We start from the raw sequence: 50,530 nt of genomic DNA on the forward strand, positions 1-50,530 counted from the left end.
AGGGAAGCATATTCTCTTCTTTATCTGAAGTTGCTCTTAATGTGCTGGCAGAATGATGGGCCTCCTAACTGCATGCTGTGTCATCTCCAGCAATGCTCAGACATTCTGGATTACATGTGGGATATAGGGACCCATGTATTCGACGGAACAAAGCCAAACCAAATTCATCTAAGCATTGCTGTCCCTGTAAATTGGGACTTCTTTGTGTCCTTCTCAAATCGCAACATTATCAAGCAACAAAGTTGAAGTAACACCTTGGTTAGGCTATATAAAATATGCATGGTCATGCCAACATCCACAATTATAGGATATAGATCATTCATTGTCCATGACTTCTGAAAAAAGTAATAATCCATGCATTTAATTACTAATTGCATTCAGACCCAATGAGGTGAAACAGGAGTAGACACTATCATTGAGCTGAGTGATAGCTGTGATTGATATAGGTGACAAAAGCTTCCCTTAATTGAATTAACCACAACTCTACTCATCATCATCCACAAGGATGTGTGTGGAATTTTAGGCCAAGGGCTGTTGAAACAGTTTAATGTATGATATTTCACGTCTGAGCCCTCTACTCCATGGCTGGAGGTGGTATAAAATTAAAGAGGTTAGCTATTTCCCTCACACTGACAGCCTCAATCGAGCAAGGGCAAGTACATGGACACGCTATGCAGCCGAAGGCCTGGAAACCTACTCTGAAGTCAATGAAAGAGGCCTTTGCGAATACCTTTGGACAGGGCAGGATTCATCACGGCACAGTGATGCAGAGAGACAGGGTTTTGTAATGTTCATCATGCATCACAATTAGTAAGTGTTTATGACATGAAAGCAGACAGCTTTGTCAAGATCTTTATTCAGTCAGTTTGCCAATACGTATTTTCATTCAGTGCTTTATAGAACTGGATCATTCTACGAATAGTGTCAAAAATAACAATTTACTTAACCTAATTTTAACATTCTGTCATAAAGAGCTGATATTTAACTTCTTAACAAACATCTCCAGAGGTTAAATTAAGAAGAATTACCATAAAAGTGACTAAACTCAGCAAAAAAAGAAACGTTCCTTTTTCAGGACCCTGTCTTTCAAAGGTAATTCGTAAAAATCCAAATAACTTCACAGATCTTCATTGTAAACGGTTTAAAAACTGTTTCCCATGCTTGTTCAATGAACCATAAACAATTAATGAACATGCCCTGTGGAACGGTCGTTAAGACACTAACAGCTTACAGACGGTAGGCAATTAAGGTCAAAGTTATGAAAACTTAAGACACCAAAGAGGCCTTTCTACTGACTCAGAAAAACACCAAAAGAAAGATGCCCAGGGTCCCTGCTCATCTGCGTGAACATGCCTTAGGCATGCTGCAAGGAGGCATGAGGACTGCAGATGTGGCCAGGGCAATAAATTGCAATGTCCGTACTGTGAGACGCCTAAGACAGTGCTAAAGGGAGACAGGACGGACAGCTGATCATCCTCACAGTGGCAGACCACGTGTAGCAACACCTGCACAGGATTGGTACATCCAAACATCACACCTGCGGGACAGGTATAGGATGGCAACAACAACTGCCCGAGTTACACCAGGAACGTACAATCCCTTTATCAGTGCTCAGACTGTCCGCAATAGGCTGAGAGAGGCTGGACTGAGGCCTTGTAGGCCTGTTGTAAGGCAGGTCCTCACCGTCGCTGGACCAGACAGGACTGGCAAAAAGTGTTCTTCACTGACGATTCGCAGTTTTGTCTCACCAGGGGTGATTGTCGGATTCGCGTTTATTGTCGAAGGAATGAGCGTTACACCGAGGCCTGTACTCTGGAGCAGGATCGATTTGGAGGTGGAGGGTCCGCCATGGTCTGGGGCAGTGTGTCACAGCATCATCGGACTGAGCTTGTTGTCATTGCAGGCAATCTCAACGCTGTGCGTTACAGGGAAGACATCCTCCTCCCTCATGTGGTACCCTTCCTGCAGGCTCATCCTGACATGACCCTCCAGCATGACAATGTCACCAGCCATACTGCTCGTTCTGTGCGTGATTTCCTGCAAGACAGGAATGTCAGTGTTCTGCCATGGCCAGCGAAGAGCCCGGATCTGAATCCCATTGAGCACGTCTGGGACCTGTTGGATCGGAGGGTGAGGGCTAGGCCCATTCCCCCCAGAAATGTCCGGGAACTTGCAGGTGCCTTGGTGGAAGAGTGGGGTAACATCTCACAGCAAGAACTGGTAAATCTGGTGCAGTCCATGAGGAGGAGATGCACTGCAGTACTTAATGCAGCTGGTGGCTGGTGGCTTGGTAGAGCATGGTGTTTGCAACGCCAGGGTTGTGGGTTCGATTCCCACGGGGGATCAGTACGGAGAAAAAAAATGTATGAAATGTATGCATTCACTACTGTAAGTCACTCTGGATAAGAGCGTCTGCTAAATGACTAAAATGTCAAATGTAAAAAATGGTGGCCACACCAGATACTGACTGTTACTTTTGATTTTGACCCCCCCCCCCCCCCCTTTGTTCAGGGACACATTATTCCATTTCTGTTAGTCACATGTCTGCGGAACTTGTTCAGTTTATGTCTCAGTTGTTGAATCTTGTTATGTTCATACAAATATTTACACATGTTAAGTTTGCTGAAAATAAACGCAGTTGACAGTGAGAGGACGTTTCTTTTTTTGCTGAGTTTATATTCAATGTGCGGGACAAAATTGAGGCTATGATAAAGAAGTTGGAGCTCTTCTCTATCTCCATTAACAAGGACAACACACAGGTCTTTCCACCATTGTATGATTTTTTGTGTGCAAATGAACTCAAGTTTACGGACAATGTCAAATGTGATATAGCGAAGCACCTGAGTGAGCTGGGTGCACAATTACGCAGGTTCTTTCCTGAAACGGACGACACAAACAACTGGATTCGTTATCCCTTTCATGCCCTGCCTCCAGCCCACTTACCAATATCTGAACAAGAGAGCCTCATCGAAATTGCAACAAGCGGTTCTGTGAAAATTTAATTTGATCAGAAGCCACTGCCAGATTTCTGGTTTGGGCTGCGCTCAGAGTATCCTGCCTTGGCAAATCGCGCTGTTAAGACACTGATACCCTTTACAACCACGTACCTATGTGAGAGTGGATTCTCGGCTCTCACTAGCATGAAAACTAAATACAGGCCCAGATTGTGTGTGCAAAATCATTTAAGACTGAGACTCTCTCCAATACAACCCTACATTGCAGAGTTATGTGCATCCTTTCAAGCACACCCTTCTCATTATCCTGTGGTGAGTTATTCACAATGTTTGATGAACAAATAAGGTTTTCTATGTAAGATGGTTAAATAAAGAACAAAATGGTCCTGGTCCTATAAGAGCTCTTTGTCACTTCCCACGAGCCGCGTTGTGACAAGAACTCACACTCATTCTTATGTTTATTAAATGTATTGTACAGTATAGTGTGTGTGTGTGGCAGGCTTACAATGATGGCAAAAAACAACATTTGAGCGTGCGCTGACCCTGGTGCTAGAGGGGGTACGCAGCTGGAGGTTGAATGTTTGAAGGGGTATGGGACAATAAAAAGTTTGTGAACCACTGTTCTAGATGATTCTGTGCTTCCAACTTTGTGGCAACAGTTTGGGGAAGGCAATTTCCTGTTTCAGCGTGACAAAGCTCCCGTGCACAAAGCGAGGTCCATACAGAAATAGTTTGTTGAGATCAGTGTGGAAAGAGTTGACTGACATGCACAGAGCCCTGACCTCAACCCCATCGAACACCTTTGGGATGAATTGGAACGCAGACTGCGAACAAGAACTAATCGCCCAACATCAGTGCCCGACCTCACTAATGCTCTTGTGGCTGAATGGAAGCAATGTTCCAACATCTAGTGGAAAGCTTTCCCAGAAGAGTGGAGGCTGTTATAGCAGCAAAGGGGGGACAAACTCCATATTAATGCCCATGATTTTGGATTGAGATGTTCGACTAGCAGGTGTCCACATACTTTTGGTCATGTAGTGTATATGAGAGAGAACGAGAGATGATAGTGTTCTTACACTTTTCCTGCCTAAGGACTCTGAATATGCACATACAGTCAGGTCCAAAATGTATGTAAACTATGCTTAGCCAAAAACGTGGTTGCTTCTGCCAGGTGTCTGAAACTTGACCACAAGTGGATCTTCCAGCAAGACAATAAACCCAAGCACACATCAAACTCCTCAAGGAAATGGTTAATTGACCACAAAATCTGCTTTTTGAAGTGGCCATCTCAGTCTCCGGACTTGAAAACCTATGGTTTGAATTGAAGAGCGTGGTCCATAAGCGCAGATGGAGGATCTGGAAAGATTCTGTATGGAGGAATGGTCTACGATCCCTCCCAATGTGTTCTCCAATCTCATAAAACACTTCAGAAAAAGGCACAGTGCCTTGATCCTCGCAGGGGGAGGGTGCCCGAGTATTGAAAATAGGGGTGCCAATAATTGTGACCCTTTTTGAGTAAAAAGTATAATTTAAATAAAATCTAAAGTATTTTTTAGAGCAATTGTGTTAGTATAATATAATAGAATTTCCCCTTTTTTTTGTTGCATACAATGTATCTCAGTATTTGCATTATTTATTTTATGCAGTCTTTTTTGCTCATCTTTATCAAGGGGGCCAATAATTTGTATTCATCAAATATCCCCAAAAGACGCACATTGCAAAGACAAGTAGGATGAATAGCCACACAAGTAGGCTACTCATCCATGGACAATTTATATCTCATTACTGGTCTCCATATTCATTTATACAGCAGGATGCTTACTGAGGCAATTCAGACTAAGTACCTTAGCCCAAGGATACCATCTGGGACTGGAACCACTATCCTTTCCAACATGCCCATGAACTGCTGACTAAGGGGAACATGTTTTGGAAACTCACACTTTTCAGGTATCCTAGCTATTATGGAACATTAAGCATCAAGAAAGAGCCTGAATGTTGGCAAGCATGAGTTCAGGGATGCCATTTGGGTCAGAGACAGATCGGAAAAGAGCTACATTATACACTTGTACAATAGCGTACTGGAGTCAGACAGCTACCTCACTCAGCAACATTATTTGGGGTATTGGATGGGATGACCTGCATATTGTAGGCTAGCGAAGGGGTAGATTCTCTGACTCAGGGATTTCCAACCTAGGGGGTGGGATCTTCATTGATTTGAGGGGTTCAATTATAGATGTATATTTTAATATTGAGATTTTGTACAATTTGAGATTGTTTATACCGATCTTAAACGCTGCATACATCTGCGATGCTTTAGGCTAAATATGCTGTAAAATGCCAGAGGAAGACATGACTCTTATGCACAGGGGAATGAATATCTTGACTTGTTTCCATGACATTCAGAAGCTGAGTTAAGACCTTCTCAAATCGAGGAGTCAAAGAAATTGGACTTGGGTAATATTAATTTTGTTGTACTTTTTCCCCTTTTTCTCCCCAATTGGTTCTTTTGTGAATGTGAATTTCTCAAATGTAAAAAAAAAAGGGGGCCCTGGGGGGAAAAGTTTGGAAACCCCTGTTTTGACTCAAACACTGACAATAGCCGATATCCAATGGGTGATCATTGATGCTCATCTGCATGAAGTTGATGTTCATCAATAGTAATGTCATGCATATGTATGTCTTGCGCAAATGAACAAAAAGGCTACTACTGTATTACTACTACTCTAATGCACAAACGTGGCTATGTTGCTAGCATCTCACGCTATGGAGTAGCCTAATGTCACATTTTGTACTCCAGGAGACAGAGAGCCCTACCGTCACTCCGTTCGAAAGAAAAATGCTCCCTCATTGGCGCGCGCGCGGCAGTTGGACAGTGCCAAACTCCTGCGCTTGCGATTTCGTGCATTCCTCTGAAGTGATGGATGTCCGTCTGACCTGTCCTTACTCCTGAGATGAAGAATATCTCGAGGTGCGGACGCACTAGCGATTAATACGGCCGACTTCAGACATATTTGAGAGTCCCATCACCAACACACAACATTTGTTGTAATGGATAAACGAAGATTGAACAATTCAGAAGGTAGGCTATGTGCCCACATTTGTAGCCTGATTTATGTTGCCCAATTTGGTAGCATACCATATTAGATAACAATTTTCCCCCCCTAATAGTTTCATTTTATCATACTACGGCTATAGGCCACTCATATTATAAAATGTAATATTTATATGTAGCCTATTTTTTTAAATGTTGTTACGGTATGTTGGTTAGGGGTCAGCTCCCGTTTTTGTGCTTTTATTTTGCTCCTTCATCTTCTTCATTTATTATTTGAATGTATTATGGCATTGCCAGAAGCAAAAATGGTAAGTAATAACCTCTACAATATAGGTTCTTGAGTTTAATGAAAAATATGAGGACCAACTCAAACAAGACGATCCCAAGCTTTCACCATGGCACAGGTGCTGGTGCTGCGATGTCTAGAATAGAAGGCACGCATGCCACAAATGTGAACTTTAAGTTAAAGTCCTAACAACTGTATGTTCAATGTGTGCAAATGAAAAATAATTTTGGTAAAGTCAAGTAACACCCAGCACAAATATTGAATATGTATCAAAGTGACTGAGTGAACTGCATGTGTATGTTTGAGCAGTAGACAAAGTGATGAAGGGTGATGACCTTGTATGACCAATCTCTTTAGCATGAGTCATGTCAGTCACTTGTGGACACAATGCTCTACAGAGTATGGGGCACAGTACGACCATTGTTGTTATGCCACAGAGCGGCTTGGATTGACTTCCAAAATGAAAATCGAACTCAGCTCAGCTGCTGCCTTGACCAAATAGTTGAAAAGCAATTGTGTAAGCCACACTATGTAATGGCAGGTATTTCTACTCAACAAAGTGGTTAAACTTGAAGAGCTACTAGCTGAAATTACATAGTTATGACACCATTCAATTATTTGAAGAACACTGATTGCACAGGGCAGATATAAATTCTTACATGTGAAAGGGAAAGTGGCGTATGCACAAGAAACCATTTGAATATTGTTCATATTAGGCTTCCTTTGCTCAATGGATACACACATCAGGCTAGACATGTTTGTCAATTGTCTTTTCATAATTGTTGTTTTTTGTATCAACGGTTGAACCCTTTGGAAGTGTCACTCTGACAGAAATGTGTCATTTTTAAAGCCCTGTATGCAAAACAGCCATCTACTCCTGCTCCTTAGTACGTAATAATGCAATTTTGTGTGCTCCCCATACTCCTATATTGAGTGTAGGGCAAAATTGTTACATTTAGGGCTTTATGCTGAGTATTGCCATTGATGTCATGGGGCTGCGATGAGTTAGGATGCTGAGCATAACTGCCTCCAATATGACTGAATATTTGGCTCACTGATTTACTTGGCTCAAAGATTCCCTGATCAGTCCTGCCACCGTGTGGAAAAAGATTGTCTGAGCGATCTACTCATCAAGAAGAAGTGACATTTTGAGTACAAATAACTTAAACATGTATCTTATTCAATTTACTGTGTTATGCATAACTTACTCAAATCAATGTTTTTTTTCCCACAAAAAAATAAAAGAATAAATAATAAAGCCCCAATATTTTTCTTCCCCCCACAGTTGGCTCCAAATAAGGGAAAGCATGGAAGTAAGAGAGAGAAAAGGATCTGCATTGGACTAGGGACACAGCCAAATGTATCGTAATGAGAGAAAGAGGAATATATGGTGAATAGTTGTAGAGCTTAAAAGTTTCAACAAACTGCATGTCAGAACCAGGAGGCTGCTTCTAAATGAAACCAGAGAATGATATGGTGCTGGTTGTGACCCTTCTCAGCATTGTGACCCTGATCACTGCCTTATTGAACGTTTCAGTCATACTTGCGATCATGAACACCAGAAAACTCCACCTGCCCGCCAACTACCTGATCTGTTCTTTGGCTGTCACGGACTTCCTGGTGGCCATCTTGGTGATGCCCCTAAGCGTCCTCTACATCGCCACAAAGAGGTGGATGTTGGGATGTGTAGTCTGTGAGGCGTGGCTGAGTGTGGACATGATCTGCTGCACCTGCTCCATCCTGCATCTATGTGCCATCGCCCTGGACCGCCACTGGGCCATCACCAATGCCCTGGAGTACGCCTGCAAGAGATCCCCGCGCCGCGCCGCCATCATGGTCACCATCGTGTGGACCATCTCCGTCCTCATCTCAGTGCCGCCTCTGTTCTGGAGGCACAGCGGGGATGACAACTTCGGCAACTACACAAAGTGTATCATCGAGCATGACCACATCGGCTACACCATCTACTCCACCTTCGGGGCCTTCTACATCCCCATGGCTCTCATCTTCACCCTCTACTACAGGATCTTCATTGCTGCCCGGACCTTGTACCACAAACGGAGCTCCTCTGGGAGCCTGTGTAAGAGGAGAGCTAACAGCCACAACTGGCTCAGTAGCTGCTGCATCGCACCAACGTCTCTCTGTGCGTCTGAGATGTCTACCTCGGATCCCGTGCTCAACACAGAGCTGAATAGAGTCAACGATCCCACCAGCCCAAGCCAGGTAGCGGGGGACTGGGGGACTTGTGATGAGAGGACCCAGATCTATGCCCTCCAGAGAGAGGAAGGCTGCCCGCACACTGGGCCTCATCCTGGGGGCTTTTATCCTATGCTGGCTGCCTTTCTTTGTTAAAGAGTTGCTGGTGGGCATCCGGGTGTTTCATGCCTCAGCACAGGTGTCGGACTTCCTCACGTGGCTGGGATACGTTAACTCACTCATCAACCCCCTGCTCTACACCAGCTTCAATGAGGACTTCAAAAAGGCTTTTAAGAAACTGCTCCGATGTAACAAGCGCAAATAGGACTGCTTTCTTGGCTATGTCTGGGCTGATTGTTGATTGGCTGTAGAAAATGTATTAAAGAAGCCAACTAACATTCTGAATCCTAGAATACAATTACTGTAAGAGTGGAGTAAAGGATATTTATGAGTCATGACATGATTGCGCCATAAGCTAAAAAGAGCCTTTCAATCTCAGACATTTCATGTGCTATCCTCAATGCTTATTGAGTTACATCTGCCAGGTCTAGTCTCCAACGCAACCAAGGCCGAGAGATTTAAAAACACACCGGTAAACAGAAAGATGAAGAGATAGTACTGCATCTTAAAGGGGCAAACAGCAGTTTAAACAATAACAAAGCGGACGCCACACCACTTTTTTTGGTAAACAGCTGAAGGATGGGGCTGGAGAAGTGTAAACACTCAAATTCATAGACAGAGCAATGGATGCAAGGACTGACCATCCATGATATCAATATTGTAGTTGTATCTATGTTTTGAGACTATAAAGCGTTTGTTTACAATTACATTGTTTACAAACAATGGAGTAAAACAAGCTTATATTTTGGGTTCTGATGGGTTACAACAGTTGAAATGTTACGTTTAGATGTTATGTGATACTAGGAATGTCGTCATGTCAGATGATCAAACGTTATGTAGCTGAAGATATCAATCCCAACTCCTATACCGAAATAGCTAATCATTGTCTTACCCTTTTCCCTTCTTTTGCAACGCAGCATGTGGCTTCAGAGGTGATGTTCTTTGGGACCAACATGGTTTTCTTGGACCGTAGTGGGGTTGGATAAGCTCTGGAGAAGCATGTGGCTTCAGAGGTGATGTTCTTTGGGACCAACATGGTTTTCTTGGACCGTAGTGGGGTTGGAGAAGCTCTGGAGAAGCTTCAGAGGTGATGTTCTTTGGGACCAACATGGTTTTCTTGGACCGTAGTGGGGTTGGAGAAGCTCTGGAGAAGCTTCAGAGGTGATGTTCTTTGGGACCAACATGGTTTTCTTGGACCATAGTGGGGTTGGATAAGCTCTGGAGAAGAAGTACACTGGTAGATAGGGGCACACAGGTTTGAGAGGGGGGGGGGGTCAATATTAGGAAGGTGTTCTTCATTTTTTGTACACTCAATGTTTATCATAAATATAAAAGATCAAAAAATGTATGTAGCAATCACAGATTGCCCCTTTAATATTCCACATTCATTATTTCACATACAGTATTCCTTGCATGCACTCATGTTAGCACTGTCCCAGAGGATTACAAAGCTCAGCCAGGGACTAGTCCTCATGGTTTATATAAGAAACCCCATTTATTTCACCACAAATCTTTCACTTTTGTGCATATATATTTACTTCTTTTTGGGGGGTTATAATCCTGCATGGAAAGAAGAATCAGATATTCAAAGTATTAAAAATGACTTTAGATTGAATGATTTACAAAGCAAAAGACCACGAACATAAGTTAAACTAATGAACCAATGACCCTGCCTCGCCCTCTGAGACATAACAACAGTTATCTAGTAACAACATCCCATCTGTTTAAGGGATTAAAAGCTCCCATCCAGAGTCAGGATGGAAGGATGGGAGTGTGTTTTGACTTGTGACCGCGTGTGCTGTACCTTTTTTCATTTCAAGGATTATCAGGCAGGTAGCTAAGTGGTCAATGCCTCGCAGAGATCACTGATAAGGTTGGAGGGTTTCACCTAATCCCCGTTGAGCACATGGGCAGAGGGACAGCGGTATAAAAGTTAATGGTGGGAGCAGTAGGCTCTTCACTGAACAGGCTTCCACCAAGAGACACATACAACAGGTAATGTTTTTCCACTCAGTATATTGGGTTTCCATTGTATTGTTTCACTGCTGTTTTTGTGTTTATGAGTTTTCAACTATGGTTTTCTTCATTTTTCTTTCTACAGGTTATTGCCACCTGCCACTATGATGTGCTTGTTTAAATTAACTGCAGTATCCCTCATCCTGTCCATACTTCTGTATATCGCAGACTCTTCTCCAAACAGTGACATGACAAACAGTACGTTTTACGTTACATTACTTTGAAAGTACTGTTTTTATTAATGGTCTACATGTTCTGGAAAGAAAATAACCGGTGAGTTGTTCTTGGAGTAGGTTGTCATTAGAGAGAATATAAATTGGTACATGACCTCCTTACTTCCAATAAGTGTGTGCTTACAAGGAAGAGAGACAACACATTGGTGTTGCATGGTGCATCAAGTTTACAGATCAGACTGTTCAATAGATTTTCTCTTTATTATCTTTACAGTGGGCTGTGAGGGATGCAAACTGAGGGAGAACAAAGTCTTCTCAAACCCGGGCGCCCCTGTCTACCAGTGTACAGGCTGCTGCTTCTCCAGAGCTTATCCAACCCTACTACGGTCCAAGAAAACCATGTTGGTCCCAAAGAACATCACCTCTGAAGCCACATGCTGCGTTGCAAAAGAAGGGAAAAGGGTAAGACAATGATTTTCTATTTCGGTATCGGAGTTGGGATTGATATCTTCAGCTACATAAAGTTTGATCATTTGACATGACGACATTCCTAGTATCCCATAACATCTAAATGTAATATTTAAGAACAACTCAAATTTAACAAATGTGTTTTTTAAAGCCATCTCTCTGTCTCTTGATTCTCTCTCTCCTCTCAGGTGGTGTTCGACAACATCAAGCTGACGAATCATACAGAGTGTCACTGCAGCACTTGTTATCACCATAAGTCATAAACTTTCTGTGAGGGCTGGAAATCTCCATGTTTGCAGAAGTAAAAGCTTGGCAACAGATACTATATATTTTCCACAACTCATTCCTGAAGTTCCTTGTGTTTTAAAAGCCCAGTGCAGTCAAAAATGTGATTTTCCTGTGTTTTATATATATTTTCACACTACAAGGTTGGAATAATACTGTGAAACTGTGAAAATTATGATAATGCCCTTTTAGTGTAAGGTGTTTGAAAAGACCACCTGAAATGTCAGCCTGTTTTAGTGGGATGGATTTGTGCCTGCCTGGTAATGTCACCAGGCGGTAAATTACTTAATAGACAAATAAGAGATTTCCAAACCTCTCTGCCAATAACAGCTGGTTTAAAATGTTCCCCTTCCACTCAGACCCCTCCCAGGCAGTCCAAGCAAATTCTTGCTTGAGAAATTGCTCTTTGCTAAGAAGCTATTTTTGTTTATTTTTGACCATTTTAATTGAAAACAATCACATTAAGATACTTAATTGTTACCCTGAAATGATTTGATATTGAGTTCAAAACAGCTGCATTGGACCATCAAGGGAAATCACATATTAGGAAATCACTGTGATCCACCAAAGGTGATAGTCTGCTGAGAATATTTATAGTGCTCTAATGGTCACAATTATATAAAGTTGTATTCCTGTACTGTGTTGATCAAATGTAGACTTTACTGTATGAATGTAATAATTATTCAAATGTCCTTAACATGCATATTATTTTGACACATGATCGCTCCTCTGCTTCTTTTTTAAGAAACTGATGCCTTGAGTAAAACCAATGGTTTATGGTTTTACGAGAAACACAAATATTGTTCCTCTGCCAAACCACACCACACCCAATAGCATATGGATCAACAACAAATGTGTATAATCACCCAGCCTCAGGTAGGCCTAGTATGGCCTATGTTTATAGGCCATACTATGAGTTTATATGTCCTCAAGTAGCCTAACAAGCTGTAGGTTAAGCATCATATTTACAAAAATACTTCAGAACTTTGTAGTATTAGATTGCATGTGGGGAACATTATTCGATTACAACCACAGGCCTAGGCCGATGGGCAATACTCAATTTGTTATCTACGTTATATCTAGTAGGCCTATTAACATAATTGTCAACATCTTATATGAATCTTTCAATTAATAAGTAACGTATTATGTATTTTTGGTTTATCTTATTTTTATATAAGGTCATGCATTCTTGTGCCAGCGACACCGATGTAGCGCTTTTATCGTCGTCTCTCCCCTCCCCCTGTCCGTGCGTGTGCAAGTCTGGCAGCGTAACATCTGTGCGTACGCGGTCGTGATTGTTGTGAAGATGGCGGGGGGAGAGACAGAGAAGGAATATGACACAAGGAAAGCTATCGAAGGGCTCCGAGAACGGTTCCAGGAATTGACTACAACGCTAAAAGAAAGCTCGGAATCACTGTCTGAGGCCTCGTTGCGTTTCTGCCAGGAATTCTGCCAGGTCAGCATTTTTTTTCTCCTTCCAACTACCCATCCTTGTGGTTTGCAGTCTTCCATCCAGCTTCCAGCCTGATGATGCGCGTGTACGTTAGGTACAACAATGTAGCTAGCTCGCGCTAGCCACATCAGAACATCAAAAAAACACAATTACTCCCTGTTTTAACTTCCAATGATAGTAGTTAGTGGACTATATACATCATACGTGTTTTCCTTATATTTAGTTCATTCTATTACTTTCGAATTATACACGAGCATCACTAATTTTCCCAAGCTAGTTCGCGAGTTGCTAGTTGAATGCTGGCTGGCTAGCTAGCTAGTTAAGGCTCCTTAATGCTGGGAAGAGCTAGTTAGCTTTTTGTGCGGACTTGTATTCACATTCTCTAGCTGTTAGTGTTTTATGTTTTGCACGAGACAAAACATCATTCATCCATGTTAACGTGCATATTTTACTTAAAATTATGGCAACAGAACGTTTTTCCTTCCGTCCATTGTGTTAGTGGATCAATATTGAGTGTGCCTGCAAAAGTATTCTATAGGGCCTGGTCAACCTAATGGTATTCATTTTCATGCACATCATAGGTTAACTACGTATGCATAGTTTTAATTGTTAGAAAAACAATATTAACTCATCAGCCTGTTTTTTTGGGGTAGGTTTATTCGGTTTTGTTCTTCATATATATATAGTCTTTGTTTTTTTTGTGTAATGTGGCAAACCTGGTGGGCCTTGTTTGAAGCCCCATCTGTGCGAAGTGATACATTCATTGGTCACATTAGGGATTATGATTGAGATTGTGGGTTTCATATCAGGCTCCATTTGGAGATCAAAATACAGTGTTTTATCTGACACTGACTGAGTAATAAGAATACACACAAGATTGGCTAGATGGTTACAAGGCTAACTTACTAAGACGCAGGGTTTTCTCTAAAACCTCTAAATGCCTGGTCACCTCAAGATTTTTGTGTGTTTATTATCATGTGCTGAGAATTACATTTGTATTTATTTTCATATGTTGGAGATGCAATGAAATACCATGATATGTTATGCTACGTTTAGCAATAGCCTGAGATGTAGTCTATTTAGGACTGGCCTTTTTAGAAGACCTTTACTCATTGAGCAGAGATTAGGCTTCCCCTCGACTGGGGGAAGGGATGACAGGCAGGGGGAAGGGATGACAGGCAGGGAAAAGATCGCCAGTGCTTGTAGCATTCAAGCTAGTCTCACTCTCAACTTTTGAATGTTGTCCTGCATGGGTAGGCTACGAACTACTCCGTGTGGTTTAGCCTATTGTAGGCTACTGCATGAATTCCATTTGGCCCACACTATAGGCTCCATTCAGCAGCCGGGCTTATAGAAGTCCAAGCAGCCTCCTGTATAATGCTTGTGTAGCTACAGTGCCTTCAGAAAGTATTCAGACCCCTTGGCTTTGCACATGTTATTATGTTACAGCCTGAATTTAAAATGGATTAGATGTTTTGGTCACTGGACCACAATGCCCGACAATGTTTAAGTGGAATTGTTTTTTTATATATATTTTTTACAAATGAATGAAAAGCTTTAAAAAAACAAAAAAAACAACCCCCTTTGTTATGGCAAGCACACATACAATTATCTGTAAGGTCCCTCGGTCCAGCAGATTCAAACACAAATACCAAGGAGGTTTTCCAATGCCAAGTAAAGAAGGGCACCTATTGGTAGATGGGTTAAAAAAAACAAGAGACATTGAATATCCTTTTGAGCATGGTGTTATTCATTACACTTTGGATGGTTTATCAATACCAGTGGTGGAAAAAATACCCAATTGTCATACTTGAGTAAAGATACCTTAATAGAAATTTACTCTAAAATACACTTAAGTATCAAAAGTTAAAAAAAATAATTTCAAAGTCCTTATATTAAGCAAACCAGACTGCACCATTTTCTTGTTTTGTTTAATTTACGGATAACCAGGGGCACGCTCCAACACTCAGACATAATTTACAAACTAAGCATGTGTTTAGTGAGTCCACCAGATCAGAGGCAGTAGAGATGACTGGGATGTTCTCTTGATAAGTGTGTGAATGAGACAATTTTTCTGTCCAGCTAAGCATTCAAAATGTAACGAGTACTTTTGGGTGGTAGAGGAAATGTATGGAGTAAAAAGTACCTTTTTTTTTTTTTAGGAATGTAGTGAAGTAAAAGTTGTCAAATATAAATAGTAAAGTGCAGATACCCCAAAAACTACTTAAGTTGTACTTTAAAGTATTTTTACTGAAGTACTTTACACCACTGATCAATACACCCAGTCACTACAAAGATACAGGCGTCCTAAGTAACTCTGTTGCTGAAGAGGAACGAAACCACTCAAGTAATACTGCAAAAAAAATCCAATACAACACATTACTGAGTACCACTCTCCATATTTTCAAGCATAGTGGTAGCTATGTTATGAGTATGCTTGTAATTGTTAAAGACTGGGGAGTTATTTAGGATAAAAAAGAAACTGAATGGAGCTAAGCACAGACAAAATCCTAGAGGAAAACCTGGTTCAGTCTGCTTTCCACTCGACACTGGGAGATGAATTCACCTTTCAGCAGGACAATAGTTTAAAACACAAGGCCAAATCTAAATGAGTTCTTACCAAGAATACAGAGAATGTACCTGAGTGGCCAAGTTACAGTTTTGACTTAAATCTACGTGAAAATCTATGGCAAGACCTGGTTGCCAAGGAATGATCAACAACAAATTTGACAGAGCTTGCGGAATTTTGAAAATAATAATGGCCAAATGTTGCACAATCAAGGTGTGGAAACTCTTAGGCTTACCCAGAAAGACTCTCAGCTGCAATCAGTGCCTAAAGAGCTTCTACAAAGTATTGACTCAGGGGTAGGGCTGGGTGATATGGGCAAAATATCAAATCATGTTATTTTATGTTTTTCAATAATAAAAGTTACACATTTGCTTCATGGGTAGTGCGTGACCATAGGGTGGCAACATCCATTGAAATCCTTTAGAATGTCTTTCTCCATTCTGATTTGTTTTATATGGTTCAATTCAACTTCAGCCAAATCAATTTCTGCATTTCCTGCACTAATTTGAGATCATTTTCACACTGCCATGTAGGGTTGCACGATATGGGCCAACAACCTAGGCCTTATTTTTAACCAAATGTTGCAATTGTGATTTGACTTGTGAATTAGAGCAAAACACTTGGGTGAGCTGTTGGAATGATGGAAATATAATGATTATTCTCCTTTTATAGCTAGAATATAATAGTGGGCACTTTGAATAGTGTTTGACATGACAATGAGTGAAAATGCCAGAGAGGAGTTATTGTGAAAGGGTAGGAACCAAAGTGTTGACAAGTGTTTCCAAGGGGACCCTATAATCTTTGACTACATTGAATGTTTTCTCTTAGCTACTTCATGTAGCTTACTTATTCATGCTTCGCGTATTCCTCTTTGATTTAAAAGATACTGTTGCACAAACATGCTGATTTTAAGTCTATACCATCACTGGTATTATCAGGCTGTATAGCTAATTACGTTCTCTTACTCAGTACATTTATTAACTAGCTAACTAGCGATTAGCAGCAAAGAAGATTTAGGCCCAACTTGCTAAGAAAAGACAAACTAGCTGTTTGCAGATGTAAGAAACACAAATGAAGTGTAATTGTAGAACGCTAGTGGATTTTCATTAAGAAGAAACGTGAAAACGGCATCATTGTCATCATTGTTGCATGTGCTACTTTGACCAACAGACTGAACGCAAGTGTCTTGTTTTCGAGGAACAACAAATGCGCTCCTTGAGTGACGGGGCGGGGCTAGATCTGTGTGGAAACCAGTATGGAGAGCAAGAGTGGAGAGAGATGACTCAAGTAGCGATGTAAACTATAAAAATGGACATAACACACGACGTATCCCATTTAACAAACAAAACATTCAAATACCGTTGTAGAAGGTAATGTAAAAACCCAAACTCATCCGTGCATCAATACCAGTATATCGTAAAAAAAAAAAGGTTTATCGCCCAGCCCTACTCAGGGGGTGAATACTTTTATGTAAATGCGATTTTGCAGTATTTCATTCTCAATAAATTTGCAAACATTTCGAAAAACATGTTTTCACTTTGTCATTATGGGGTATATTGTGTGTAGATGGGTGAGATAAATATATTTAATACATTTTGCATTCAGGCTGTGTAACACAAAATGTGGAATAAGTAGAAAATAACATTCTGAAGGCACTGTATGTTGGTTCATCTTTTTTTATTTTTATTAGGCCGCATATGAGGTGAATGTTCGCAGTCCGACAAAGTGTTCTTTACTAGTGATGCACCGACATGACATTCTTGGCCGATAACAACATCCAATATTTTCCTTGCCAAAAAAACTATACTCATAACTGATATTTAACATTTTAGTGGCCTTTTTAAGTATTCTAGTACAGTTAAATGGTTAACACACACACATGGACGCAGCGGTCTAAGGCACTGCATCTCAGTGCAAGAGGCGTCACTACAGTCCTTGGTTCGAATCCAGGCTGTATCACATCCGGCCGTGATTGGGACTCCCATAGGGCGGCACACCATTGGCCCGGCGTCGTCCGAATTCTTATTTACATTGTAAATAAGAATTTGTTCTTAACTGACTTGCCAAATTAAAGGTTACACACACCACACTGACCAAAAGGTTGTTTTGTCATTTAAATATGTCCCCATTACCAATAAAACATAATCAAAACCTATTTCTTTCACTTTCTTGCTGTGCTGTTTCGTTCTTCAGTCGTTTCATTCTCAACCAGGATTTCTCATACTATGGAATGCCGTTTGCGTCATTATTTGACGTGTGAAATAACACTATTTGACCAATCAGGACCTGAATATGACTGCATGTCACACAATTTAACGTTCATAATTTTTCGTAGTTATTACACATTGATTACACTATCACTCGTAATTCATATGTCACAACGATTCATCGATGTATGCTATGATGCTGGTAAAGTTGTCTCACTGATCATTAAAAAAAAAAAAAAGAAGCTAGCTCGTGGATGCAAACAATGTTCTTCCCCATAAACAGCAAAAATGACAATCTGTTTCAGTAGCTATAGTTAGCTAACTATATAGCTAGGTGTCATCTAAAATAACCCTAATTCATAAGACAGTTCTTATTTGATTAATGGTGGTCGGACCCATCTATGTGAAGCTAGCCACAAGAAGGATTAGCCACAATAGTGGACTTTGCAGTTAGCCTTCAAAATAAAGGTATGACAGTGATACAAATGAATACAAATAGTAGAATTATGCCATACTTGAATAGATGATGCTAAACGTGGTTGTAATGTTATATAAAATCAACAAGACAAATCTGAAATCACACTGGATGTATTATACTTTAGAATTGCATTGGGGGCTTACTTATTTCACTGTACAGCCTTAACTATGGATTATGGATCAATGACATGGGGTATCAGTCTACTCCATGACACCCAGAGAACATTAGCGTCGTAGCTCTTACTAAATTGAGTCACATTTATTGTCAACGTATGTGTATTGAACACTATTCCCCAGGAAAAACAATACTGCGTGGATGTTTTGGAGTCTGATAACTCTGAGGAGGACGTTGGGAAAAAATATATTGGGTATTGAGTAGACTGATACCCCATTTCATTGATCCCCAATCCTTAGGTAAAGCTGTACAGTGCAATATGAATGTCAATACATACAATAGGCTGACTGGGGAGGTGATTTCACACAGTCACAGTCCTGCGATAAGAGCTACAACGCTAATATTTGTGTAAACTCTTAACAGTTGTGTTCTGTGGGTTTCACCGTGTAGACTGATACCCCATTTCATTGCTTCACATGCCAACCTTGTTTAACATTATCTAGTCTAAATATGGCATGATTCCACCAATTGTAACCTTCTGCATCTATTTTGAAGGCAAACCGCAAATTCCACTATTGTGCCAAATCCTTATTGTGGCTAGCTTCACAACACATAATCCATTCCGGTCGAGACTCACTAGCCAGATGAAGCTAGCTGGCTGTTTATAACGTTAGCTTTGGGCAATGGGCTTAAGTAACTGGCCAGCTGTTCATTTTCACGAACTGAAGTTCAATTTCAATAGGCGAACAAGTGGCTACCTAGGTAATACTTACTCAAAAGAAGTCCTAAATCATTGCTAAGAATACTGGTCATTGCTTTCAGGCCGGTTGTATTGGCGCGAGCTAGGTACCAAGCTAAAGCTAGCTTAGAAGTTGCGGTCGAACAAATAATGCTTTACTACCAACGCAGTATTTTAAACACATCGTTCGTTGCCGGTGTTTGCTCGTTTGCAGACTTTTTTTGTACAGCTTTGACAGTGCTACTGGTAGTAGTAGTAGTGGCGCTTGGCTTGCACGTGCAAATTCCAAACACGGAACATTCTATAATAGAACTGTTATTTGACGTGTCAAATAGTGTTATTTGACGACACGCGAAGACCCAAACGGCATTCCATGGTATGTCGTGAAGCTTATAGCAGTGCTATTACTGTGCAACTCCGGTAGGGCAACATCTGAAAAATAGCGCACTTGGTAGTGTATACCGGTGCTCAACCAGTCGGCGAAAGCCCACATCACCCACGACAGAACAGTTGATTGTCAAGGGCAATGAAATCCGTTATCTTAGCGTTAATGGATTTCACCTTTGTTTCTCTGAAATGTTCTTACTCTTTCAATTGACTGCCTGACTTGTTAACTGCTCAATCCACACAGCAGACATTGTGGGCTAGGTTAGGAATGCTGTGTTGCACATGGTGCGCAGAATTTTACATGGTGTCATTGTGTCATGTACCTACGTTATATAGGTATGCACGTCAGCTTTAACATCGGTTTTGCACATCGGCATTAAACTAGACATCGGGCCGATACAATGTTGGCTTTTTTGGCTAATAATGGCCGATTTTCCTATATGTTCACCGATATATTGTGCATCCCTATTCTTTACATTAGTGATTGACATAAATATTCCTACAGGAGACTGCACTAGGATTTATACAGTGCATTTGGAAAGTATTCAGACCTCTTGACGTTTTGTTACGGTACAGCCTTTATCGAAAATTGATTAACCTGTCTTGAACACTGTTCAACAGCCAGTGAAAAATCAGAGTGCCAAATTCAACCACAAAATGTCATAATTCAAAGTTCTCAAACAAAGGACTATTTTACACCATTTTAAAGGTACACGTCTCCTTAATGTAACCACATTGTCCGATTTCAAAAAGGCTTTATGGCAAAAGCATAAAGTTGGAACTAACACAATCTAACACAAGAAAAAGCACGCAGCCATTTTCCTAGCAAGGACAGGCGTCACAAAAACCAGAAAACCAGCTAAAATTATGCACTAACCTTTGACAATCTTCATCAGATGACACTCCTAGGACATCATGTTACACAATACATGCATTGTTTATTCGACAAAGTTCATATTTATATCCACAAACCCATTTTTACATTGGCGCGTGATGTTCAGAAAATATTTTGCCTCTAATACTGCCGGTGAATCAGCACCAAAATTTACAAAAATACTCATCATAAACGTTGATAAAATATTAAACTGTTATTCAAAGAATTATAGATGAATATCTCCTTTATGCAAATGCTGTGACAGATTTCAAAAAAGCTTCACGAGGAAAGCACACTTTGCAATAATCTGAGTACTGTGCTCAGAAAAATACACTAGGCAATACAGATACCCTCCATTTTGGAGTCATCTAAAATCATAATAGCATTAGAAATATTCACTTACCTTTGATAATCTTCATCAGAAGGCACTTCCAGGGATCCCAGGTCCACAATAAATGTTGCTTTGTTCGATAAAGTCCATAATTTATGTCCAAATAGCTCCTTGTTGTTAGCACGTTCAGTAAGCTACTCCAAGTGTAGGAAGCGCGAGGAAAAGTAAAAAAGTTCTATTTACCTTCGTTCAAACATGTCAAACGTTGTATAGCATCAATCTTTAGGGCCTTTATCACTTAGAACTTCAATAATATTCCAACCGGACGATTCCATTGTCTTGAAAAACGTTTTGGAACACAGCTACCTCTCACGTGAATGCGCGCCAATGAACTGATGTCCTTCCCTGGGTCACCAACTTCCCCACCTTCTTGTTCGCTCTCTGTTCATCATAGACGCCTCAAACAACTTTCTAAAGACTGTTGACATCTAGTGGAAGCCTTAGGAAGTGCAAAATGAACCCTAAGTCACTGTGTGTTCGATAGGCAATGACTTGAAAGGACTACAAGCACCAGAATTCTCACTTCCGGGTTAGATTTTTCTCAGGTTTTTGCCTGCCATATGAGTTCTGTTATACTCACAGACATCATTCAAACAGTTTTAGAAACTTCAGTGTTTTCTATCCAAATCTACTAATAATATGCATATTCTAGTTCCTGGGCCCTGGTAGTAGGCCGTTTAATTTGGGTACGTTTTTCATCCGGCCGTGAAAATACTGCCCCCTACCCTAGAGGTTAAATAGTTTTTTCCTAATCAATCTACACACAATACCCCATAATGTCAAACACAGGTTTTTATGAATCTTTGCAAATTTTATATAACCCCCCTGAAATACCACAGTTACATAAGTATTCAGACCCTTTACGCAGTACTTTGTTGAAGCACCTTTGGCAGCAATTACAGCCTCAAGTCTTCTTGGGTATGATGCTACAAGCTTGGCACACCAGTATTTGGGGAGATTCTCCTATTCTTCTCTGCAGATCCTCTCAAGCTCTGTCAGGTTGGATGGGGAGCGTTGCTGCACAGCTATTTTCAGGTTTCTCCAGAGATGTTTGATCGGGTTCATGTCCGGGTTCTGGCTGGGCCACTCAAGACTTGTCCCAAAGCAACGCCTGTGTTGTCTTGGCTGTGTGCTTATGGTCATTGTCCTGTTGGAAGGTGAACCTTTGCCCCAGTCTGAGGTCCTGAGTGCTCTGGAGCAGGTTTTCATCATGGATCTCACTGTATTTTCCTCTTCATCTTTCCCTCGAGCCTGAGTAAGTAGTCTCCCAGTCCTGCCGCTGAAAACCATGCTTCACCATAGGGATGGTACCAGATTTCCTCCAGATGTGATGCTTGGCATTCAGGCCAAAGGTTTCATCAGACCAGAGAATCTTGTTTCTCATGGTCTGAGAGTCCTTTAGGTGCCCTTTGGCAAACTCAAAGTGGGCTGTTGTGCATTTTTCTGAGTGCCTTCTGTCTTGGCACTCTACCATAAATACCTGATTGGTGCTGGTTGTCCTTTTGGAAGGTTCTCCCATCTCCATAGAGGAACTCTGGAGCGCTGTCAGTGACAATCCTGTGTCGGAGCTCTACGTACAATTTCTTCGACCTCATGGCTTGGTTTTTGCTCTAACATGCACTGTCAACTGTGGGACTTTTTTTTTTATATATAGACAGGTGTGCCTTTCCAAATCATGTCCAATCAGTTGAATGTATCAATTGAATAATCAAGTTCAAGTCCAATCAAGTTGTAGAAACATCTCAAAGATGAATAAGGGAAACAAGATTCACCTGAGCATCAATATTGAGTCTCATAGCAAATTGTCTGAATTCTTACAGTACCAGTCAAGTTTGGACACCTATTTATTCCAGGGTTTTTCTTTATTTGTACTATTTCTACATTCTAGAATAATAGTGAAGACATCAAAATTACGAAATAACACACATGGAATCATGTAGAAACCAAAAAAGTGCTAAACAAAGATTTTTTCGAAGGATCCACCCTTTGCCTTGATGACAGCTTTGCACACTCTTGGCATTTTCTCAACCAGCTTCATGAGGTAGTCCCCTGGAATGCATTAACATGTGTGCCTTGATGAAGGTTAATTTATATTTACATTTTAGTCATTTAGCAGACGCTTTTATCCAGAGCATGTAATGCATGCATTTCATAAAAAAAGTTTTTTTTTTTTTTTTCCCCCCGTACTGGTCCCCCGTGGGAATCGAACCCACAACCCTGGCGTTGCAAACGCCATGCTCTACCAACTGAGCCACACGGGACCACATTTGTGGAATTTCTTTCCTTGTTAATCTGTTTGAGCCAATAAATTGTTGTGACAAGGTAGGGGGGGTATATAGAAGATGGTCCTATTTGGTAAAATATCAAGTCCATATTATGGCAATAAAACAGCTCAAATAAGCGAAGAGAAATTAGTCCATCATTACTTTAAGACAGGAAGGTCAGTCAATCCCGAAAATGTCAAGAACTTTGAATGTTTCTTCAAGTTCAGTCACAAAATCATCAAGCGCTGTGAGAGCCAGTTACATTATGAGGACCACCACAGGAAAGGAAGACCCAGAGTTACCTCTGCTGCAGAGGATAAGTTCATTAGTTACTAGCCTGAGTAATTGCAGCCCAAATAAATGCTTCACAGAGTTCAAGTAACAGAAACAACTGTAAAGAGGAGACTGTGTGAATCAGGCCTTCATTGTCAAATTGCTGCAAAGAAACCACTACTAAAGGACACCAATAAGAAAAAAAGACTTGCTTGGGCCAAGAAACACGAGCAATGGACATTAGACCGGTGGAAATCTGTCCTTTTGGTCTGAGTCCAAATGTGTGATTTTTGGTTCCAACCGTCGTCTTTGTGAGACGCAGACTAGGTGTACGGATTATCTCTGCATGTGTGGTTGCCACCATGAAGCATGGAGGAAGTGTAATGGTGTGGGTGTGCTTTGCTGGTAACCCTGTCTGATTTATTTAGAATTCAAGGCACACTTAACCAGCATGGCTACCACAGCATTCTGCAGCGATACTCCATCACATCTGGTTTGGGCTTAGTGGGACTATAATTTGTTTTTTAACAGGACAATGACCCAACACACCTCCACGCTGTGTAAGAGCTATTTGACAAAGAAGGAGAGCGATGGAGTGCTGTATCAGATGACCTGGCTTCCAGTCACCCAACTCAACCCAATTTGAGATGGTTTGGGATGAGTTGGACTGCAAAGTGAAGGAAAAGCAGCCTACAAGTTCTCAGTTTTCATCTAGAACTTAAAGGGTGGTTACATTGAAGAATCTAAAATATATTTTGATATGTTTAACACTTTTTTTTGTTTACTACATGATTCTATATGAGTTATTTCATTGTTTTGGTGTCTTCACTATTATTCTACAATGTAGAAAATAGTGAAAATAAAGAAAAGCCCTTGAATGAGTAGGTATGTCCAAACATTTGACTGGTACTGTATGTAAACAAGGTTTTTCAGATTTTTATTTTTCCAAATGGTCTAAACCTGTTTTCGCTTTTTCATTTTGGGGTATTGTGTGTAGTTTGAGGATTTTTATTTTTTTTAAATCCAGTTTAGAAGAAAGCTGTAATGTAACAAAATGTGGAAAAGGTCAAGGTCTGAATACTTTCCCAATTGCGGTTGAATGGAGCATCCCAGGACTGAGTCTCAATGGACTTCTGTATCAGGGCTAGGTTTTGGCTTGACACATTTCAAGACATAAAGGAAAATGAACTAGCCAACATTTTCCAAGGGGAGTTGCTTGACAGGCCATTGCCTAATATATCTGGCTGTGATGCCTTTTTGGTTGGTTATATAGTCTGAAACGATGCACTGCAAAACATATTTTTTAAAGTTTCTTCTCAACCACTACAAGCCAGAATGTTGCATAAAATGTATTTACTCTACTAGTTGTCGGTTCAGTTGGTCCTTTTATTAATTTACATTTTAGAAAAAATAACCACAGAAGTATTAATAAAGCTGCAATATATAACTTTTTGGGTGACCTGACCAAATTCACATAGAAATGTGTGTTTTCTATGTCTGTCATTTGCATTGAAAGCAAGTAGATCTTTTCTATGGCGCTATTTCTATGCTTCCTGTTCTGAAGTGTTACATTTTTGAGTCTTCAAACAGCTGAAAATACAATATTTTTGGTTATATAAAATATGTCTCACAGTGGTTTAGATGGTAGACTGATTTTCTATGCTGTACTTGCTTGTTTCTGTCGCACAAACAGAAATTAGGCAAACTTACAATTTTAGCAACCAGAAAATGACAGAGATTTCTGTATAGTGCCACTTTAAACCAACTTCAAAACAAGGGTCTCTGTGGCTCTCATGATTTGTTTGTTCATCGCCTGAGGCAAGCGCACAAGATGTAAGTACATATACGCGATGCACGCATGCTAACCGAAGTCTTGCAGGTCTTTACATGGTTTTGAGCATGTGCCAAATAATAGAAATCTCAATGCCGGTAACAGTTTGAAAAGGCGGTTTAATACTTTCCTGTGGATATTTATTCTAAAATTGAGAGTGAAAAGGATACTCTACCAGTTACCTGTGCGGGTTCAGTTCAAATGTAATTTTATTAAACATTCTTGCTTGTAGATGTTGTGAGGTAACTTTTCAATTTTGTGCAGTACATGGTTTGTGATACCTTTGGTAACAGCCACTGTTTTTTTTATTTGAGTAAAAGTCATACCGCATAAAAAATAACATCGCAACAGCTGTTATTGAAATTGTTTCGATACAAAGAGTGTGATACCAATCAGGGCCCTGAGGGCAGGAGTTTCCCATCCCTGAGCTAGAGTATGGACCATTATTTCTAGGGCTGGGATGATGCCAGTATCACAGTATGTTTTCCATGGCAAAAATGTAAACACTAAGCAGGCCAAATTCTTTCGTCCTTTTTAAAAACCTGCTATATGTAAAATATTGTGTGCTATAGCTTGGAAAATACATTTAAATGTGACTCTAGATGAGGGCTGTTTTCATAAATAGTATTGTGGCAACGAAACAACTTAACAAGTATGGTGATACTGGTGTCGTTCTGGCCCTGATTATTTCCTAATTGTTTTGGTAGTTGTGGTTTTCTCAATTTGCTATTTTAATGGAGTGTAGCCTAATTTACTTGGAAGGACTAATACTTAATGAAATTAGTCCATTTGTCATTTTCTATGATAATTGTCAAGTCGTTGGAAAGTAGAAAAAATACAAATAAATTGAATAGCAAGCACTAACCAGCTTGCCACATTTTATTCCAGACTCTGAGAGCATGCCATGATGTTGTCATTTGTTTACAGATCCTTGTGGAACATGCAGGCCGATGGAAGACTGAGGAGGAGCCACTGCCTTTACTGGAGGCGTACACAGTGGCCATACTCAGTTATGTGAAGGCCACGTCCTGTCTCTCCTCCGAATGTGAAAATGTGCCACTCGTTCTTGAAAACCTAGCAATGTGAGTACTCGAGATAATGTCTAACTGATTCATATGCATGGATGCTTCATGGAACCAGCTATGCAGTATTTCAGATGGTGCTAGGCCTATGTTGTTGAATGACTGTTCGCATTCCACTTCTGCTAGTGCTACTGACGAATACAACTGTATCCTGCCTAGGGTTGTTATGGTGACCGTATTACCGTCACACCGGCGGTCATGAGTCATGATGCAGTCAAATTCCAGGTGACCGTTTAGTCACGGTAGTTAGGCTTTTCCAAACTGATGCTGCTGATGGTCGTTAGTAGCGTACCAAACTTGCTAACTGCCTGGTACTCCGCACTCTTGTCCCTCTAATAACTCTGACATCAATGCAAATGTAATCTAAAATCTAATCAAACACTTCTTGAGCTCATGTTGTGCAACATTTCTATAGGCTACACAATTGCGTGAGAAGTTGATGGCCTCTATTAAAAAGAGGATCCCATTACCTTTCTATAGGCTAGGCCTACTATATTTATTTCTCAACTTTCCTAATATTAAGCACATTGCTTCTCTTTAAAACAGGAATATAGCCAACCTCGCTGGTATGAAAATGAACCACAGGAAAAGCGCCCTCCATTTGCTATTTAAGTGCATAAATGCCATGTTTTTTTTAACGCTGCCCCTGTTTCGAGACAGGTGCATGATAATGGTCCATTCTAAATCAAAACAAATTTCACCCATATATTATTTTGTATATGTAAAGACAAGATTGAATCAATAATAGTGTGATGGGTGACAATATTAGCCTACCACTTGTGAATTATGTATTACCACTTGTGAATGATGCCCAGCTTAATGCAAGAAACAGCGCATGCTTTTTAAAAAACTTTTGTAGCCTAGCCCATGGGCCTATATATTTTGATAAGATTTGTATCACAACTACAGTGGCCAAATAACTTAAATTGAAGCGCATTTATCCACTTTACAATGGTTGTAGAGCCTAACTGGCATAGATACACAGCACATGAGTCAAGTTTGGGGAAGATATTTTTATGGTGAAAATTGCACCTTTATGGGCCTCCCATGTGGCGCAGCTGTCTATAGGTGTCACTACAGACCCGGGTTCGATCCCAGCTGTGTTGCATCCCAATGTGTCTGTTTTCACTTGTAGCCTGTGAGAAAGACCCATTCACGTGATGGAGAGCCATGTGAGTGAGAGGTGCCGAGTGCTTCGGGCATGCAGCCAGGAGAAGGGAATTGTAATTACTATGTTCAGCCCAAGGGCACAACGGCCACTGGCCGCAAAAGGCATGGATTTTTTTAAAGGGACATTACGGCCACACAAAGGGGATGCAGCCAGGAAATTCAAGTGCTTGTCAAATTGTGAATGAGAGACTGACGTGTGTACAGCTTGCGCAAAAAACAAAGCTGAGCTCATGCCTTTCATGCAACTTTTTTCAAATCATCATTAGTCGCATCATTAGTCGCATCATGCAGCCTTATAGCATGTATAAAAAATCTAAACATATAGCCCAACATTTATATCACAACTAGTTACATAACTAAATTAAGCAAATAGGAGTACCTGTTTCTTTATTAACCACTCAACACAGAATAGTCTTGTGCGCACTCACTCAAATCATTTGGAGAAAATGTCCTATTTTATTCAGCTATGTTCAATTGTATGCTTCATACTATAAAATAATGCCATGGAATTCTAAGCAAATCTTGTCTGCTAAATGAACTAGTGTAGCCCATATGGCATAGCCAAATCAGGGCCTAACATACGGACAACTCAGAGTATGCTATTCTGTTCTAATGAAATAGAATACATTTTCTTCAGACCTGTCTAAAATAATGGATTTATTGTGATGGTGTAGGCTATATTACATGGATTTACTAGAATTTTTAAAATGTAGATGTTCCAAAGGTCCGCATCAATGGCTTGTAGGCTATGCATGGAAGCCAGGAGATGCTAAATGTGTTTGTTAATTAACGGTCAATTACCGTGAGACCGACAGTTATTTGCTTGACAATCACCGGCTGACAAAATATCATGACTGCCACAGCCCTAATACTCTGACGCGATGCGAACGTCGCAAAATAAATTTAGAAATCTATATTATTCAATTATTGCATTCACACTGCTCACGCGAGCCAACGAGCGTCTGCTTTGCCAAGGGCTAAAATAGAAGTCAGTTCTATTTGTGACGCAGATTGCGCTGCAAGTCCAGCCTCTCCCATCTCCTAATTGGTTTATAGAAGCAGGTACCCACGTGCCATCTCCTCATTAGTTATACCCACGTGGGTGACTGAAAGACAAACGAGGTTGGTGGCGGTATTTCACCGAATTTATGAAATTTGCCAATCGCAATATAAAGTCCAGAGAAGGAAAAACCCTGAAAGGAGGAGAGATGACTAGAAATGATTCGGTTGACCGTTTTATGTGTGGATTAATTGTCGGAGTAGAGGACCTTGTGCATTTCAGGTAAAATAACAACTCGACGTATATATCCCAGGACAAATTAGCTAGCAACAGCAAGCTAGCTAAATAGGACAAATTAGCTAGCAAGTGCAAGCTAGCTAGCTAAATTGCCATAAATGTTTAATGGTTTTCGACCTGTCCCCAAATTAATGTAATTGGTTCAGAGTTTGTTTTGATATTTTAACCTGCGTGTCGTGATCGTGTTTGGTGTGGGGGGGACAAAATACATTTATGCACGATCGCGTGCAACCGGTTTGGGTTCCGTGTAATCCTGCCTCACTCCATTTCACAAGCTAAATAAATTAGGCTTCCCTTATAAGAGCTGCGGCAGAAGTGTGTAGTGCTTCTTTCATTTTAGTCATCTGCACACAACTTTAGCAGCATTAGCATGAACCTAAACAAACTCATTGAATGACCCTGTTTTACTTGCAGGAGCTGTCTGGAGCTCCTTCTCTCACTGCCTGAGCATGTCCCTGGTGCCTTATGGGGGGAGTTTCAGTCCTCTGTCAAGGTTAGTCTCAATGCTGCTCTTTTCTTTTTTTTTTATCAACTTTGCATAGAACAGAAATGTATGGAGTGAACTTTTTTATTTATAAATTATTTTGTACTGCCAATTCTCTCTAGAAAAAGAGTGACATGGTGTCGCTTTGAAGCTGAATTGGAATATGCATGCACATATCACAAACCCTATTTGACATAATTGGAGAATCTTGTGTTTTGAAAAGTTGTTTGGTTTGTATATCTGAAAAGTTTTATGAAGTTATTTCCTTTCCTTTATAGTTGGCACACAGCCTTTTGCAAGAAAATGGGAACACACAGCTAAACATGCTATCAGCTATGGCACAGGCGCCTGGTGTGTGGAACAACACCACTCTGTGCAGCATTCTGTCTAATGAGATACCTGAAATTGACAGAGGTTAGTTTTAGCCTACCTGTTTTTTTGTTTTTTTCACCTAATAGCAAAAACTTTCTACATGTGAGTTGACTGATTTAAATATTGTGGTGACTGCTCAGAAGTGCTATCTGTAATAGTGTTCTCTTTCTCTACTCCCCAGTTAATGAGTTCCTGCAGATGGAAGGTCCTACACTCCTTAATATGCGAATAAAGCACCTTATCAAACAGAATCGAGCAGAGAAAGCGGCTGTCTTAGCGAAGATGTGCTCGGAGTATCCAGAGTACGAAGGAAAAGGGAACTTCAAGCAGACATACTTTGTTTGCCTGTGTGTGACAAAAACACAAGAACAACTCATGCAAGAGGTGAGTGAATAGCATTTACATCAAGTCGTTTACCAGGCAAGTGCATTCAAATAAGGGGGCTGACCAAAGGCTTGTCTTTTAAGGAGTAGTATATCTATAATTCTTTCAATAACAGTTGTACATTTTATCAACGTTTATGATGAGTATTTTTGTAAATTGATGTGCTCATTCACCGAAAGTTTTGGTGGGAATACATTTTCTGAACATCACGCGCCAGTGTAAAATGGGGTTTATGGATATAAATATGAACTTTATCCAACAAAACATACATGCATTTTGTAACATTGAGTCCTGGGAGTGTCATCTGATGAAGATCATCAAAGGTTAGTAATTCATTTTAGCTGTATTTCCGTTTTTTGTGACGCCTCTCCTTGCTTGGAAAATGGCTGTGTGGTTTTTCTTGTTTAGGTGCTGTCCTAACATAATCTAATGTTTTGCTTTCGCCGTAAAGCCTTTTTGAAAATCGGACACTGTGGTTAGATTAAGGAGAATCATATCTTTAAAAGGGTGTATAATACTTGTATGTTTGAGAAATTTTAATTCTGAGATTTTTGTTGTTTTGAATTTGCCGCCGTGCACTTTCACTGGCTGTCGTCATATCGATCCCGCTAGGATTCAAGCCATAAGAAGTTAACGTGTTGGGGATAGGGGGCAGTATTTGCACGGCCGGATAAAAAAAGTACCCGATTTTAATCTGGTTACTACTCCTGCCCAGTAACTAGAATATGCATATAATTGTTTGATTTGGATAGAAAATACCCTAAAGTTTCTAAAACTGTTTGAATGGTGTCTGTGAGTATAACAGAACTCATTTGGCAGGCCAAAACCTGAGAAGATTCCAAACAGGAAGCGCTCTCTCTGACCATTTAATGGCCTTCTTGATCATCTCTAACCGAAACAGGGGATCTCTGGCATGACGTGACATTTTCTAACGCTCCCATAGGCTCTCAGAAGGTGCCAGAAAGCTGAATGGTCTCTTTGCAGGCCCTGGCTGAAAAACATTTGCGCATTTTGTAAGTGGTCGATCTGAGGACAATGAGACTGGAGGCGCGTGCCCGAGCTGACACCATGTTTACTTTCTCTGTCTTTGAACGAAAACAACCACTCCCGGTCCGAATATTATCGCTTTTTTACGAGAAAAATGGCATAAAAATTGATTTTAAACAGCGGTTGACATGCTTCGAATACGGTAATGGAATATTTAGAATTTTTTTGTCACGATACGCGTCGGGTGCGTCACCCTTATTTGCCCTTCGGATAGTGTCTTGAACGCACGAACAAAACGCCGCTATTTGGATATAACTATGGATTATTTGGGACCAAACCAACATTTGTTATTGAAGTAGAAGTCCTGGGAGTGCATTCTGATGAAGAACACCAAAGGTAATCAAACTTTTCTAATAGTAAATCGGAGTTTGGTGAGTACCACACTTTGTGGGTGTCAAAATAGCTAGCCTGTGATGGCTGGGCTATCTACTCAGAATATTGCAAAATGTGCTTTCACCGAAAAGCTATTTTTAAATCGGACATAGCGAGTGCACAAAGGAGTTTTGTATCTATAATTCTTAAAATAATTGTTGTTTTTTTGTGAACGTTTATCGTGAGTAATTTAGTAAATTCACCGGAAGTGTTCGGTGGGAATGCTAGTCACATGCTAGTCACATGCTAATGTAAAAAGCTGTTTTTTGATATAAATATGAACTTGATTGAACAAAACATGCATGTATTGTATAACATAATGTCCTAGGATTGTCATCTGATGAAGATCATCAAAGGTTAGTGCTGCATTTAGCTGTCTTCTGGGTTTTTGTGACATTATATGCTAGCTTGAAAAATGGGTGTCTGATTATTTCTGGCTGGGTACTCTGCTGACATAATCTAATGTTTTGCTTTTGTTGTAAAGCCTTTTTGAAATCGGACAGTGTGGTTAGATTAACGAGAGTCTTGTCTTTAAAATGGTGTAAAATAGTCATATGTTTGAGAAATTGAAGTAATAGCATTTCTAAGGTATTTGAATAACGCGCCACGGGATTCCACTGGCTGTTGAGTAGGTGGGACGCAAGCGTCCCACTGGCCCACAGAGGTTAATGCAACCGCTGTGTCAGATTTTAAAATAGCTTTTCGGCGAAAGCACATTTTTCAATATTCTGAGTACACAGCTCAGCCATCAAAGCAAGCTATACAGTTACCCGCCAAGTTCTAGAGTCAACTAAACAAAGAATTAGTATTATAAATCTTCCCTTACCTTTGCTGATCTTGGTCGGAATGCACTACCAGGACGCCTACTTCCACAAGAAATGTTATTTTTGTTCAAAATACTCCATATTTATGTCCAAATACCTCCGTTTTGTTTGTGCGTTCGGATCACTATCCAAAGGCATAACGCGTGAGCGTAAAACAAGAGACACAAAGTTAAATAGTTCCATTACCGTTCATAGAAACATGTCAAACGATGTTTACAATCAATCCTTAGGGTCTTTTTAACATAAAACGTCGATAATGATCCAACCGGACAATAGCGTATTCATTACAGAAGAAAAAGTATGAGCGGCGCGCCAAATGTGCCTGCGCAGTAAACAACTCACTGCTCCCAGGCAGTCCACTCATTGACTGAGCTCCTATTCTCTGACCAGTAACAGGAGACGCATGAAACAAGTTTCTAAAGGCTGTTGAAAGCCAATGGAAGCCTTAGGAAGTGAAAAATGACCCCACAGACACTGTAGTTTGAACAGGGATTAGATAGAAACTACATCACTTCCTGGTTGGATTTCTTTCTCAGGTTTATGCCTGTCATATAAGTTCTGTTATACTCAGACATCATTCAAACAGTTTTAGAAACTTCAGTGTTTTCTATCCAAATCTACTAATAATATACATATCTTAGTTTCTGGGAGTGAATAGGAGGCAGTTTACTCTGGGCACGTCAGTCATCCAAGCGACTCAATACTGCCACCATCCATAAGTAGTTTAGCACTGATGGAGATTTGCTGAAGAAATTAAACAACTTCTGTTTGATAATGATGAATGAAGATGACCCTAATGTGAAATGATCAACTGTGGATGGCAATGAATTACCATCATTATATGTTTTCTCTGTGCCAGATCACGCAGGTAGACTGTAAGGATGCATTGGAGATGATTTGTAACCTGGAGTCGGATGGGGATGAAAAAGGAGCCCTTTGTTTGTGCTCTGCGTTCCTCAAGCGGCAGCTTCTCCAGGGAGATGTGTATTGTGCCTGGTGAGTATTGCCCTCTTCATTTTCCACTCGCTCTCACAGTTTAGAGCGGATGTTGTATGTTGACAACAAACTCTCTTGTAAAGCCCTTCATGTGTAGCGGACCAATAATTATATACTTTTCTTCTTACAGGGAGCTCACACTATTCTGGAGTAAGCTTTTAATGCGGTCAGAGTCTTCAGCAGATTCATTTCTTGATCAATGCAGAAAGTTGGTCCTGCTATCAAGGAACGTCTGTCATATCCTCTTCCTCATCAAGGTTATCCAGTCCGAGGTGAAATTCTTTGTGTGAAATTGTATATGTTACTGCCTGGATATAGCCTGTAGCGATTTATATTCTCATGACTGACTTTGGCTTTATTCTTTTCTCAGGTTGGAGGAGTGGGACTGCCTGTGTGCATTGAAATGTGCATTCGAGCTCTACAAATGGCATCCAGTGACAACACAGACAGCAGGACCACCATCTGCAAAACTATTTCCTGCCTTTTGCCCACTGATTTCGAGGTGAAACAGGCATGCCAACTAACAGAGTTCCTCAATCAGCCTACTGTGAACTCATATTATGCTGTTGAATCACTCTATAATGAACCTGATGAAAAGCGTGAGGATGAGAATCTTGCAGTACCCAACTCACTACGCTGTGAGTTACTGTTGGCCTTGAAGACACAGTGGCCTTTTGATCCAGAATTTTGGGACTGGAGAACCTTGAAGCGCAATTGTTTGGCATTGATGGGTGAGGAGGCATCCATTGTATCATCTATCGACACTCTCAATGACACCGATAAGGGACTTGAGGATGATGCAGCAGAAACAGGTTCAGAGTTCAAAGACCTTGAGGATTTTATTTTGAACACAACAAATGAATTGAATGAAATTGCAGATGAAAAAGAGAAAAATAGGGAAGCTAAGAAATTAAGGGAGAAAGGGTTTGTTTCGGCAAGATTTAGGAATTGGCGAGCCTATATGCAGTATTGTGTTCTATGTGATAAAGAGTTCCTTGGCCACAGGATAGTCCGTCATGCACAGAAGCATTTTAAAGATGGGGTCTACACCTGTCCAATTTGTGCTGACAGCTTTAACACTAAGGAGATCCTTGAGCCACATGTAGCATCACATGTAAAGCAATCTTGCAAAGAGCGACTTGCTGCAATGAAAGCAACTAGGAAATTGCCCAAGCCAATGCAATCCACCAGCAGTCATTGGAATAATTTGAAAGATAGAGCTGTCGTTAAGCTTGAGGCAGAGACCAATGTCAGTCCAAATGATGCTAATTTTCTGGATGGAAATCACAACAGTGCTGAAACTGTCAAAGTCAATACTCAAAATCCTGTACAAACTAAGGTCAGTCCTCCAAAGCCTGTACAAACTAGATATGAAGCTGAATTTACAGAAGATTGTGTCTGCCCTGTTACATACTGTCAGAAGGTATTCAAGTTTTTTCGGAGTCTTGTAACGCATGTAAAAGCCCACAAAAATGACGAGGAAGCAACACGTTTTTTGGAGATGCAACAACAGAAGGTTGTATGTCAGTATTGTCGTCGGCAGTTTGTTAATGCCAGACATCTCAATGATCATTTGCAAATGCACTGTGGTGCTAAGCCATACTATTGCATACAGCTGAATTGCACAGCAAGCTTTCACTGCAATTCGGAACTTCTCATGCACAAAAGACAACACACTGACTTTAAGGCACAGTGTATGTTCCCTAATTGTGGAAGGATTTTCAATGAGGCCTACCTGTTGTATGATCATGAGGCACAACATTACCTTACATTCACTTGCAAAATAGCTAATTGTGGGACGATTTTCTATTCACAGTCCCAGCTAAATTTGCATCAGCAGAACCATGATACAAATGAAGTGCCCATCACAAGTGAGAACCATCCTGTACCTAAAATGGAACCTTCCACCCAGTGCTCCGCTAGGCAAGAGGAAACCTGCTCTGCCTCTGTCATTCTAGATCAGAAGACTGCACATGATTATGCGAAGGAAGGAGTAGTTAAATCAGGTTCGTCAACGTCAACAGTTCCTGAGAACCCAAACGGCACAGTGAAAATAAAACATTCAGTCGAGAGCATGTTGAATTCTGTTATCAATCCTAGAAAGGAGTTACAGAAGTGTTATGTTCCACTCATCAAAACTAAGCTCGGATTGGAGAATGCAAAACTATCTCCTGATGTCCCATGCCAAGATATGATTGCCAATTGTGAGGATCAATATCACTGTGGAACCAATCCCTTGAAAGGGTATCCAAAAGAGGACCTGGATAACCAACCAACTCAAGCTGTTCAGAAAGTGTTACCACAGGCTTTTCCTCTACCAGAAATTAAGAGTGAACCCCCGTTTTTGCTACATCCATATGAAAGCACTCCTGCAATAACTGGTAGAGATGAAGACGCACATAGTTGTCCACTTGAAGCATGTGACCGCAAATACAGTACCCCCAAAAGTCTCTCTCGACATGTAAAGAAAAACCATCCAGACATTTTTGAAGACTGGAAACTGGCTAAGAAGTACAAGAAAGTTGCCAAAATAACTTCGAGAAAAGTTCCATCTGTGAACAGGACTTCAAAGGACCAAACATCACTTCATCAAGTATCACAATGCAGAAATTCTGGACTACAGCAGTTTGAGTATCCGATGGCATGTTCAAGTTTACCTGCTGTTTGCCCCTCTTGGGAAGCCCCACCAAATCAGACTGGGCTAATGCAGTCAGAGATGGGTGAAGCGTGGACATCTACATTGAACAATTGCTATGCAGATGTCTTCCATCTGAATGAATACCCCAATAAGAGCGTAACTCCTTGGCAATCAGAATCTCATCCAACTGGCTATCCTTTAGAAAGGGGCAGAGAACATACACCAGCAAATATGCATGGTAGTGCCATCCATCCCATTAAATCAGAATCAAGTTTGATGAATCAGATGTCAGAATATGTGTCAAGCTCGCTTATGCTGGATAATGGAGGGCACATGCACAGTGGAGGACAACACTATGGGATAATTAACTCTGGGGTTAATGCAGATGGTGTTGATGTTTCCCTAATGAGAAAAAACTATTCCAATATGTTTTCCCAAGAAAGTAATGGTAACAATTTGTCAGCTGGAGGTTTCCTTGCTTCATATGTCCCAGATGAATCTTCCAATCTTAATTCAAGATCAAGGCCATCAACAGACATTCCAAGCATTGTATTGAGTCATGATGGCCAAGTAGCACCAAGAAACACAGTGGAGATGACCAACATTGAGAACATAACCAATTATGAGAATCAGATGAACAGCTCTGTAGATGATATGCTTCTTAGTTCACATGCTTCTATCCAAACAGTTTTCTCATATGATGAGGACACATGTCATGCAGAATCTGAAGCTATCCCTGCAGACGACAAGAATGCTGTTCATGAAACACAGACGGTAAAACGCTGCAGACTCAGCAAGAGAACGAAATGGCCTGCTATTATAAAGGATGGTAAAGTTATCTGCCGAAGATGCTTTAGAGAATTCTCAAGCACGAAATCTCTCGGAGGTCATCTTTCAAAACGCTCCCAGTGCAAACCATTAGATGAAGTGGATTTAACGGATGATTTGCCTACGTCATTTCTCGACTTTCTCAATGACCCAAATGTTCCTGAAACCAATGGATCAACAAACAACTTGGTAAATGTTGAATTCCCACAGGAAGTTGTTGGTAATCTCGCCACACCAAATACCTCTGATTTGGCACAAAAGGAAACCTCAAAACCACTGGATTCTCATTCATTAAACACCTTTCCTTCAGTTTTGACAGGTGGACAATCCAAAATCTGCCCAAATAAAACAGAAGTTTGGATAGAATTGATACAGTCAAAAAATCATGTTGGTAGTCAGCAGAAGGAGGGAAAGTCGAGTGATAGTCTTGCTGAAAAAAGGTCAAATACAACTTCCATTGCAGCATGTCAAGATGACAAGGTTATAGAAATTCAAAATGCTTTACAAATGTTGGGTTTAGTTGAAGCTGCACATGAGAGAAGTTTGCAGGAAAATTGTTCCTCGAAGTACAATGACTGCCAAAGCAATGCAATCTCAAGCGATAATGTCATGCAAAAAGATGGTGATCAAAGCACGACAACAAAAACGATTATGAAGGAGGACCAGAATCGTGACAATGGCCCCAAGCCATTCAAGTGTGAAATGGGTAATTGTGAATATGGGTTCATGACCAAAGAGGCGTTGTTCAGACACCTTGCTCGAGTTCATGATTACACAATTGAGATGATTGAGGACCTCAAGAAAACCCCAGTCAAATTCTCTCCATATCCTTGTCACATTTGCCCGAAAACATTTACCAGAACCACAGGTCTAAGAATTCACTATGAAAAAGTTCACCACCTGACGCAGGCAGAGATGAACAAGTTAAAGGTTGGAAGTCGCAAAAAAAAGTCAAGCAACTCTACTATCGAAACAGAGGTAGAGAGTAGTAATGGAACTGGATCTTCAGTTGTGTCGACTTTAATCAAACAAGAGCCACTTGATATTGACATTGGCTGTCCAATGCAAAGCACAAATCAAGAGGGACATGCACAGTCCTCTGAGATTACAGCAGGAGATGTAGTACAAGAGGATTCCTTCCATCAGTTAACAGTTGAGAGGGTGCAATCACCACAAGATACTCTGGAGGACCTTGACAAGTCATTTTACCAGTTAGAATCACCATCAAAGACAGGATACACCAAGAATGAGCCATCAATGACAGCCATGCAAATGAACCACACCCCAGTGTTGAAGCAGAAATTCAGTCAAGGTGACACTCTAAAAGAGCCAGAAGCATGTTCGAACACTAAATCTTTTAGCCATGCAACAGAGGCGATATCCAGCCAGGCTGTGAAACCCTCACTTGAAAAAGCAAGTTGTTCAAAAAACACAATATCTAAAGATGAGGTTCATGTCCAAAAGAAAGAAAAGGTTCAAAAAAGGTTGGGGCTTCAACTGTGTGATGCTGACAATTCTTTCAGTCCATATAGGCCGTACCGTTGTGTTCATGAAGGATGCGCTGCAGCTTTTACGATCCAGCAAAATTTGATACTTCACTGTAGGGCTATGCATCAGTCATCCCTTCCCCTGCCTTCAGGAGACCTTGGTACTGACATCCCTGGTCAACAAGCTGCTGAAGTTGAAATCAGATGTCAAGTGAAAGACTGTTCAAGGATATTCCCGGGGATCACAACCTTAGTGCAGCATTACCTCTTGCTTCATAAATTCACTCGAGATAAAGCCACTGTTATGATGTCAAGCATCAAGGTAGGGACATTCCAGTGTGACCGGTCAGAATGTACACTCTCCTTCACCTCTGTGGAGAAATACATTGACCACATAAAAAACTTTCACAAGGAAATTAACATCTCTGAGAGAGGCAGTGTGGATCAGACTTTCAAGTGTAAGTATGATGGCTGTGACCGGGTCTACACTACAAAGTCAAACCTCCTTCGTCATGAGATGAAAAAGCATAATTTAATTTATATTCCCAGAACACAGCAACAGAGAACAACAGGTGTCATTTCCAACAATGGTAAAGAGAACATTGAAAACAAATTCAAAGTGAAGAAGAAAAACACTAAGAAGAAAGATGACAAATCACCTGACCACTGGACTAGCTTCGGAAAACCCTCTCTGAAATCTATGGATGAAGCATCTGCCATGTGCACAAAAAACTTCTCTTTGCAATACCCATGCATGATAAAAGGCTGTGATGCTGTTGAGCGGGCTGAAAGGAATATATTCAGACATTACACCACACATGGCCTCACTGAGAGATATATAGAGGATCAGAGAAGCCAGTTCATTTTCTGCAAAAAGTACCCACGCTCAAGATTCAAAGATGCAAACAAATCCGAGGGTATGTCAACAGACGCCTCCGCTGAGGAGACAGACCCTAATGAGAGTGAACCTGAGATTTCAAAGACCAACTGTCAGAGGCAAGAAGCGTTGGATGGTGTCATTCAAGCAGAGGCTAAACTGTCAACTGATGCTTGTTCTGAATCCCAGTCTTCTACTTCAGAGGTCAAAAAGAGGGGGCGTCCCCTAAAATCGGAGCGGCGAGCATTAGCTTGTCCGGACAGAAGATTGACTCTGAGAAATCGTCCGGCAGATAAAGTTTACGAGTTGACAGATGCTTCAGACCAGGGCTTCACTGCTTCTCAAGAGGAAGAAACAGAGGATGGTGTTGCACTGGACACTTTGTTAAAGTTCCTGGAAACTTCACCATCGACCCACACTCCGAAAAGAAAAATGAGTGGAGGTTCAAGAACGGAGTTGCCATTAAAACAGCAGCGTACCTTTCAGCAGAACACGGCCAACATTATATGCGAAACACCTGATATATTTATTGAAGCCTGTCAAAACCTTGTAGACTTCAGAAATCCTCTCAGTCTTCAATCGGTGAACAATGTGAAGATAGTAATGGACAAAACCTTTTCCAATGGTGCTGAGCTTTTGCTAAAGCAACTTCAATATATGCGACCCATGGTTTTAATAAAAAAGTGGCTTCGTAGTTGATGGATTGCTCACAGCCTGATGTTTTTATTTTTTACTCTTAACTCAGGATTAGAAAAGTAACATGCTGCAAACATATGTTAATATTGTTCAGATCTCAAATGGTAAACTGTTTTCACCATTAAACAATTGAAGGAGAATTTTCTACTTATTATGGTTGATTGTAAGTTTGGGTAATGTGTGTTAGTCATATAAGAACCAGGTAATCTATAGGGAACATAGACTTTAGAACATGTTTGTATTTATGAGGCTTCTAGTACTAAAATTGTTTTTGCTAAATGAAGAATTTTAAGGAAAAACAGTTTTTATATATCCCTATGGGATTATATTTTTTTGTTTAAATGTTTCGACACTAGTATCTGTAATATTTACATGTCTTCCACAGTGTTAAATAAAATGTAACTGTTTGCCTTTGTAAAACTTGTTTGCATGATGTTATTTACATTCAGTATTATAAAGCAACTATGTGAAGAGCCCATTTGATCTCATTACATTTGACTGGTGGTTTTGACACACACATTGCATTAAAACACCATAGCCCTGACCCCTATTGAAGGCGTAAGAGCTGACTTATAATTTGTAATTGATGTATTTATTCAGCCAGACCGTTTTGAGCCCTGATTCTCTTATACCCTTCACATGGCATCATCTACTACTACTCAGGTAAGTAATGAAATAAATGGTTTCAGAACAGTGGGTTTATGATGACGAAACAACTCAAGACAGTGCATCATTTTTGTTCGTTGGTTTTACTGATGTCCAGTCACTTTATATTGTTGGGTGAGTGTTTTAAAGAATAATCAAAGATTGTTAAAACTCTGCTATAATGATCTTGTCATTCTTGAATGAACCACAAATAGAATACCACATTCATAATATGGAAATGGTTCCAATCGTTTTTCCACCATTTCTTTTTCCCATAGGGGATTTTAGAAACACTTCAGATGGGGTAGTGTTTTGTGTTGGCTTACCCAGATGTGATGTTTTTATAACTGTGAATCTCTCTTGGAAAAGGTGACTTTTATCAATATAATGTATCCCCCCCCCCCAAATGAAATGCAAACGTGGTTATCATACAGAACTACAAATGCCTGTCTCAAGCTTCACATCACTCACCAGGGCCATGATTATCTGGATGATGCTGCCAAATTGAGGCAAAGTTAAGAATCTGCTGCAATCTACTCAAATATAAAAAGTGCCAATGACGTGGAAAGAATCAGCTGTTTTGTAAGGGAAAGGGTAAAGAACGAAAAAATGTGGTGCGGCTGTTTCGACCCAGAGAAATCCCAAAAGAGTGTCAGTTCAGCAAAGCACAGAGTCCGGCAAGACCAGGCCTATTCAGGGACCCAGTGACAAATGACCAGCTGCCAGATATAGGAATTAATCTGCTACACGCACCGGTTTTTGGTGCATTTTCGGCTGTAGGTGACGACAACTAAAGTGATCACTGCATAGTTAAGGTGCTCTACCTTCGAACAACAAAGCTATCTACAGTGAACTGTTGCCAATGCTATGGGCCATGCAGCTACAGGTTAACTTTTTGGGGATTGTTTATTATCCTTGTATTAATCATTGTACTCGTCGTAGACTTAACATAAACAGTGTTGCACAAGTCCTACAGGCTCACATGTGTAGGCTACATTTAATAATATCTTCAGTTGATCATAGTGACAATTGTAGCCTAGATAATTTATACAGATTCTTTGACAATTTTTTATTTTTTATTTAACTAGGCAAGTCAGTTAAGAACACATTCTTATTGTCAATGACGGCCTAGGAACAGTGGGTTAACTGCCTTGTTCAGGGGCAGAATGACAGATTTTTACCTTGTCAGCTCGGTCCAACGATCTAACCACTAGGCTACCTGCCGCCCCTGATGAAGTAATTGATGAAGCCCATTTTATGTAGCACAAACTTTGTATCATTGCAAATGTGTGGCATAATGCATGACGACAGTCTCAGATATTAAAACCTTATTTTCCTTTTATTTAAGGTCACTGTTACAACTACTTCTGGTACCAAATAATGAATAATTAGAGGTCCTTTGGAAAGAATTGGTATACGTCTTCAAGGTAATCGGCCCAGAGCAATGCCAAAGTATTTGATGCAAGTTCCAGGTTTGTCACAAGTTATCAAGCAACCACAAAATATGGTGACTGCGGAGTGTAGACGATTGACCAGTAAAAGGGTGGGCTTTAAACTGCAACACACAAGTCCCTTAATACTGAAAGAGTGTTTATGTGATACATTTTTGGATGCATGGAAAAAGTCAGCACCAAGATTGCTGGAATTTTTGCAATGTGTGAGCACTTTCTCTATGGCTGGCCACAGGAAAAAAAGCTTCAGAAGGCGCAAATAAGTGCACAATGGCAACTGCCACTATTTTAAGGGCACGTTAAAATGTATGTGTACACAAATGTTTCATAATGCGCTTGTCTTACATAATGGTGGGCCAAAATGAGATGCTTTGACTGACTCCAGGCTCAGTGTCTGTGTCCAGGAAGGGTACAATGACAAAGTTGAAACAGATTGGCGAGTCATGGGATAAGAAATGCCTCCAGTGGAAGATATACAGTTGATGTCGGAAGTTTACATACACCTTAGCCAAATACATTTAAATTCAGTTTTTCACAATTCCTGACGTTTAATCCAAGTAAAAATTACCTGTCTTAGGTCAGTTAGGATCACCACTTTTTATTTTAAGAATGTGAAGTGTCAGAATAATAGTGATTTTATTTCAGCTTTTATTTCTTTCATCACATTCCCGTGTGGGTCAGAAGTTTACATACACTCAATTAGTATTTGGTAGCACTGCCTTTAAATAGTTTAACTTGGGTTAAATGTTTCGGGTAGCCTTCCACAAGCTTCCCACAATAAGTTGGGTGAATTTTGGCCTATTCCTCCTGACAGAGCTGGAGTAACTGAGTCAGGTTTGTAGGCCTCCTTGCTCACACACGCTTTTTCAGTTCTGTCCACAAATGTTCTATGGGATTGAGTTCAGGGCTTTGTGATGGCCACTCCAGAACCTTGACTTTGTTGTCCTTAAGCCATTTTGCCACAACTTTGGAAGTATGCTTGGGGTCATTGTCCATTTGGAAGACCCATTTGCGACCAAGCTTTAACTTCCTGACTGATGTCTTCAGATGTTGCTTCAATATATCCACATAATTTTCCTTTCCTCATGATGCCATCTATTTTGTGAAATGTGCCAGTCCCTCCTGCAGCAAAGCACCCCCACTACATGATGCTGCCACCCCAGTGCTTCACGGTTGAGATGGTGTTCTTCGGCTTGCAAGCCTCCCCCTTTTTCCTCCAAACATAACGATGGTCATTATGGCCAAGCAGTTCTATTTTTGTTTCATCAGACCAGAGGACATTTCTCCAAAAAGTATGATCTTTGTCCCCATGTGCAGTTGCAAACCGTAGTCTGGGTTTTTTATGGCGGTTTTGGAGCAGTGGCTTCTTCCTTGCTGAGCGGCCTTTCAGGTTATGTCGATATAGGACTTGTTTTACTGTGGATATAGATACTTGTGTACCTGTTTCCTCCAGCATCTTCACAAGCTCCTTTGCTGTTGTTCTGGGATTGATTTGCACTTTTCGCACCAAAGTACGTTTATCTCTAGGAGACAGAACGCGTCTCCTTCCTGAGCGGTATGACAGCTGCGTGGTCCCATGGTGTTTATACTTGCTTACTATTGTGTGTACCTTCAGGCGTTTGGAAATTGCTCCCAAGGATGAACCAGACTTGTGGTCTACAATTTCTTTTCTGAGGTCTTGGCTGATTTCTTTAGATTTTCCAATGATGTCAAGCAAAGAGGCATTGAGTTTGAAGGTAGGCCTTGAAATACATCCACAGGTACACCTCCAATTGACTCAAATGATGTCAATTAGCCTATCAGAAGCTTCTAAAGCCATGACATAATTTTCTGGAATTTTCCAAGCTGTTTAAAGGCACAGTCAACTTTGTGTATGTAAACTTTTGACCCACTGGAATTGTGATACCGTGAGTTATAAGTGAAATAGTCTGTCTGTAAACAATTGTTGGAAAAATGACTTGTGTCATGCACAAAGTAGATTTCCTAACCGACTTGCCAAAACTATAGCTTGACAACAAGAAATTTGTGGAGTGGTTGAAAAACAATTTTTTAATCACTCCAACCTAAGTTTATGTAACCTTCTGACTTCAACTGTGTGTGTGTGTGTGTGTGTGTGTGTGTCTGTGTGTACACATACATACATACATACATACATACATACATACATACATACATACATACAGTCGTGGCCAAAAGTTTTGAGAATGACACAAATATTAATCAGTTTGTATGATGGCAATTTGCACATACTCCAGAATGTTATGAAGAGTGATCAGATTAATTGCAAAGTCCCTCTTTGCCATGCAAATGAACTGAATCTCCAAAAAACATTTCCACTGCATTTCAGCCCTGCCACAAAAGGACCAGCTGACATCATGTCAGTGATTCTCTCGTTAACACAGGTGTGAGTGTTGACGAGGACAAGGCTGGAGATCACTCTGTCATGCTGATTGAGTTCGAATAACAGACTGGAAGCTTCAAAAGGAGGGTGGTGCTTGGAATCATTGTTCTTCCTCTGTCAACCATGGTTACCTGCAAGGAAACACGTGCCGTCATCATTGCTTTGCACAAAAAGGGCTTCACAGGTAAGGATATTGCTGCCAGTAAGATTGCAGCTAAATCAACCATTTATCGGATCATCAAGAACTTCAAGGAGAGCGGTTTAATTGTTGTGAAGAAGGCTTCAGGGCGCCCAAGAAAGTCCAGCAAGCGCCAGGAACGTCTCCTAAAGTTTTTTCAGCTGCGGGATCACGGAACCACCAGTACAGAGCTTGCTCAGGAATGGCAGCAGGCAGGTGTGAGTGCATCTGCACGCACAGTGAGGCAAAGACTTTTGGAGGATGGCCTGGTGTCAAGAAGGGCAGCAAAGAAGCCACTTCTCTCCAGGAAAAACATCAGGGACAGACTGATATTCTGTAAAAGGTACAGGGATTTGACTGCTGAGGACGGGTAAAGTAATTTTCTCTGATGAATCCCCTTTCTGATTGCTTGGGCATCCGGAAAAAAAGCTTGTCCGGAGAAGACAAGGTGAGCGCTACCATCAGTCCTGTGTCATGCCAACAGTAAAGCATCCTGAGACCATTCATGTGTGGAGTTGCTTCTCAGCCAAGGGAGTGGGCTCACTCACAATTTTGCCTAAGAACACAGCCATGAATAAAGAATGGTACCAACACATCCTCCGAGAGCAACTTCTCCCAACCATCTAGGAACAGTTTGGTGACGAATAAAGCCTTTTCCAGCATGATGGAGCACCTTGCCATAAGGCAAAAGGGATAACTAAGTGGCTCGGGGAACAAAACATTGATATTTTGGGTCCATGGCCGGGAAACTCCCCAGACCTTAATCCCATTGAGAACTTGTGGTCAATCCTCAAGAGGCGCTTGGACAAACAAAACCCCACAAATTCGGACAAACTCCAAGCATTGATTATGCAAGAATGGATTGACATCAGTCAGGATGTGGCCCAGAAGTTAATTGACAGCATGCCAGGGCGGATTGCAGAGGTCTTGAAAAAGAAGGGTCAACACTGCAAATATTGACTCTTTGCATCAACTTCATGTAATTGTCAATAAAAACCTTTGACACTTATGAAATGCTTGTAATTATACTTCAGTATTCCATAGTAACATCTGAAAATATCTAAAGACACTGAGGCAGCAGACTTTGTGAAAATTAATATTTGTGTCATTCTCAACTTTTGCCCACGACTGTATATATATTTTTAAAAAGAAACGTCCCTTTTTCAGGACCCTGTCTTTCAAAGATAATTCGTAAAAATCCAAATAGCTTCACAAATTATCACTGTAAATGGTTTAAACACTGTTTCCCATGCTTGTTCAATGAACCATAAACAATTAATTAACATGCACCTGTGGAATTGTTGTTAAGACATTAACAGCTTCCAGACGGTAGGCAATTAAGGTCACGGTTATGAAAACTTAGGACACTAAAGAGGCCTTTCTACAGACTCTGAAAAACACCAAAAGAAAGATGCCTAGGGTCCCTGCTCATCTGCGTGAACGTGCCTTAGGCATGCTGCAAGGAGGCATGAGGACTGCAGATGTGGCCAGGGCAATAAATTGCAATGTCCGTACTGTGAGACGCCTAAGACAGGGAGACGGGACGGACAGCTGATCGTCCTTGCAGTGGCAGGCCACGTGTAACAACACCTGCACAGGATCGGTACATCCGAACATCACACCTGCGGGACAGATACAGGATGGCAACAACAACTGCCCGAGTTACACAAGGAAGGCACAATCCCTCCATCAGTGCTCACTGTCCGCAATAGGCTGAGAGAGGCTGGACTGAGGGCTTGTAGGCCTGTTGTAAGGCAGGTCCTCACCAGACATCACCGGCAACAACGTTGCCTACAGGCACAAACCCACCATCGCTGGACCAGACAGGACTGGCAAAAAGTGCTCTTCACTGACGAGTCGCGGTTTTGTCTCACCGGGGGTGATGGTCGTGTTCGCGTTTATCGTCGAAGGAATGAGCGTTACACCGAGGTCTGTACTCTGGAGTGGGATTGATTTGGAGGTGGAGGGTCCGTCATAGTATGAGACGGTGTGTCACAGCGCCATCAGACTGAGCTTGTTGTCATTGCCTGCAATTTCAACGCTGTGCGTTACAGGGAAGACATCCTCCTCCCTCATGTGGTACCCTTCCTGCAGGCTCATCCTGACATGACCCTCCAGCATGACAATGCCACCAGCCATGCTGCTCGTTCTGTGCGTGATTTCGTGCAAGACAGGAATGTCAGTGTTCTGTCATGGCCAGCGAAGAGCACTGCAGTACTTAATGCAGCTGGTGGCCACACCAGATACTGACTGTTACTTTTGATTTTGACCCCCCCTTTGTTCAGGGACACATTATTCAATTTCTGTTAGTCAAATGTCTGTGGAACTTGTTCAGTTTGTCTAAGTTGTTGAATCTTATGTTCATACAAAAATGTACACGTTAAGTTTCTTGAAAATAAACGCAGTTGACTGTGAGCGGACATTTCTTTTTTTGGTGAGTTTGAGACCTTCAGTACATACTGTACACATACATAGCCTATTGGCTAGAAAAATGTATAAAAAAATAAGCTGTTTAGCTCAGGGGCCTTTTTCTTGCTATGGAACCCTGCCGAGACAGACTGGTGACCTAGGGACCACAATCATGTTAACCCCCCCAAAAAATAATTGACTTGTCTTATCAGATGAATGATAATGGCAAGGAGAAGTCATGAACATTTTCAAATGAATGGACTTGGTACATAGTTGGAAGAGGAAGTAATAACTCTAGCATACCTTTTTCTAGCTAATAGGCTAACTCCCAATTTGGTTTAGCTGGTTGAACAAAGGTGAGCCATGTATTGGCAAAATATATGTCCAGGGCCCTGTTTCCCGATAGCGATGGAACAGGCTGACAAGTGTTTAAACATGCATCTTTCCAACAACGGCCAAAGATGTAACATACGTTTCCCAAGACACCACGCAGAGAGAACGCTCACTTAGTGAGATGTTGGGGCATGTGTCGATACTGATGGGATCGAAAGAAAGTGAGCACTGCTCTCAGATCAGCTTTCTCCATTCAAATCTTACCTTAACTTTATAATTATTTCACAATACTGATGACGGATCAGCTCCAAGAGCGATATTAACACCTACGGCTACAAATATTGAGATGGCTTTTCCAATGCCTACCCAATAAAAATGGACTAAATCACTGACATTGCGCACGTTAGGTTACAAACACATCATGAAATATATTGAGAGAAATTATTAGACAGTAGCCTACAAGTAGCAGAATAGAACTCCATTGATTGAACCACTGTCAAACCAAATACAATGTTATTTGTCAAATAGGTCTTAAACGAGGTGTAGACTATGCTTACATACTTACTGGCCCTTACCACTATTGCAGAGAGAAACATTTAGAAATAATAGAAAAATATCACAATGAATAAATACACAATAAGTAGCTAACTTAAGCTACAGTGCCTTCGGAAAGTATTAAGACCCCTTGTCTTTTCCCATATTTTGTTACATTACAGCCTTATTCTAAAATGGATTTAAAAAGTCTATCACTCTATACACATTACACCATAATGACAAAGCATAAATTAGGTTTTTAGAAATGTTTGTTAATAATAAAAAATATAAATATCACATTTACATAAGTATTCAGACCCTTTACTCAGTACTTTGTTGAAGCACCTTTTGGCAGCGATTACAGCATTGAGTCTTCCATGGTATGACGCTACAAGCGTGGCACACCTGTATTTGGGGATTTTCTCCCTTTCTTCTCTGCAGATCCTCTCAAGCTCTGTCAGGTTGGATGGGGTTGTGTTGCTGCACAGCTATTTTCATGTCTCTCCAGAGATGTTTGATCGGGTTTGAGTCCAAGCTCTGGCAGATCCACTCAAGGACATTGAGACTGGTCCCGAAGCCACTCCTGCATTGTCTTGGCTGTGTGCTTTGGGTCGTTGTCCTGTTGGAAAGTGAACCTTCTCCCCAGTCTGAGTTCCTTAGCGCTCTAGAGCAGGTTTTAATCAAGAATCTCTAAGTACTTTGCTCCGTTCATCTTTGCTTCGATCCTGACTAGTCTCCCAGTCCCTGCCGCTGAAAAACATCTCCACAGCATAATGCTGCCACCACCATGCTTCACCGTAGGGATGGTGCCAGGTTTCCTCTAGATGTGACGCTTGGTATTCAGGCCAAGGAGTTCAATCTTGGTTTCATCAGACCAGAGAATCTTGTTTCTTATATATTGTATATTTTAGCAATTGCATTTCATTTTGATACTTAAGTATATTTAAAACCAAATATTTTTTACTTTCTTACTCAAGTAGTATTTTACTGGGTCACTCACTTTTGTGTCATTTTCTATGAAGTTATCTTTTTACTTTTACTCAAGTATGACAATTAGTTACTTTTTCCACCACTGGTGACTACCTAAAACAAAATGTGACAAAATACTAGAAGGTTATTTTGATCGTTTTTGGTAATTGAAAGTTATTTCCCCTCTATGGGGCACCATTTTCAGCCATTTACTCTTAACTGCATGAATTGAACGTTGTCTCAGTCTGGGGACCTGTGGGGAGCTTGCATGTTTAAATGCTCTAGGCCAGGGATTCCCAAACTCGGTCCTGGCCCCTCCCCCTGGGTTCACGGTTTGGGTTTTGCCTTAGTTCTACACAGCTGATTCAAATAAACAACTCATCATCAAGCTTTGATTATTTGAATCAGCTGTGTAGTGCTATGGCAAAAACCAAAATGTACAACCGGGGGGGGCCCAGGACCCCTGCTCTATGCCAGGGTTTCTTCAACTTTTTCAGCTCGAGACCCTAATGAGAAATAGACCATATGGCTGTGTATGGTAGCTGCGTCTACGTAATCACTTAGAATTTATGACCTCAAACAGTCTACAATCTATAGGGCCTGCTTTAGAGGGAACAGGTCCCAACTACCAGGGATTGAAGCTCTTCCTGATAGCCCATCCCCTGAATCTGAAGAGAGACTTTCTCATCTCAGCAATGCTGGAATAGTATGCACACAGTGCAGTTTTTATACATGGCAACTCACAGTAGCTGTCCTTTTATAAAATGCATAACGTGGCTACAGTATGTTTGCTACATTCATTTAATTTTGGAACTCTTTGCCACTGTTTGCAATCATCAGGGCCAGCTTGACAGTGGCCAGGTCCTAATGTCGAAGCGACACTGACAACAACGACGACACTGTGTACAGCATGTGTGTGTTCTTCAGCAGTCTTGAGGGCTTCTTCCAAAGTCACTCTTGGTCTCAAAACAAGGACATCTGCACCTGTTTAAGAAAGTGTAAAACATAACATTGTGAATGTAGTTGTTGAACATGTAATTTGTGGTGGGGGGTTGGGTGAGGTAGCCTGGTGGAACAAGATTGACATGTATACCGCTCCCCAATAACGTACAGTGAGGGAAAAAAGTATTTGATCCCCTGCTGATTTTGTACGTTTGCCCACTGACAAAGAAATGATCCGTCTATAATTTTAATGGTAGGTTTATTTGAACAGTGAGAGACAGAATAACAACAACAAAATCCAGAAAAACGCATGTCAAAAATGTTATAAATTGATTTACATTTTAATGAGGGTATTTGACCCCTCTGCAAAACATGACTTGGGGGCAAAACCCTTGTTGGCAATCAGAGGTCAGACGTTTCTTGTAGTTGGCCACCAGGTTTGCACACATCTCAGGAGGGATTTTGTTCCACTCCTCTTTGCAGATCTTCTCCAAGTCATTAAGGTTTCGAGGCTGACGTTTGGCAACTCGAGCCTTCAGCTCCCTCCACAGATTTTCTATGGGATTAAGGTCTGGAGACTGGCTAGGCCACTCCAGGACCTTAATGTGCTTCTTCTTGAGCCACTCCTTTGTTGCCTTGGCTGTGTATTTTGGGTCATTGTCATGCTGGAATACCCATCCACGACCCATTTTCAATGCCCTGGCTGAGGGAAGGTGGTTCTCACCCAAGATTTGACGGTACATGGCCCCGTCCATCGTCACTTTGATGCGGTGAAGTTGTCCTGTCCCCTTAGCAGAAAAACACCCCCAAAGCATAATGTTTCCACCTCCATGTTTGACGGTGGGGATGGTGTTCTTGGGGTCATAGGCAGCATTCCTCCTCCTCCAAACACAGCGAGTTGAGTTGATGCCAAAGAGCTCCATTTTGGTCTCATCTGACCACAACACTTTCACCCAGTTGTCCTCTGAATCATTCAGATGTTCA

The 50,530-nt window shown here is 40.9% G+C and overlaps 2 protein-coding genes and 1 pseudogene across 2 annotated transcripts; all 3 read left to right on the forward strand.

The window, feature by feature from the left end:
* The first annotated feature begins 5,845 nt into the window (after nt 1-5,845).
* LOC115162551 (5-hydroxytryptamine receptor 1E-like) lies at nt 5,846-9,208 on the forward strand (annotated as a pseudogene).
* A 431-nt stretch (nt 9,209-9,639) lies between these two features.
* Nucleotides 9,640-11,548, forward strand: LOC115162552 (glycoprotein hormones alpha chain 1-like). Its single transcript, XM_029713979.1, has 5 exons — nt 9,640-9,769; nt 10,429-10,603; nt 10,710-10,822; nt 11,072-11,259; nt 11,454-11,548. Exons 2-5 carry the CDS (start codon nt 10,545-10,547, stop codon nt 11,526-11,528), a joined length of 435 nt encoding a protein of 144 aa, XP_029569839.1. The 5' UTR covers nt 9,640-9,769; nt 10,429-10,544; the 3' UTR covers nt 11,529-11,548.
* Nucleotides 11,549-12,739: 1,191 nt separating this feature from the next.
* On the forward strand, nt 12,740-40,162 carry LOC115162553 (zinc finger protein 292). Its single transcript, XM_029713980.1, has 8 exons — nt 12,740-13,006; nt 26,058-26,212; nt 29,094-29,172; nt 29,442-29,577; nt 29,717-29,919; nt 33,022-33,158; nt 33,289-33,430; nt 33,529-40,162. The coding sequence occupies exons 1-8, from the start codon at nt 12,857-12,859 to the stop codon at nt 39,685-39,687; spliced, it is 7,161 nt and encodes a 2,386-aa protein (XP_029569840.1). The 5' UTR covers nt 12,740-12,856; the 3' UTR covers nt 39,688-40,162.
* Nucleotides 40,163-50,530: the final 10,368 nt, after the last annotated feature.

This window comes from Salmo trutta, chromosome 25 (genome assembly GCF_901001165.1).
Source record: "Salmo trutta chromosome 25, fSalTru1.1, whole genome shotgun sequence".
In the NCBI taxonomy this organism is placed as follows: domain Eukaryota; kingdom Metazoa; phylum Chordata; class Actinopteri; order Salmoniformes; family Salmonidae; genus Salmo; species Salmo trutta.

Excerpts from the sequence above, each read along its gene's own strand:
- LOC115162552 (XM_029713979.1), top strand. The coding sequence starts at position 10,545 with ATGGTGGGAGCAGTAGGCTCTTCACTGAACAGGCTTCCACCAAGAGAC. Across the intron at positions 10,604-10,709 it reads CCAAGAGACACATACAACAG|GTTATTGCCACCTGCCACTA; the intron begins GTAATGTTTTTC and ends TTCTTTCTACAG. Across the intron at positions 10,823-11,071 it reads AAACAGTGACATGACAAACA|TGGGCTGTGAGGGATGCAAA; the intron begins GTACGTTTTACG and ends TTATCTTTACAG.
- LOC115162553 (XM_029713980.1), top strand. The coding sequence starts at position 12,857 with ATGGCGGGGGGAGAGACAGAGAAGGAATATGACACAAGGAAAGCTATC. Across the intron at positions 26,213-29,093 it reads GTTCTTGAAAACCTAGCAAT|GAGCTGTCTGGAGCTCCTTC; the intron begins GTGAGTACTCGA and ends TTTTACTTGCAG. Across the intron at positions 29,920-33,021 it reads AAGAACAACTCATGCAAGAG|ATCACGCAGGTAGACTGTAA; the intron begins GTGAGTGAATAG and ends TCTCTGTGCCAG.